This window comes from Homo sapiens, chromosome 8 (assembly GCF_000001405.40).
Source record: "Homo sapiens chromosome 8, GRCh38.p14 Primary Assembly".
NCBI lineage: Eukaryota > Metazoa > Chordata > Mammalia > Primates > Hominidae > Homo > Homo sapiens.
This window is the reverse complement of record NC_000008.11, coordinates 128,738,658-128,795,955: the sequence shown is the minus strand read 5'-3', so window position 1 is coordinate 128,795,955 and position 57,298 is coordinate 128,738,658. Positions and strand designations below refer to the sequence as shown.

Sequence of the window (57,298 nt, the reverse complement as noted above, 5' to 3'; positions counted from 1 at the left end):
AGGCAGCTTCAGAGATAAGTCCTTCAAGTTTTCTGAATGTGCGTTGGACTTCTGGGGCAAAAAGTCAGCCTGTTTTATACCCTATACTTCCTCCCTCCTGTCCTCATTCCATTGCTAAATCACAGGAACCCTGCCCTTCTCTCCCATCTTCATTCCAAGTACCTGCTTGTTAAGACTTCAAGAATATATAGACATACAGCCACCGTGTGTCCCAGATATTCTAGTTTGATCAATCATATTATCATGTAGTTTTTACCCACTGGCTCCCATAAAGTTCTCTAAGCCTTAGTTACTTCGTGCATAAAATGAGGTTAGAAGTCCTGTTCTGGAGCATAATGATAATGTATATAAAATGCCTTACACACAAGACTCAATTTAGAATTATTATTGTCTTAAAGGTTGTGCAAAGCTAAATTGTTATTTATCTTTGTAAAGATTTCACTATGCATATATTGGTAAATTTAAAAATCCTTTGTCAGATTATTTATTCCTCCTAAACCAGAAAATTTTCAGGATGTCAATAATACTGAGTGTAGTTGTGGTCACTTCAGTGTAGGCCAATGGAACACATGTGCAATGTAGACCAAGCTAGGCTTCAATCTCATCTGGGCCTCATAGTAGCTCAGTTCAGCTATGCAAACTTGGCAAGCTCCTTGGCCTTGCAGACTTAAGTTTCTTCATCTGCACAATTGTTATACTGCAACACACCTTGCAAGGATTTTGTATACATGAGCTATCTATCATATACTGGGGACTCAATATGTTAGCTCTCTTTCCCCAGCAACATAGCCTTTCCAAGATATCCATTTTTACTAATTGAAGATAATGCCTTGCCTTGTTTTATCTGGTGTGGGATTTTATAATGTTAATGTTCCTCCGTGAGTGAAAGCTGCCTTAGATTAGGCTCTTAATACATGACCTAAAACATGGATAACCCATCCCCCTCACCACCCACCTCCTCCTGTAACTCAAAGATTTGTTTCTCATCTAGAAAAATCTTTCTTTAAAATTCAAAAGGCCAAGGCCAAGGGGTCTTCTGAGAGAAATCAAATCCCTTTATACTTTGCCAGATAATTTTCCCACAAAAAGGAAATTCTACAAATACTCAGATGACATCACCGAGAAAAGGCTCTTGTTTCCCCCGGGCGCAGCCTCCCTGGAAGATGACAAGGGTTAGGAATAGAGGAACCCTGGGCCACTTGTCGGATTTGGCAAGCGGCAGCCAACAGCTGGTCTGGCCGGTTAATTAGCTCTGCACTCTGCTCCTGTCCAGCCTCTACTGGCAAAGGCAGAAGGAAGCGGCTCTGGCCTGCTTTTCTCTTTCTATTAACAAAGCCCAGTGCCACTGGATTACCTTGGCCTCCAGCCAGGGCTGTGCGCCCTTTGCCTGCCTGTGGGTTGCCATGGCAATAGTGATGTGCCTTTTGCCAAGGCAGCAGCTGGTGGATGGGCAGCCCATTACCTGCCAAGCAGATCCACTAGCTCCAAAGTACAAATCTTTCTCAGATAAGTAAAATAAATGGGGGGGTTGGGGTGGGGGATTTCTAGACTTAGGAAACAAGGAAGGAGGATTCTCTACACCTTTTGCTCCATTTTCCCTATTTTAATTTACTAACAAAAGGTGACTATCTTCCTTCATTTGTCCAGATGCCCATCTGCTAAACACATAGGCCCATCTCATGAATTTTTCTGAAGAAAGGCAATAAATAATTTATTCTGTGTCTTTGCAGCAAAAAACATGCTGCCTGCCCCTAGCATCCAGAGGCAAAACACAGTGTCTTCCACACTGCAGAGCAGGGCTTCAGCAAAGGAAATGTGTCAGTCTGTTTGTGTTACAATAGCAGAATACCAGAGACTGGGTAATTTATTTTAAAAAAAATTTTTTTCTTATAATTCTGGAGGCTGGGAAGTCCAAGGTCAAGGGGCCCCATCAGGGGACAAACTTCTTGCTGTGTCATGATATGGTGGAGGGCACCACGTGGCAAGAGGGCAAGAGTGTGTATACTTGTTCAGTTCTTTTTTTGTATAAAGCCACCAGTCCCATCACAGGGAGCCACCTTAATGACCTTATCTAATCCTAATTAGCTCCCAAAGACTCCATCTCCAAATATCACCAACATATAAATTTGAAGATTGTTTCCAACACATGAAACATGGGGAACACATTCAAACCATAGAAAAAGGGTCCTAGGCAGAGGAAAGAATTTCTGGAAAGACAGGAAGGTATCGCCTACAGTGAAATTATTGTGAAAATATTGTGGAAAATATAGAGTGGGTGATGGTCCTTAATTAGGAGAAAATAACCCAGAGATTCCGGGTCCTGATTGTTAGAATACCTTATTTCATCTTAAATTTTATCCAGAAAGCATTTGTTAAACGCCAACTGTAGATACACTTAGTTTTTATGGCATTTCAAGCATCAGTTTCCTCCATCCTCCACGTGTAATCAATACTGGGACTATCTAGATCAGGGAAGATTTCAAAAGGCAGACCAAGGGAAGTGAGAAGGACATTTCAGGCAGAGAAAGTAGGTTAACCTAGGGATACAAACAGGATTGAAGTGGGGAATCATGAATGCTTTGCATAGCTTGAGTTTGGGAGCTTGTGTATGGAAGAGAGTAGAGTAGAGGTGTAGTCAGGGAAAGCAGGCTGCAGTTTTTCATGTATTAGAGGAATATGCATTGAGAAATTTGCATTCTGTTCTCTAGGCAGTGTGGAGCTAGTAAAGTTTCTTAAGCCTGGAGTGAAGCAACTGGTTATGCTTTAAGATTTAAACTCACTGTGTTTTCCAGAATGGATTGGACCAAGGCAAAAGACAAAGGGGGTAGGGACATGAAAGGCCTGAAAAAGGGTAACAGTGGTAATAATGAAGAGGAAGCAAGTTCAAGACCTGTGTCAGCAATGACTCAGTATTACCATACTAATAGCTAATATGATGAGAGGCCTTCTATGTCTCCATAATGATTGTTCTCTATGCATGTCCATCTTTAGCTCACACGTCAACCTCGTCACTGTCATCATCATTATTCCCACATGGTCTCTATCTTTAAGTCCCACTTTACAGATAAGAAAATTGACTCTGAGATGTTACTGTAATTTCATAGCTGGTAGTACCAGCAAAGCGTTGTTTTGTTGTTTCAATTAAAAGAAGTCTGATTCTAGATATTTGAATCTTAACAATTTGACAGCAATGTCTCCCAAATTTCATTCATTTCTGGGCCATTGTTTTGGTTAATATTGATTATCAGCTTGATTGGATTGAAGGATGCAAAGTATTGTTCCTGAGTTGTGTCTGTGAGGGGTGTTGCCAAAGGAGATTAACATTTGAGTCAGTGGATTGGGAGAGGCAGAACCACCCCTAATCTGAGTGGGCACCATTTAATCAGCTGCCAGCATGGCTAAAATAAAGCAGTCAGAAGAACATGGAATGACTAGACTTGCTGAGTCTTCTGGGCTCTTTCTTTCTCCCATGCTGGATGATTCCTGCCCTTGAACATCAAACTCCAAGTTCTTCAGCTTTAGAACTCTTGGACTTACACCAGTGATTTGCCAGGGCCTCTCGGGCCTTTGGCCACAGACTGAAGGCTGCACTATTGGCTTCCCTACTTTTGAGGTTTCGGGTTTTGGACTGGCTTCCTTGCTCCTCAGCTTGCACATGGCCTATTGTGGGACTTTACCTTGTGATTGTGTGAGTCAATCTCCTTAATAAACTCCCCTTCATATATACCTCTATCCTAGTAGTTCTGTCCCTCTGGAGAACCGTGACTAATACAGCCATGCAAAACTCATAATCTAAGGTAAGGGGTGGGTTAGCAAACTTTTTCTGTAAAAGGCTAGTTAGTAAATATTTTAGGTTTTTTGGCCATGCGGTCTATTTCACAAATAATCTGCCATTGTAGCATGAAAACACCAATAGACAATACATAAACAAATGAGAGTGACTGTTTTTCAATATGATAATCCTTTATTTAAAAAAGAAAAAGCAAAAATGTAACAGCAGCAGATCAGATTTAGCCTGTGGGCTGTAGACTGACACCCCTGATCTAAAGTTAAAAATATAGGAAGGAGGTCTTCTTTGGATGTAAACATGGTACAGCTAAGGTGGAGGATTAATGCACTAGACATGGAGGAATCCTATAGTTCGAGAAACAAAAATTTATGGTCTAAAACACCTTTAGATTTCATCTAGTCCAAGGGCTGTAAACCTAAACAGATTGACTAGAGATCAGCAATATTAGGGAAGGACTGGGAATGATGAGCTTTGGGGCTTATCTCTTAAAGAAAGCTGGGCTAACTTTGAAGATATCATCACCAATATGCCTTTTGCTTTCCTAGCAAAATCAGTAGAGTAAAGCTTAACAAAAGTTCTTTGGCTAAAGTTATATAACAGTTGAAATTAAAGCACATTATAGGGGACTCCATGATAGCATAACTGGTACTACAAATGGCCTTTGGAGGACTTGTAAGTCTCCTGAGATTATTGGCAGAATTGTTTGGAGATGTGTGTGCATATGATCACTCCCCCTACACTGTCCCCTACCTGCAGATAAATAGTACAAGTCAGTGGATGAAGATGCTAGTGTTGCACTGAGACAAGCCGAGGTGCAAACATGGTATCTCTCAGTCATTAACTTTGTTACAGAGAGCCAGCTTAACCTGTCTTAGTTTACAGATCTATAAAACAGGACAAAAATACCAACATTTGTGTGTAAGGGGGATGATGTTCTGATGATTGAATAATGTAAGCCATTATGGTGTAAATTAGATATAAATCATTACATACAGAACCCCTTAAGTAGGATTTAAAAAAAAAAAAAAAGACAGAGTCTAGCTCTCCCAGAAAGAGGGTAGTGGAGTGGTTAAATTCATCGTCTCTGGAGATAGAAACCTATATCGCATTTTTTTCATTTGCAAAATAAATAACTAAATAAAAAATAAACATGGGTAAACACAGAATTCACTTCATTGAGGGAGGTTGTGAGAATAAAATGAGATGGTGTTTATGAAGAGTTTAAAGAATACCTGACACATAGCAGGTACTCTTTGAGTTAATAATTTATACAGGTGGGTAAACTGAGCCCTAAGATACCATGTGACTTGCCCCAAATCAGAATACTTCTTAGAAATTTTCCAATTTTGGAAGTAAGAGAATAGTAGAAAGTTTAATTCTAAAATATGGCTTTTGTTTCTACATGAAATTTAAGAGGAAAATGTGTTATGAATAATAAACATTTCTACAGTGCTTGCTTGATGCCATTGATATTCTAAGTGCTTGCATTTACCTTTCATGCATCCTCTCAACAACCTTATAAGGTAGGCACCGTCTTTTATTTTCTTTCTTTATTGTTTTTGAGACAGAGTCTCACTCTACTTCCCAGGCTGGAGTGCAGCGGCATGATCTCGGCTCACTGCAACCTCTGCTGCCCTGATTAAAGAGATTCTTGTGCCTCAGCCTCCTGAGTAGCTGGGATTACAGATGCATGCCACCACGCCTGGCTAATTTTTATATTTTTAGTAGAGACCAGGTTTTACCACATTGGCCAGGCTGGTCTCAAACTCCTTGCCTCACGTGATCCACCCGCCTTGGCCTCCCAAAGTGCTGGGATTACAGGCATGAGCCACTACGCCCGGTTGATTTTTTCATCTGAAGAAATCAAAGCACAAAGAAGTTAAAATACATTTTCAGGGTAACTTGGTAGTAAATGGTAGGGTTAGGATTTGAACACAGGCACTTTGCTGAGCTGCCCTTCCTATAACGTTACTAAGTTCAGGCAGAAGAGTAGTAGAGGGTAATGAGAAAAGGCAGTTGTGAAAACATAGGTATATCGCATCGCCATAGATTTGAGAGCACAAGGACAGAACCCCAAACTCCTAATCAGAAGGCTTCAGAGTATGAGATCTGTCTGATTCAATAAGGTTGTCCAATCATTAGGTGTTTGCCTATAGTCCACCTCCTCGATGAAGGCTGAACTACACCCTTCTTCATCTCTGGGGAATTATTCTTTCCCTGTTGTGTGTTCCCATGGTTCCCTCATCCAGACTTCTGTTGTAGCCTCTGTAGCACAGTAAGTGTGTTGGATTACCTTCTGTCTATCTTATTTGTAAGTCCTTGAAGATGATGGCTCTGTCTTATCCATCTTTGCATTCTCTGGACCAGCACAATGCCTGGCACAGTAAAGCACCTGATTCATTTTTACTGACTACATAAACAAATCCACAAAGAAATGTATGAGAGAAAGGGGTGGGTTCAGAGGTCATGCTAAGACTTGAGGAAAAATCAGGACTTTGTGGTAATGAACTCCTCAGCAGCCTAATGAAGCTATTGCATGACTCCCATCCCAGCTGGATGTTAAAAGGAAAGCTGACACGAACCCGTGTTCTGCTAAGAATAACACCTACAAGATAGCAATGTTTGAAATAAGCCTGTCTCTGGAAAGGGTCCTGAGCCTTGTAATTTTACTTTTATAGTCATGGCCCCAGCATGTTTGACTTTTCAAATCCCCTTACTGAGATCCAAGGGTCTGTTTACAAAAGCCGTATCTTAAACTTGTTCCTCTGTGAAGTACAAGTGGGATTTGTACTCCTCTGTATAAACTGGTCCCCTGGAGCGACACTGCATTCTCTCCTTGCTGGATTTCTCTATTTCATGGAATGGGAAGAGAAAGCAAACAGCATCATACAGAGTTGGTTATAAACGTCTCTCAGGAACCAACCCCTCTAACAATAACAATAACAACAGTAATAATAATAGTCCCAAACCACTATCTCCCAGAGCAAATGGGAACTTAACAGGAAAAATGAGATGAACACCAGAAGAGAAATAGAACAGTTTATGTGCAATGTTCTAGGCAGCAGACAGGAGCCAGGGACATTGGAAACAGGGCTGAAAAACAAAAGAAACCATTTACAACACAAAGTAAAAGTATTCAGGACTTAATTCAGGATTCAGGAAGAGCTACCAGGACATCAAGTTTATGGGATTCCAATGTGGTCTGGTTAAGATATTTAGGACCAAACCACACCCCTGTTATCACAAATACATCATGGTGGCTTTACAATGTGTCAGCTTGGCTCAGCTGAACTACATTTCCCAGAATTCCTTTTCTAGCACGTTTCTGGACAGCGTGGGCCACAGCAGAGATTCTTGAGCAATATTTTAATGGTACCAACACCATTTTGTAGATGACAAAGGATGTCACTTACCTGTTTGCTCACTTTGTCAGCATGGGGCAATAGTTGGACTGGAAGCTGCTCCAGCTTCCTCTGGTTTCTTTTTCAACTTCTCTCTCTCCTGGACCAGAGGTGTATGGTTAGCCCTGTGATGAAAGTGCCAACATCTCCTATAAGACACCCACACCCTCAAGGACAGAGGTAGCAAGAACTGACACAATTTTCGGCCCATCCTTGTGGGTTCCAGCTTGCCCTTGTTTCTCCTACTTTAATCCATCTTCTCTCCCTGATGGGCTTCAGGGTGCAGCATTGGATGAAAAGACAAGAACCTTATAGAAACTCCTTCACCAGCCCCACAATTGTGCCAGGTCAAATCCCTGTAATGAATCCCTTATTATATATGTATTTATATTACTTACAATTTTGCATTTCTGATTGGACACTGGCACATCTTCAAGAAAATGGAAAGTTCACACACTTTGAGCCAGAGAAATGGACCTGGGTTCAAATCCCACTCTTGTCACTCCTTATTTTTAACCTTCTATATAGATTCTTTATCTTGATGGTCCTAGGACTTCTTATGTGTAACATGGAGATAATGCCCACTTTATAGGGATGTTTTAAAGAAAATAAGTATGCAAACTACCTAGCTTATAATAGTGACCCATTATGATGGGAGGATACTTTGTTCACTCTTTACTTAAGGTAGCTTCTCTTTTCTCCAGTCCATCAAAATAAGCTTTATTAGGACAAATGGTACTGGATACATGTTCCTTGGTTAATTTGTGATGAGTTGTTACAGCTGCCCATTTCCGGAAAGTAATGCAGATGAGGCTGGTTTGACTCAAGCCATGCTTGCTTCCTACGAAGTGAGTCACTGTAGACCATTTCCTCTTCACTGCAGGGGTATACATGTCTCACTCAGAATGAGCTGAGAACATGTGGCACAGATTCTAATCCCCAAACGTTTCCATATGGCCCCTGGCTGTGGATTCCCCAGCTCTGACTCGTCCATCTCTCCTTGCCTGTCTTGGTTATCAGAGTGCTGTGGGCCAAAGTTGCTGAAAAAGACAATGAGGGCCTTGCTAGTCAGCTTAGTGAGTCTGACGAGCCCCTAGCTGAGTCCACCAGTGATCTCTCAGTATTCAGACAACCAAGGGTATCAGTGTCCTGACCCTGGGAGCTGTCTTTGGATGCAGACAGCTTTCTTTAGCCTAATGATGGGTATTATCAGAACTAGATTCCCGAGGACAAATCCAAAAATCTCCCTTGTATTTATCTAACGAAGCAGAAGGTACAGAGAATTAGTCCAGAGAACCGCAAATATCTAACCTTACCAGGTTAACTCACTGCAGAAGCAATTGGAATTAATAAAAGAAGCATTGGGTTGAAAGTAAGAAGATGGAGATTCCAGTCCATGTCTATATTTCTTACATGGCTAAGGGAATTGTGGAAAGCCAGTAGGACTCAGTTTTCTCTTCTGTTACCAGCTCGAAGGTCCTTCAACATGGGTTAATAAAGAAGACTATATTATCAAACAATAAATACTTTTGAATATTTATTATTTGTCAAGTACTTTGCAAAGTTATATAGAATAAACAAAAAAGACGTGATTTCTATCTTCAGGAGAAAGCCAAATATTGAACATTTAAAAAGTTATTACATAACAAGTCAATAACTGAAAAAGTGTCAAAGGCAGAATGTGATTTGTTGCTGTGTGACTTGCACAAAAAATGTCTTTCAAAAAATCAAAGAAATTGAAAGAAAAAGCAAGGGAACTGTGAACTAATTGAAGATATGTTTGTTTTTGATAAAGTATAGGATCTGGAGAGGTTAAAAAAAGAGAAAAGAGAGAAACAGGCAAAGAATTAGATTCTCTGCTCAAACTAGACAACTGGTCATGGGACAAGATTCTGGGCATCTCAGTCCTCAGTTTTCTTACCTACCCTGGGGAGTTATCAGGTTAATCTTAGAGGGAGTCAGCCTGAGTAAGTAATTAGGTGATACTCCCTAGTGCTTTGAACATCATACAAATGGCAACCACTGTTTATCGGCCAAATGGCATCATTAAACCCTAGCGATACGTACACAGAGACCTTGGCAAGCAAAGGGAAAGGAACTAAAATAAGCATAAGCTATAGGATTGTCCCTAAGAAGGTTAACAATCCTATTGGGAAGATGTGATTTTTAGTCAAGGAACTATTTCAGCCGCAGTCCTTGAAACTGTTATGTAGACCCATTGTGAATCTACTAAACTGAAGTAAAATGAAAGTAGGTAATCTGGCTTGAACTACTGAGCCAATATAGAATCAGAGCATTTCTACTCAAATCCTCACTCCCTGCCACCCTGGAATAGTGCAACACTGAAAATTTATGCAAGGAGAGGAAAATGTGTGAAAATTTTCACCACAATCTCTTCTCTCACAAAGCCAAGAACTTGGTGTCTTTTTTGCAAATTTGCAAAATGACAAAAAGACTTCTCAGGCTGTTGGGAACAGATTGTCCCTTTGGCCCAAGTGAAAGGGGGGTGAGGGGCTAACTGCTGAGTAAGAAACATGTCTGATGCACTGATATGATATTTTTATTTAAACTTTAGTGGTTTGAATAGGATGACTAAGGCTTTTCATAAAATTATTATTTTGGCCTTGCAAATTTACAGATCTGTTTTCAGTCAAGTTGATCTTTGTTTCTTGCAGGGCAATATTTCAAAAGGGGAAATTGGTATGGTTGACCTAGATGAGGGCATCTCAGCATTCTTCCCTTCATGGGGTCTTAGTGAGGTGCATTATTGGGCCTGACTCCCAAACGCAACTGACTTATATTTTCTAACTTTTCAAGAGACTGTCTTTTGATATTTTAGAGTACAGAAAGATGTTATAGATTATATCCATGTTCCAGCCAGCTGGCACAAATAACAGTATCATGATCACTTATCATGGTTCCTTAATTTGAAAGAGTTTTGGTTTAAAAAGAGCTTTCATATTCATTATCTTAATGACATTCTTTTCATTTCGTACTTTACCTAATGCTACCTGGCAAAGTTGTCCAGGTCCGACTTCTCTAATGGATGTCTGCTGAGGGTAGTGGTAGGTGTTGTTCATCTTGGTTTCTACCACAGTGCCAGGTGCTTGTTTTGCAAACAGTGAGCATGTTTTACCAGTGATTTTCCAAAGCGATTTTGACTCCCGCAAAACAACCTTGTAGGTTAGGTGAGGCCAGAAATGTTGCCATTTAATTAACCAAGGCTAAAAGAGGCAATAGGTCTTGTCTAAGGATCAGCCCATCCACCATCATTTCCTCCTTTTTATCCAGGCCGATAATTCACAGATGCCTTTGTTTCACCCAACATCCCTGTCTTCACCTGGGTAACCCCTGGTTATTCCAAGATTCATTTCAGAGTATTTCTGCTCTAAAATAATACTATGATATGAGACCTTGACATACTCTCTTCTGTCTTCTCTCAAAGTAATTCTGATGATATATAGAGACAAAAACTCATTGAAAAGCCCCTAATACAGGACTCTCAAACTCTTGCCAGAAATTGAAGGAAATTTCACTTGCTGCATGATATGCTTCGGCTCTGTTTCTCCACCCAAATCTCATGTTGAATTGTAATCTCTGATGTTGGAGGTGGGGCCTGGTGGGAGGTGATTGAATCATGAAGATGGTTTCTAATGGTTTAGCACCATCCCCCTAGTGCTGTCTCATGATAGAGTTCTCACAAGATCTGGCTGTTTAAAAGTGTGTAGCACCTCCCACTTCATTCTCTTCCTCCTGCTCCAGCCATGTAGGACATGCTGGCTTCCCTTCAACTTCCACCATGATTGTAAGTTTCTTGAGGCCTCCCCAGCCATTCTTCCTGTACAGCCTGTGGAACCATGATCCAATTAAACCTCTTTTCTTTATAAATTACCCAGTCTCAGGTATTTATGTACAGCAGTGTGGGAACAAACTAATACACTGCAAAACTTCAGCAATTCAACAAAGAATCACCATTTATGGCTGTTGTGTTCACACTGCTCTTTGAAATGAGATAGGTCCACTGGTTAAAAAAAGAGGTGAGAAAATGCTTTGTCACATCCCCCTCATGTATATAGCTATTTTTTTTCATCATAGACTCAGAGTTTTGGTCCACCAGAAAAGAATGTTATTTTTCAACTGAATAGGGCCAACTTATTGAAAGGTAAGATATTCTATCTCATCCAAGAATCTTTTCCAATAATAAAATATGCATAAGTGCACATACACACACATACACTACCCCCCACACTTACACACACTGTACATAAGTATTTTTTCAAATTCTTTTAAAGTGTTCTATCATTTGGAGCTTCAATTTTCAAATCATCTGGAATACATATTTTAATATGGCATGAGTTTGAGATTTATTTTTTTAAAAATCGAGTGTTCACTGTCCCTGTTTTATTTTTGAAAAGCCTGTTACACCTATTAATTTGTAATGTCACCTCAATAACTTCTTTATGTGCAGGGGTATATCTCTGGGCAATGTATTGAGTTCTACTGATGTTATAATTAACAGTTTTAATTAATGTGGCTTTAAAGTAAGTCTTGATACCTGCTAGGAGAAGTATATCTCATAAATTTTCTCTCCATTACTACTGCTGTCATCTTCATTGGTGATTTTCATATTCTTGCACATGGATCTATCCAGTAGCCCATCTTCTTTTCCTGATCTTATTCTCCTTGCCACCTACACTTATCCAAACCTATGGTCATGATTTAGATCTGACTATTACTTATAATTATTCCCTTACAAAAGAAAACAGTCTCAGCTTCTATTATCTCCTTTGTCTGATGGACACCTCCTGTCTTTTCAGCTCTGACTCTCTAGCACTCCCTTTCTAAAATGCCTGCACCTCACTGGGAACTCTAATGCATGGTGCAGGTGGCAATCTGATATTAGACCAATATTCTGGCATTATAATCACATGCTTGCTTTTCTCTTGCCAGGGTACTTGTGTTAGTTTCCTATTGCTGGCATAATAAATTGCTACAAATTTAGTGGCTTAATACAAGTTCATGACCTAATGATTTTGTAGGTCAGAAATTTAAAAATACATGGGTTTCACAAGCTAAAATCAAGGTGTCGGCAGGGCTATGTTCCTTTTTGGAGGTTCTATGGGAGAATCCATTTCCTTGACTTTTCCAGTTTCTAGAGACTGCCTGCACTGATGCATTCCTTCCATCTTCAAAGTTAGCGATGAGTGATCAAGTCTTTCTCACATCACATAACTCTGACACCAACACTGTTCTGCCTCTCTCTTTCACTTATAAGCATCTTTGTTATCTTTGTGATTACGTTGGCCCAAGTCAGATAACAGAGAATAATCTCCTCCATTTCTGGCCAGCTGATTGACAAGTCAGTTTCATCGGCAACCTTAATTCTGCCTTGTTACATAACCTAATAGAATCACAGATTCCTGAAGATAGGACATGGACATCCTAATGGGGCCATTATTCTGCCTACCACAATATTCAAATGGCAAGACCTCACATTGGTGAAATTAAAATCTTGCTCATACTCTGGCCCCATACTCCAGGAGCTGAACATGACAGAACATGACATTCACCTCATGAGAACCTCAGGTGTTCCTCTGCAATTCTAAATTAACTCATTTAAATGCCACCTTTTCATTCACTCGCCATTCTCATCTGCACTCAACTACTTTATTCTCTTTTTGTGGCTGAGAAAATTGAACCAATTAGAAGAGAATTTCCCAGTCCTTTCACTAACATATTTACCACCTTAGTAGCATCTAAGCACTCTGTTTCTCTACTGTTAAAATAGATGAACAGCCCTTGCTCCAATTGAGACCAACTCCTAGACTTGTGAACTAGATTTTATGCTTTTTGCCTACACAGGTCTTTGTAGTTTCACTTTATCTCCTTTCCTTGTATCTTTATTTTTTTCCTTCTTAAATGAATTTTTCCCATTAGGATACAAATATGCTATTATATCTTCCCAAATAAAATAAACAGCAATGACAAAAAGCTCCCTTTAGACAAGTCTTACTCAAGATACTGCTCCTTTTCACAAAATACTTGTGTATACTTTTGGTTTTCACTTCTCCTATTATCTCTTACACTCATTCCTATTAGGTTTTCATTACTCTGACTCCATTTAATTCACTCTTATCAAGGTAGGCAATGACTTCTATATCCCAAGATCTATTGGTTAATTCTTAGTCTGCATCTTCTTCATCCTTTTTGTAACAATTGACAGTGGGGTTCCAGGATTCTACATCCCCCAGTTTTCTTTCTGCTTCATTGCCAGTCTTCTACACTCAATTTCTTCTTCTCACTTTCTCAATTTCTAAACACTGAAAGACTCCAAGATTCAGTTTTCAGACCTCCTCCTCATATAAGTCCATGATTTTTAACACTATCTATCAAATTGATAACTCCAAAATTTACTCTTCCAGCTCTGATCTCTCTAGGAGTTTGCATTCAGATATTTAACTTGTGACTGGGCATCTTTACTTGGATGCCTATCAAGGATTACTTATTACTTTATCCGAAACTAACCTCTTCATGCCCCACACTGAAAGGTGCTCTCCTCCTATATTATTTTCAAATTCATCATCAAATAGCTATACCCATTGGCTCTAACTTTTAACTATAACCCAAGACTAACCTTTTCTCACCATCTCCTTTAATATCTCCCTAGCCTACTCCACAACCAGTCATTGTTTGCTAGACCAAAGCAATAGTTTTTTATCTAGTCTCTCTTTTCTACTCTTATCTGGTAAAGTTCATTCCATTTTTTATTATAAAAAAACCAAGTAATCCATTAAAATTTTATCTGTTCGTGTCACTTTTCTGCTCAAAATCTTTTATTAGCTTTCCTGCGTGCTTAGATAGAATCCATATCTTACCATGACCTATAAGTTCCTTCGTGTTATGGCCAACCTCACTTCCTCCTACTTGTTCCCTTGTTCACTGTATCCAGTCACTCTGGCTTCATTAGTCTTTAAATGTGCCAAACAAATTTTAACTTTAGGGAATTTGTTTTCAGTGTTCTTACTCCAGGAATTATCTTCTCTCATATACTGTCATAGACTTGTCCTTCACTCCATCTAAGACTTTATCTAAATGTCTTCTCCTTAGAGGATATTTCTGATATTCCAGTCTGAAATACATTTGCAGTCACTATCTTTTCCCTCACTCCTGATTTATTTTTCTTCAAGACCTTTTTCTAAAATATCCAATATAGTATATATTTGTTAGTTTATTTGTTTTCTGAATCTCCCACTAAAATCAAAGCTATGAGAGAGGAAAACTTTTGGCTTTTTGGTTTATCCCTGTATTCTGAGAGCCTAGAGGAGTAACTAGAACCACAGAAAGTTCTCTTTAGTTATTGATTGAATTGACTAAATAAATATATTTTGTTGAACTTTTAAATCTATACATAGTATAGCTCTTCACTTCTGTCCTTTTACAAATTTAAATAATGTTCTGAAACCTATAGTGATTTTCAGCAATAGAGTTCTTAGAGCTAAAGTGCTTTCTGATAGTGAGAAAGAGAATAAGAAAAAGAGGGTGGAGGAAGAGGGAGATGGAAAGTGAGAGGGAGAGGGAAAGAGAAAGGAAGAGAGAGAAAGAGAAACTTTTTACTTCTTACATCTCAGACAACTAGTACTCTAAGTACTCCGCCATTTTGGAACATGTCATGTGAATTTATTTTCTGGAATATTCATGCTTTGCTCCAGATCAACTAAAAAAATTGTGGGTAGAGGTATAGGCATCAGTTATATTTTAAAGTTTCACAGATGATTTCAATATTCAGCCAAGGTTGAAAACCATTTTTCTAAATGCTAAGAACCAGGGATGAAGTCATAAACAGCACAGTTAAAACCTAGCTTCCTCTGAGGCAGTCACTCTCCCACTACCACCATTCTTTTCTCTATCTTACTTGTGGCTCTCACAGCACTATGCTTTCATTATACTCTTGACCTTTACTTGTTACTGCCTTTGGGATCTCTGTCTCCCCTTCCTTTTCCAACTCTCATTTGTCCTTCTAGACTCTCCTCAGAATCCTCAAAACTTCCTCAAATTTCTTCTCAGGGCTTGTAAGAGAATGTCTTCCTCTGGACCCCTCAGCATTCCATCCTTTCTTCCACCATCACATTGGCTAAACACTTTTAATTATCTGTTTTTATTTCAGTTTTGATCAGACTGAATGCTCTTTGAGGTCAGAGACCATATTATATCAGTCTATGTCTTCTCAGCTTCTACAAAAATGCTCAGTGAATGTTGGACTAGTAAACTGAAATCATGAGGCTATTTGAGGTAAGAACTGACTGGCACTGCCACAGCTTTGAGACAGAGTTTAGTAGGACTTGTCATAGCCAGCGGAGAGTAACTTGTGATCACCAGTGCATGAATGTTGGGACTCACCTCTCAGGACATGATGGTTACCACTCTGAGCAAAAAAAATATATGAGACTTTCTATTGAGAAGGAGACAGTCCAGTGTATAAAATTGTCAGAAATGTATGTTTGATGTTATGTGGTCTGATTTCCCCAATTTAATTTTTCCTAGATCTTACTATACTTAAGATCTTCATCATGAAAAAGATGTATATAAATTGTGTCCCAAAAGACCATCAGTGGTTGTCTTGGAATTCAGGTTTTTTTTTTATTATTATTTGTTTGTTTTTTAAAGCACATTTAAGAAAAGACCAGAGGCATTCTTCTGAGACTTCTGCTACGGTTTGAATGTGTCTCCCAAATTTTGTATTGAAAACTTAATCCCCAGATTAATATGATGATGGAATCTGGAGACGGGGCTTTTGGGAGGTAATTAAGATAAAATGAGGTCATCAGGGTGTGGCCCCCATGATGGTATTCGTGGCTGTATAAAGAGTAAAAGAGAGACCTGAGCTAGCATGCTTGTCCTGTCTCATCAGGGAATGCCTTCCACAATATCTTGACATAGCACAAGGTCCTCACCAGATGCCACTGCCATGTTTTCAGGCTTCCCAGACTCTAGAACCATGAGCTAAATAAACCTCTATTATTTATAAATTACCCAGTCTGTGGTATTCTGTTATAGCAATGGAAAATGGACTAAGACACCTTTCTCGATCAAATATTTTTCAAGTTGCTTGGTCAGGAAAAGCAAAAATTAACACCAAGTGTCCATTATTTTATATTTTAGATAGTTGCATAAGTAAGGTTGTCTTCATTGACTGTTTAACAAATTATATTTTTTATTTCATAGTGTGACCCTATCATTCTCAGCTAATATTCTGTCTCTCTTTACTAACTTATGAGGTTAAAACAGTTCGTATATTATTATAGATAGCTATCCAGACAAAGGTAGACACAGACTGATAATGGAGCAAAGATTCTGCAGCCAAATGTGGACAGACAAGGAAAGAAGCTTATTCCTGGCACAGTATGACAAATGCACAGCCAAGTGCAGATCTACGGTGATCCCTATTGAACTCAAATCAGATGGGAAGTGATGTTGTTACTGTAAAATTAAGTCATGTCTGGTTATTTTTACATTAAAACAAAAATGACAATAGGAGAGATGATCAATAATGATCTGAACAACAATAATAACAGCAGTAAACTATGGAACATCATCCTTTTTGAACTCACTTTTCCATAATGTGAAGGGCTTCCTAAACTTTCTTGAAGAATTAGTTAAAATAATAAAAAATTATAGAACTAGTGCAGGCTTTTTATATTGCTGAAGGAAATGTTTAGTGAAAAGAAGGAAATTCTTCATGATGAGTATAGACTTTACAAGTGTTTAATGTTGGGTGCAAAGAGCAGAAATGACACCATTGGACTCAGGCAGAGTAGGATACTTTCTGGTAAGGCAGTGGTTCTGAACTGGGACCATTTTACCCCTAAGGGACATTGGGCAATGTCTAGAGTATTTTTGGTTGTCACAAGCTGGGGAAGGGGCACTACTGGCATCTAGTGAGTAAAAGTCAGGGATACTGCTAAATATCCAACAATACACTAGACAGTCGCCACAATAGAGAGTTATCTGAACCGAAACTTTAATAGTGTTGAAGCTGAGAAACTCTTCTTGTAAGGCAAACTCAGTTAAAATTCTGGCTCCAACACATAATAGCTGCGTGGCTTTGGAAAATTGTTCTTGCCTACCTATGCCTTAGTTTTCCCATATGTAAAATGAAAATAATCTACCTTGTGGAGTTTTCAGCAGGTTTAAATAAGGTAATTTGTGGAAAGTTTCTCTCAAGTTGTCTTACATATAGTAAATATGTAAAGAAACTGGTGTATGACTATTGAGATATTGTAGCTGGATTCAGAGGTTAATTCCTTCTTCCACCCCAGAAGGAAGTTTCAGCAATTCTGATAAATGGTTTTTTAACCTTATTGCCTGATTTCTCTGAAAACCCCAAACCATTGTAATATAGCTCTAATTGTTAGATATTGCTCTCTGATATCATACCTAAGCTTCCTACCTGAAATTTGAACTCATTTGTTTTAGGAGTTTCCTCTGGAACAAAACACCACAAGTTTATTACCTTTTCACGTGGCAGCCCTTCAAATTCCGGCAAACTACATGACCTGAGACAAAAAAGTAAAGTTTTCTGGGCATTATCTGCAAAATGGGAATAAAAATACTTACCCTAGGGATTTCTTGTAGTAATATCATGAGCTAATGTAGGTTGCAGGATCAAACGTAATGCTTCACAATTTGAAGTCTTAGAAGTGTTTGCTTCTTTTTTTCTGCTATTGCCCCCTTTGGACATAGCCAAACTGTATCAGGCAGTAAAATGGAAGTCAAAAAGCATCACTGGATTTAGTCACAAATAGTAGTTGACTTGATCCAAGTGGCTAGAATGAAAGCAGGGCTTTATACAATTAGGCTTTAAAAAATTAAACAGTATGATCAGGCCAAGCTTACACCGGTAATCCCAGCAGTTTGGGAGGTTGAGGAGGGGGGATCACTTGAGGTCAGGAGTTTGAGACCAGCCTGGCCAACATGGTGAAACCCTGTCTCTCCTAAAAATACAAAAATTAGCCGAGTGTAGTGGCGGGCACCTGTAATCACATCTACCTGGGCAGCTGAGGCAGGAGAATCACTTGAACCCAGGAGGCGGAGGTTGCAGTGAGCCGAGATCATGCCACTGCACTCCAGCTTGGGCAACAGAGCAAGACTCCAACTCAAAACAAACAAACACCCTATGATCATTTATTATATATATATGGTCCTTTGATCTTATAGAAAGGGAATTGCAGCAAATGTTGGTGACAGGAAAATAAGTACTCAACAAATATGAAGACTCATTGCTGCTTATAGAAATGAAATTTCACAAAAGAATTATTTTTATTTTCCATCAAGTTGTCCTGTGAGATATTTTGAAAATGGACCTTCTCAAGTGCTCACTGGATTCATCAACCCACAATGACTGAGCCAATATAATGCTTCAGTGACTTTATGCGGCTGGAGAGATGGCAAAGAAGGGTTCATCTCTGCCCAGAGTATAAGGGAAGGCAGACACTGGATGAATCATGGCAATGTGACACAATCAGTTCTCCAGTGGAAACAGCATGCAAGACTTCTGAAAGCTTCAGTGCATCAAATCTCCAGGGTGTGGCCTGTTGATGTGTGTTTTCTTTTCTAGGATAGGAGAAAATAGTCATCAGATCCTACTTGCTCATATCTAAACGTTTGATATTGTTAATGTGTTTTGACAAATCCAAAAGCTCATTTTAATTTCTTTAGGACTTGTAGTGGTTGAGTCTGTGCTTAGTCTATGTCTACAGCAGAGTGTACCCTGCTAGTTTTTAAATCTGATATTGTGCTACAGGGAATTCTCAGTGAAGACTGTTTTTGCTTTCAACCTTTCTGCCAAACCTAGGGAGCAACCAGCAACTCAAGCCACTTTGAGGACATAATGAGTGTTCCTGCCAAGTATGCTGTGGTTTTCTGGCTACCCTGAGCTACTTTGCTGAAGAGACCTTTACAGTTAGGGGCCCAGGGCTTTAAGTACTCTATGCAAGCCAGAGACTCCCATGTACATGTCTCCCACACTCATCCCTTTCCAGAAGTCCAGGATCATGTATCCAGAAGCCTACTTCACATAGCTACCTGCTTACCTAACATACATATCAAAGAATATATGTTCAAAAGAAAACTCTTGGTTCCCCATACTGCAAAATTATGCCTCCCATAGACTTTTATAACTTAGGGAATGGTATTACCATCCATTCAGTATTTAAGCCAAAAGTCTTTTAAAAAAACCTTATTTATTTATTTATTTATTTATTTATTTATTTATTTATTTTTGAGATGGACTTTCATTCTTGTTACCCAGGCTGGAGTGCAACGGCGCAACCTTGGCTCACTGCAACCTCCGCCTCCCGGGTTCACGCAATTCTCCTGCCTCAGCCTCCAGAGTAGCTGGGATTACAGGTGTATGCCACCACGCTCTGCTAATTTTTTGTACTTTTAGTAGAGACGGGGTTTCACCATGTTGGCCAGGCTGGTCGCGAACTCCTGACCTCAGGTGATCCACACGCCTCAGCCTTCCAAAGTGCTGGGATTGCAGGTGCAAGCCACTATGCCCGGCTTTTCCTTAATTCTTCTCTTTCTTTCTTGCCCATCAGCAAGTCACCTCAATTCATCTCATAACACATCTCAAACCTGGTTATTTTCCTCCATGTCCAATGTAGTCACTGTAGTCCTATCCATTATTACATACTGCCTAGACAGCTGCTGTAGCCTACCAAATGGAATCTGTTTTCACGCTTGCTGCGTTTTAGTTCTCCAAACAGCTGCTTGGGTTACCTACTTAATACATAACTAAGATTAATGTGGCTCCCTACATTGCATTTCAATTCTACCGAACTTCCCCTAAACTAAAAGATATCTAAATAATTATCTATCTGTTGAATAAAAGCCCATGGCATAGGGAAGATAATATATTGTAGAATCAAAGAGATCATTCATTATTAAATCCTAAGCTTTTCTACACAACAGTTGTGTAAATTTGAGCAAGTTACCTAACGTCTTTAAGCCTAATTTCCCACTTTAAAAAATAAATTAAAAATATTACCTCCTCTTGTTCATTCACTTATCCTGAAAATTATTCTAGAAGTTGTTGTTGAACTTCTAAACTGTGTCAGGTACTGTGATGAGCACTGACATAAAAAGTAAATAAAATAGATGTCACCTATCTTCAGGTTGCTTAAAGTTTATAACTGCATATAACAGGTGTTGAATACATAACAAGCACTTAGTAAACAATGGGTGTTTTGATTTTCTTCCCCTGCTGACACCCTAGGGATCACCTATGTCAACCCTCCTTAAACATCTCCTGATTCTTAATCCATGGGTATTTTTAGTTTACCATGGCGCCTTATGCTATCATCTATTGCAACAATATCCAGCTTTATATTTAAAAAAAAAAACCCGAAGTTCTTAATCCTACAAAAGATCACTTGGATAATCCTCTTAATGAAATTTAGGAAAAGGATGCAATTACTGTCCTCAAGATGTAACACAGCATTTTTGTAACCATATCAAGGCTACCGTTTTCTAAAATCTATGTTATACAAAGCTGGACACTGGCCAGGAAGTAGATCAATTTAGTCTGGGAAATCAGAGCTGTTTTCAGAAAGGAAATAAATGACAATCCTTATTTTTCTCTCTTAGATTTTGAGTTTACAAAGTGTAAAGGGGAAGGAGGTGTCTATAAGAGAGGTCAAGAGAGGTTCTAATAAAGATACAGGATCTACTAAACAGCCAGGCTTCTGGAATAAAATTAACCTCAAAAAGCTTCACTGATGATCCGTGGTCAACTTAGAGGCAAAAAAACATGAAAGAGAGTTCCAGCAGAACCAGTGGCTGATACAAGAAACTACCCTCCTACCCAGCCTTCTCAGTAGTTGTTTTGTATTTTGGGGAACCACAGCTGAGCTCCCTTAAAATGCTGGCAAGAATCCAGATGACAGCAGTGAAGACCAAGGCATATTAGAGTGTCCATGGACAGTCTACAATGTTGATACCACTTGGCCGCAGGAACCCATACAGTGAAGGATGGAAAAGGATGGAAACTGAACAGGCTTTGTATTCCCTTCCATGTGCCATTGAAGTCGAAATGAGCTGTCTGGTCAACTGAGCAAATACCACAGGATTAAAGACAAGATGAAAGAATGATCAGGAATTTGAGGAGACACACAACTTCCTGCTAATATACATAAGAGAATTTGAGAAATATTTTTAAAAATTATGATATGGACTGTATTTTAACAATTTTAATAATGTTTCTAGAGCAAGTAATCTTAAGTAATTTCATTTAATCCTCTTAATGAAATTTAGGGAAAGGATGCAATTACTGTCCTCAAGATGTAACAAAGCATTTTTGTAACCATACCAAGGCTACCATTTTCTAAAATAAACAGGTGTCTGGCAAGAGCTGAGTAGGGCTTCAGCCATATATAGTACCCATTAGATGTGATAAAGTGCATGAGCAGCTGAGTGTGTACATTGAAGTCTATACATAAATGTGTGATGTTTATAACAAAATACAAGAATTAGGTTTTAATTACAGTGACAAACAGCCAGATGACACCTATGACCACAAAGAACAATGCAGTCTTATATTTGGAGTAGACTGACATTCTAAAAACCACAACTTCAGCTTGTGTCACCTTCAAGTTAGCTCAGGCCAACGGGTCTTGAGCACCAGGATACATGACCTTTGATGGGCAAAATGTCACTGCAACAATTCTGGAAAGGCTGGTTAAAATCCCCTCAGACACGATATCAATAGTTTATTTTCTTATTTAGCACCAGGAGCTCTTGCCCTCATTCTTCAAAGGGAGCCACAATTCAGTTCACAGCAGAGAAAAGTGAAAAGAACAGGTCTCCCATGATAAATTGAGCTTATTTTCAGAGCCTATGCATCTAGTTCTGAAGTGGTTTGATTTTCATTTGTACTAAACAAGCAAACACAGTTGACCTTTGAACAACAGAAGTTTGAACTGTAGGGTTACACTCATGCACAGCTTTTCTTCTGCCTCTGCCACTCCTGAGACAACAAGACCAACACCTTCTCTTCCCCAGCCTCCTTAATGTGAAGATGAGGATAGAGAACTTTATGATCTAATTGCACTTAATGAATAGTAAATATATTGTCTTTTCCTTATGATTTTCTTAATAACATTTTCTTTTTTTCTAGCTTACTTTCTTGTAAGACTACAGTAAATAATGCATATAACACACCAAACATGTTAATCAACTGTATAAGTTATTGATAGGACTACCAATCAACAGTAGGCTATCAGTAGTTAAGTTTCTGGTGAGTTAAATTTATATGTGAATTTTTGACTGTGCAGGGTGTCAGCACCCCTAAACTCTGCATGGTTCAAGGATCAAATTATGTACTCTGGAAACAATTCTGATTCCACATACCTACACACCAATGGGTAAGTCTCTTCCTTTAGGTCTTCATTTTCATACCTGTTAAACAGAAGTTGATCAGGGAGTTTCAGAAAGCCCCTTCTGGCTCTGGCAGCACAGCTCTGCTCATGCAGGGCCATTGACCTGGGAAGACTGAGCTCTACACTGGTCCAGCCAAAGCCTCTTTCCTCTCTGTGCTTCAGATCACTGGCAGCTTTTGGGCCATTTCACTCTGAGCTTACATTCAGGACATTTCTTTGCATTAAGAAGGCTCTTGTTCTTGAGTCCCAATCTATTAATCACATTTCACCTTATTAAGTCCCTGCTTCGAGCCCTGAGGCCCCTCTCCTTGTATAGTAGGTTAATTTGCTGCTTCAGCAACTGCATTAGTTTCCAGTGGGTCCCCCTACCCAGCCTTCGCTTCAGACCAAGAGAAGTGTCTTATTGGAGAAAAGGTAGATTGCAACTTTAAAGAAGCTCTTTATGAATGTCCTTTTCTCAATGTAAGCATCTACACACTCAGGATAAATGAGAATCAGTGGACATTAGGGACTAATAGACACATCTAGGCATTTCTTCTGTACACAATTATTAAGCATCTTCTATATACCATGCACTGTGCTAAGGGCATTTTAGATATTTTTATATTAATATATATCTAGCTCCCACTTACAAGTGAGAACATATGATATTTGGTTTTCCATTCCTGAGTTATTTCACTTAGAATAATGGTCTCCTATTCCATCCAGGTTGCTGCAAATGCCATTATTTTATTCCTTTTTATGGCTGAGTAGTATTCCATGGTGTGTGTATATAACACACACACAAACACACACACACATACATGTGATATATATCATATTTTCTTTGTCCACTCATTGGTGATGGGCATTTAGGCTGGTTCTATATTTTTGCAGTTGCAAATTGTGCCTCTATAAACGTGGAGGTGCATGTGCCAGTGTCTTTTTCACATAATGACTTCTTTTCCTCTGGGTAGATATCCAGCAGTGGGATTGCTAGAACAAATGGTAGTTCTACTTTTAGTGCTTTAAGGAATCTCCACACTGTTTTCCATAGTGATTGTACTAGTTTACATTCCCACCAACAGTGTAAAAGTGTTCCCTCTTCACCATATCTATGCCAACATTTTTTATTTTTTATTTATTAATTATGACCATTCTTGCAAAAGTAAGGTGGTATCTCGTTGAGGTTTTAACTTGCATTTCCCTGATAATTCGTGATATTGAGCTTTTTTTTTTTTAATATGTTTGTTGGACATTTGTATATCTTCTTTTGAGAAATGTCTGTTCATGTCCTTTGCCCACTTTTTGATGGGAATATTTGTTTTTTTCTTGGTGATTTGCTTGAGTTTCTTGAAGATTCTGGATATTAGTCATTTGTTGGATGCATAGTTTGCAAATATTTTATCCCACTCTGTGGGTTGCCTGTTTACCCTACTGATTATTTCTTTTGCTGTGCAGAAGCTTTATAATTTAATTAGGTCCCATCTATTTATTTTTGCTTTCATTGCATTTGCTTTTAGGTTCTTGGTTCATGGGCTTTTTGCCTAAGCCAATGTCTGGAAGAGTTTTTCTGATGTCTTTCAGAATTTTTATGGTTTCAGGTTTTAGATTTAAGTCTTTGACCCATCCTGAATTGATTTTTGTATAAGGTGAGAGATGAAAATCTAGTTTCATTCTTCTACATGTGGCTTGCCAATTATCCCAGCACCATTTATTGTATAGGAGGTACTTTCCTCACTTTATATTTTTGTTTGCTTTGTCTAAGATCAGTTGGTTGTAAGTATTTGGCTTTATTTCAGGGTTTGCTATTCTGTTCCAGTGGTCTATGTGTCTATTTTTATACCAGTATCATGCTGTTTTGGTAACTTCAGCCTTGTAGTACAGTTTGAAGTTGGGTAATGTGATGCCTCCTGATGTGTTCTTTTTGCTTAGACTTGCTTTGGCTATATGGGGTCATTTTTGGTTCCATATGAATTTTAGAATTATTTTTTCTAGTTCTTTGTAGAATGATGATGGCATTTTGATGGAAATTGCATTGAATCTATAGGTAGCTATTGGCAGTATAATCATTTTCACAGTATTGTTTCCACCCATCAATGAGTATGGGAAATTTTAAATTTCCTTGCAGAGCTCTTTCACCTCTTTGGTTAGGTATATTGTTAAGTATTTTATTTTATCTTTGCATCTGTTATAAAAAGGCTTAAGCTCTTGACTTGATTCTCTGCTTGGTTGTTGTTGATGTATAGCAGTGCTACTGATTTGTGCACATTGATTTTGTATCCTGAAACCTTACTGAATGTATTTATCCCATCTAGGAGCTTTTTGGATGAGTCTTTAGGTTTTCTAGGTATATAATCATATCATCAGCAAACAACTACGGGTTGACTTCCTCTTTACTGATCTGGAATACCCTTTATTTCTTCTCTTTTCATGATTGCTCTGGATAGAACTTCCAGTACTATGTTGAATATAAGTGGTAAAAGTTGCAGCCTTGTTTTGTTCCAGTTCTCAGGGAGAATGCTTTCAAGTTTTCCCCATTCAGTATAACGTTGGCTGTGGGTTTGTCATAGATGGCTTTTATTACCTTGAGGTATGTCCCTTCTATGCCAATTTGCTGAGGCTGTTAATAACAATGTGATGCTGGATTTTGTCAAATGCTTTTTCTGCATCTATTGAGATGATCATATGATCTTTGTTTTTAATTCTGCTTATGTCTTGTATTATATTTACTGACTTGCATATATTTAACCATCCCTGCCTCCCTGGTATGAAACTCACTTGATTATGGTGTATTATCTTTTTGATATGCTGAAGAACATAACAAGAAAAGAAAACAACAGACTCATATTCCTGATGTACATAGATGCAAAAATCCTCAACAAACTCTGAACAGTCCAATAAAAAGTAGTGCGATTGAAACAGTAATAAAAAATTCGCCAACAACAAAAAAAGGCCAGGACCAAATGGATTCACAGCTGAATTCTACCAGGTATTCAAAGAAGAATTGCCACAATATTACTGAAAGTATTCCAAAAGATAGAGAAAGAGGGAATCCTCCCTAAATCGTTCTATGAAGCCAGTATTACCCTAATACCAAAACCAGGAAAGGACTTAACACTAAAAGAACACTACAGACTGTCTTCTCTCTTCTTTTCTCTGTTAATCTCACTAATGGTCTATCAATTTTGTTTATCTTTTAAAAAAATGCATCTTTTTGTTTCATATATTGTTTGTATTGTTTTCGTTTCAATTTCATTTAGTTCTGCTCTGATCTTTGTTATTTCTTTTATTCTGCTGTGTTTGGGATTGGTTTGTTCTTGTTTCTCTAGTTCCTTGAGGGGTGACCTTAAATTGTCTATTTGTACTCTTTCAGGCTTTCTGATGTAGGCATTTAATGCTATGAAATTTCCTCTTAGTACCGCTTTTGCTGTATCCCAGAGATTTTGATAAGTTGTGTCACTATTATCACTCAGTTCAAAGAATTTTTAAATTTCCATCTTAATTTTATTGTCAACCCAAAGATTATTCAACAGCAGATTGATTTCCATGTATCTGTATAGTTTTGAGGGTTCCTTTTGGAGTTAATTTCCAGTTTTATTCCATTTGTGGTCTAAGAAGATACTTGATATAATTTTGATTTTCTTAAATTTATCAAGACTTGTTTTATGACCTTTCATATGGTCTATCTTGGAGAATGTTTCATGTGCTGATGAAAAGAATGTATATTCTGCAGCTGTTAGGTAGAATGTTCTGTAAATATCTGCTAAGTCCATTTGTTCCAGGGTATAGTTTATGTCCGTTATTTCTTTGTTAACTTTGTCTTGATGGCCTGTCTAGTGCTGCTAGTGGAGTATTAAAGTACCCTACTGTTATTGCATTGCCCTCTATCTCATTTCTTAGGTCTGGGAATATTCGTCTTACGAATTTGGAAGCTCCAGTGTTAGGTGCATAAATATTTAGGATTGTGATATTTTCCTGTTGGACCAATCCCTGTATCATTACATAATGTCCCTCTGTCTTTTTTTTTAACTGTTTCTTTAAAGTCTGATTTGTCTGATTTACGAATAGCTGCTTCTACTTGCTGTTAGTTTTCATTTGTGTGAAATATCTTTTTCAATCTCTTTACCTTAAGTTTATGTGAATCTTTATGTATTAGGTGAGTCTCTTGAGGAAGGCAAATATTTGCCCAGTGGATTTTTATTCATTCTGCCAGTCTGTATCTTTTAATTCAGGGTGTCTAATCTTTGACTTCCCTGGGTCATGTTGGAAGAAGAAGAATTGTCTTGGGCCACACATAAAATACACTAACAATAGCTGATGAGCTAAAAAAAGAAAAAAATCACAAAAAAAGTCATAATGTTTTAAGAAAGTTTATGGATTTGTGTTGGGCTGTATTCAAAGCTATCCTGAGCTGCATGCAGCCTGCAGGCTGCAAGTTAGACAAGCTTGTTTTGGGTGGAGCCTTTAGGCCATTTACATTCAACATTAGTATTGAAATGTAAAGTACCGTTCTATTCATCATGCTAGTTGTGATTCAATGCCTTGTTTTTTTCACTGTGTTATTGTTTCATAGGTCCTGTAAGGTTTATGCTTTAAGGAGGTTCTATTTCGGTATATTTCAAGGTTTTATTTCAAGATTTAGAAATTCTTCTGGCATTTCTTGTATTGCTGGCTTGGTATTGGTGAATTCTCTCAGCATTTGTTCATCTAAAAAAGACTTTATCTCTCCTTCATTTATGAAACTTAGATTGACGAATACAAAATTCTTGGCTGGCTTGTAAGATTCCTGCTGAGAAACCTGCTGTTAATCTGATAGGTTTTCCTTTATAGGTTACCTGATGCTTTTGTCTCACATCTCTTATGATTCTTTCCTTCATCTTGACTTAAGATAACCTGATGATTTATGTGCCTAAGTGATTATCTTTATGTGATGAATTTCCGCAATGTTCTTTGAGAGTCTTGTACTTGGATGTCTAGATCTCTAGCAAGGCAAGGGAAGTTTTCCTCAATTATTCCCTCAAATAAGCTTTCCAAACTGTTAGATTTCTCCTCAGGAACACCAATTATTCTTATGTTTGACCATTTAACATAATCCCAAGTTTCTTGGAGGGTTTGTTCATTTTTTAAAACCCTTTTTACTTTGTCTTTGTCTGACTGGATTAATGTGAAGGCCTTGTCTTTAAGCTCTGAAGTTCTACTTGTTGTAAGTCTATTGTTGAAACTTTTCAGTGCATTTTGTATTTCTCTAAGTGTGTCTTATATTTCCTGAAGTTCTGATTGTTGTTTTCTTTATATCTATTTCTCTGCAGAATTTTTCAACCATATTCTGCATTTTAAAAAATTTGTTTAAGTTGATTTTCATTTTTCTCTGGTATCTCCTTGAGTAGCTTAATAATCAACCTTCTGAATTCTTTATCTGACAATTCAGAGATTTCTCCTTGGTTTGGATCCATTACTGGGGAGCTAATGTAATCTTTATCTTTTAGGGGGTCTTACAAATCCCTGTTTTGTCATATTACTGGAGTACTTTTCTAGTTCCTTCTCATTTGGGTAGACTATTTAAGTGGAAAGGCCTGGAACTCAAGGCCTGCTCTTTAGATTCTTTTGTCCCATGGGATGATCCCTTGATGTGGTACCCTTCCCCTTCCCCTAGGGATGGGTCTTCCGGAGAGCCAGACTTCAGTGATTATTATTTCTCTTCTGGGTCTAGCCATTCAGCAGGACTACCAGGCTCTGGGCTGGTGCTGGGGAATGTCTGAAAATAGTCCTCTGATATGATCTGTCTTCAGGTGTCCCAGCCATGGATACCAGCACCTGCTCTGGTGGAGGTGGCAGTGGAGTGAAATAGACTCTGTGAGAGTCCTTGGTTGTAGATATGTTTAGTCCACTGGCTTCCTTGAATGTTGGCTATGCTAGCAGTGAAGTTGTCACACAGACAGGCTCAGGACCTCTGGTTAACCAGGATGTTGCAGGCAGTAGAATTAGCTGTTGTTTTCTCCTTCCTGGGAGCAGGGTTATTCTGTCATGAGTTGCTGTAATGGCCTAAGTTGGTTGGCCTCCAGCAAGGAGGTGACTCTTTCAAGAGAGCACCAGCTGCCGTAGTAGTAGGGGGATCTATCTAAGCTTAAGCTTGCCCTAAGTTGGCCAGGTTGAGTATTCTGGTTTCTCAAGTGATGGGTCATAAGACCCTGAAGAGTTTATTTGTTTTGTGTTCAGGTACCAGGGTGGGTAGAGAAATACTATCAGGTGGGAGCAGATTTAGGCAGATCTGGGCTCAGACTCTCCTTGGGTGGGGCTTGCTATTGCCACTGTGGAGGTAGGAGGGGGTGGCTCTCAGACCAATACAGTTAAGTTCCGTAAGGGATTATGGCTGCCTCTGCAGTGTCATAGTTTGCCAGGGAATTGGGGGATAGTTACTAATGAAAGGCCTTACCCAGTTCCTACATGGTTGGCAAGAAGCCTTGCTCCACAGTGCCCTGCTCAGACCTTCCCCCAGACAGTAAGCTTCCCTGCTAAGAAAGCAAGCACAGCTTTTAGGCCTCTCCCTCCCCATCTGCCCACAATATTGGCAGTGGACTCTTGCACTCATGTCTCCAGCAGTTCCTATTTGCTTCTGGATTCTGCTTAAGAAAATTCATGCCCAGTCGAAATTATCCCAAATTTCAATTGGAAGCTTCTTTCACCCTGTGACCCCTCTTTAATTTTGGTGGCTGCCTTCTCCAAGGGCCCCAGTGGAATATAGTCAGGGATGGCTTCCCTGGGCTTGAGCTGGGGACCTAGAATGCCTACAAGGCTTTTCCTGCTGCTGCTTCCACTTTCATATTTTGCGCAGCTCCCTAAATTCATTTCAGCTCTGGGTAAGGTTAAATCCTTCTCCTGTGATCTGGATTTTCAGATTCCCCAGTAAGGATGCATGTTCTGAGGCAGGTTTTCCCCACTCGCACTTTGGGAATTCAGTTTTTCTCCTGTCTCATGGAATTTGCAACAGCATGACACTTCTTTCAAAGGGTCTGTGAATTCCTTCAGTTTTCCTCGTGCATTCTTGTGGTGGTTCTTGGAGCAAATGTTCATAGTGTGAGCCTCCACACACTGTTCTGTCCATCCAGATGGAAATTGAACATTAACCCTGTCTCCTATACACCATCATCTTCCTCAAAAAATGAGCTTGTTTTAATTTTTAGCTCCCACAAATAAGTGAGAATATGTGAAGTTTGTCTTTCTGTTCCTGACTGATTTTACCTAACGAATTCCATTTTCATCCATGTTGTTGCAAATAATGGAATCTCATTTCTTTTATGACTGTAGGTTCCATCTTCATTTTGTTGATTGTTTCCTTTGTTGTGCAGGAGCTTTTTTTTTTTTTTTTGTACTTTAAGTTATAGAGTACATGTGCACAACGTGCAGGTTGGTTACATACGTATACATGTGCCATGTTGTTGTGCTGCACACATTAACTCGTCATTTACATTAGGTATATCCCCTAATGCTATCCCTCCCCCCTCCCCCCAACGCACAACAGGCCCTGGTGTGTGATGTTCCCCTTCCTGTGTCCATGTGTTCTCATTGTTCAATTCCCACCTATGAGTGAGAACATGTGATATTTGGTTGTTTGTCCTTGTGATAGTTTGCTAAGGATGATGGTTTCCAGCTTCATCCAAGTCCATACAAAGGACATGAACTCATCCTTTTTCATGGCTGCATAGTATTCTATGGTGTGTATGTGCCAAATTTTCTTAATCCAGTCTATCATTGTTGGACATTTGGGTTGGTTCCAAGTCTTTGCTATTGTGAATAGTGCCACAATAAACATACGTGTGCATGTGTCTTTATAGCAGCATGTTTTATAATCCTTTGGGTATATACCCAGTAATGGGATGGCTGGGTCAAATGGTATTTCTAATTCTAGATCCTTGAGGAATTGCGACACTGTCTTCCACAATGGTTGAACTAGTTTACAGTCCCACCAACTGTGTAAAAGTGTTCCTATTTCTCCACATCCTCTCCAGCATCTGTTGTTTCCTGACTTTTTAATGATCACCATTCTAACTGGTGTGAGATGGTATCTCATTGTGGTTTTGATTTGCATTTCTTTGATGGCCAGTGATGATGAGCATTTTTTCATGTGTCTGTCAGCTGCATAAATGTCTCTTTTGAGAAGTGTCTGTTCATATCCTTTGCCTACTTTTTGATGGGGTTGTTTGTTTTCTTCTTGTAAATTTGTTTGATTTCTGTCTAGATTCTGGATATTAGCCCTTTGTCAGATGAGTAGATTGCAAAAATTTTCTCCCATTCTTTAGGTTACCTGTTCACTCTGATGGTGGTTTCTTTTGCTGTGCAGAAACTCTTTAGTTTAATTAGATCCCATTTGTCAATTTTGGCTTTTGTTGCCATTGCTTTTGGTGTGTTAGACATGAAGTCCTTGCCCATGCCAATGGTATTGCCTAGGTTTTCTTCTAGGGTTTTTATGGTTTTAGGTCTAACATGTAAGTCTTTAATCCATCTTGAATTAATTTTTGTACAAGGTGTAAGGAAGGGATCCAGTTTCAGCTTTCTACATGTGGCTAGCCAGTTTTCCCAGCACCATTTATTAAATAGGGAAGCTTTTCCCCATTTCTTGTTTTTGTCAGGTTTGTCAAAGATCAGATGGTTGTAGACGTGTGGTATTATTTCTGAGGGCTCTGTTCTGTTCCATTGGTCTATAGCTCTGTTTTGGTGTCAGTACCATGCTGTTTTGGTTACTATAGCCTCGTAGTATAGTTTGAAGTCAGGTAGTGTGATGCCTCCAGCTTTGTTCTTTTGGCTTAGGATTGACTTGGTGGTGCGGGCTCTTTTTCGGTTCCATATGAACTTTAAAGTAGTTTTTTCCAATTCTGTGAAGAAAGTCATTGGTAGCTTGATGGGGATGGCATTGAATCTATAAATTACATTGGGCAGTATGGCCATTTTCACAATATTGATTCTTCCTATCCATGAGCATGGAATGTTCTTCCATTTGTTTGTGTCCTCTTTTATTTCATTGAGCAGTGGTTTGTAGTTCTCCTTGAAGAGGTCCTTCACATCCCTTGTAAGTTCGAATCCTAGGTATTTTATTCACTTTGAAGCAATTGTGAATGGGAATTCACTCATGATTTGGCTGTCTGTCTGTTATTGGTGTATAAGAATGCTTGTGATTTTTGCACATTGATTTTGTATCCTGAGACTTTGCTGAAGTTGCTTATCAGCTTAAGGAGATTTTGGGCTGAGACGATGGGGTTTTCTGATACACAACCATGTCATCTGCATACAGGGACAATTTGACTTCCTCTTTTCCTAATTGAATACCCTTTATTTCCTTCTCCTGCCTAATTGCCCTGGCCAGAACTTCCAACACTATGTTGAATAGGAGTGGTGAGAGAGGGCATCCCTGTCTTTTGCCAGTTCTCAAAGGGAATGCTTCCAGTTTTTGCCCATGGAGTATCATATTGGCTGTAGGTTTGTCATAAATAGCTCTTATTATTTTGAGATATGTCCCATCAATACCTAATTTATTGAGAGTTTTTAGCATGAAGGGCTGTTGAATTTTGTCAAAGGCCTTTTCTGCATCTATTGAGATAATCATGGGGTTTTTGTCTTTGGTTCTGTTTATATGCTGGATTACGTTTATTGATTTGCGTATATTGAACCAGCCTTGCATCCCAGGGATGAAGCCCACTTGATCATGGTGGATAAGCTTTTTGATATGCTGCTGGATTTGGTTTGCCAGTATTTTATTGAGGATTTTTGCATCAATGTTCATCAGGGATATTGGTCTAAAATTCTCTTTTTTTGTTGTGTCTCTGTCAGGCTTTGGTATCAGGATGATGCTGGCCTCATAAAATGAGTTAGGGAGGATCCCTCTTTTTCTATTGATTGGAATAGTTTCAAAAGGAATGGTACTAGCTCCTCCTTGTACCTCCGGTAGAATTTGGCTGTGAATCCATCTTTTCCTGGACTTTTTTTGGTTGGTAGGCTATTAATTATTGCCTCAATTTCAGATCCTGTTATTGGTCTATTCAGGGATTCAACTCCTTCCTGGTTTAGTCTTGGGAGGGTGTTTGTGTCCAGGAATTTATCCATTTCTTCTAGATTTTCTAGTTTATTTGCATAGAGGTGTTTATAGTATTCTCTGATGGTAGTTTGTATGTCTGTGGGATCGGTGGTGATATCCCCTTTATAATTTTTTATTGTGTCTACTTGATTTTTCTCTCTTTTCTTCTTTATTAGTCTTGCTAGCAATCTATCAATTTTGTTGATCTTTTCAAAAAAAACAGCTCCTGGATTCACTGATTTTTTGAAGGGTTTTTTGTGTCTCTATCTCCTTCAGTTCTGCTCTGATTTTAGTTATTTCTTGCCTTCTGCTAGCTTTTGAATGTGTTTGCTCTTGCTTCTCTAGTTCTTTTAGTTGTGATGTTAGGGTGTCAATTTTGGATCTTTCCTGCTTTCTCTTGTGGGCATTTAGTGCTATAAATTTCCCTCTACACACTGCTTTGAATGCGTCCCAGAGATTCTGGTATGTTGTGTCTTTGTTCTTGCTGGTTTCAAAGAACATCTTTATTTCTGCCTTCATTTTGTTATGTACCCAGTAGTCATTCAGGAGCAGGTTGTTCAGTTTCCATGTAGTTGAGCGGTTTTGAGTGAGTTTCTTAATCCTGAGTTCTAGTTTGATTGCACTGTGGTCTGAGAGACAGTTTGTTATAATTTCTGCTCTTTTACATTTGCTGAGGAGTGCTTTACTTCCAAGTATGTGGTCAATTTTGGAATAAGTGTGATGTGGTGCTGAAAAGAATGTATATTCTGTTGATTTGGGGTGGAGGGTTCTGTAGATGTCTATTAGGTCTGCTTGGTGCAGAGCTGAGTTCAATTCCTGGATATCCTTGTTAACTTTCTGTCTCGTTGATCTATATAATGTTGACAGTGGGGTGTTAAAGTCTCCCATTATTATTGTGTGGGAGTCTAAGTCTCTTTGTAAGTCACTCAGGACTTGCTTTATGAATCTGGGTGCTCCTGTATTGGGTGCATATATATTTAGGATAGTTAGCTCTTCTTGTTGAATTGATCCCTTTACCATTATGTAATGGCCTTCTTTGTCTCTTTTGATCTTTGTTGGTTTAAAGTCTGTTTTATCCGAGACTAGGATTGCAACCTCTGCCTTTTTTTGTTTTCCATTTGCTTGGTAGATCTTCCTCCATCCCTTTATTTTGAGCCTATGTGTGTCTCTGCACGTGAGATGGGTTTCCTGAATACAGCACACTGTTGGGTCTTGACTGTTTATCCAATTTGCCAGTCTGTGCCTTTTAATTGGAGCATTTAGCCCATTTACATTTAAGGTTAGTATTGTTATGTGTGAATTTGATCCTGTCATTATGATGTTATCTGGTTATTTTGCTTGTTAGTTGATGCAGTTTCTTCCTAGCCTTGATGGTCTTTACAATTTGGCATGCTTTTGCAGTGACTGGTACCAGTTGTTCCTTTCCATGTTTAGCACTTCCTTCAGGAGGTCTTTTAGGGCAGGCCTGGTGGTGACAAAATCTCTCAGCCTTTGCTTGTCTGTAAAGTATTTTATTTCTCCTTCACTTATGAAGCTTCATTTGGCTGGATATGAAATTCGGGGTTGAAAATTCTTTTCTTTAAGAATGTTGAATATTGGCTCCCACTCTCTTCTGGCTTGTAGAGTTTCTGCCGAGAGATCAGCTGTTAGCCTGGTGGGCTTCCCTTTGTGGGTAACCCGACCTTTCTCTCTGGCTGCCCTTAACATTTTTTCCTTCATTTCAACTTTGGTGCATATAACAATTATGTGTCTTGGAGTTATTCTTCTCGAGGAGTATCTTTGTGGCGTTCTCTGTATTTCCTGAATCTGAACGTTGGCCTGCCTTGCTAGATTGGGGAAGTTCTCCTGGATGATATCCTGCAGAGTGTTTTCCAACTTGGTTCCATTCTCCCCGTCACTTTCAGGTACACCAATCAGACGTAGATTTGGCCTTTTCACATAGTCCCATATTTCTTGGAGGCTTTGTTCATTTCTTTTTATTCTTTTTTCTCTAAACTTTCCTTCTCGCTTCATTTCATTCACTTCATCTTCCATCGCTGATGATACCCTTTTTTCCAGTTGATCGCGTCGGCTCCTGAGGCTTCTGCATTCTTCATGTAGTTCTCGAGCCTTGGCTTTCAGCTCCATCAGCTCCTTTAAGCACTTCTCTGTATTGGTTATTCTAGTTATACATTCGTCTAAATTTTTTCAAAGTTTTTAACTTCTTTTCCTTTGGTTTGAATTTCCTCCTGTAGCTCGGAGTAGTTTGATTGTCTGAAGCCTTCTTCTCTCAACTCGTCACAGTCATTCTCTGTCCAGCTTTGTTTTGTTGCTGGTGAGGAACTGCATTCCTTTGGAGGAGGAGAGGCACTCTGCTTTTTAGAGTTTCCAGTTTTTCTGTTCTGTTTTTTCCCCATCTTTGTGGTTTTATCTGCTTTTGGTCTTTGATGATGGTGATGTACAGATGGGTTTTTGGTGTGGATGTCCTTTCTGTTTGTTAGTTTTCCTTCTAACAGACAGGACCCTCAGCTGCAGGTCTGTTGGAGTTTGCTAGAGGTCCACTCCAGACCCTGTTTGCCTGGGTACCAGCAGCGGTGGCTGCAGAACAGCAGATTTTCGTGAACCACAAATACTGCTGTCTGATCGTTCCTCTGGAAGTTTTTCCTCAGAGGAGTACCCGGCCGTGTGAGGTGTCAGTCTGCCCCCACTGGGGGGTGCCTCCCAGTTAGGCTGCTCGGGAGTCAGGGGTCAGGGACCCACTTGAGGAGGCAGTCTGCCTGTTCTCAGATCTCCAGCTGCTTGCTGGGAGAACCACTTCTCTCTTCAAAGCTGTCAGACAGGGACATTTAAGTCTGCAGAGGTTACTGCTGTCTTTTTGTTTGTCTGTGCCCTGCCCCTAGAGGTGGAGCCTACAGAGGCAGGCGGGCCTCCTTGAGCTGCGGTGGGCTCCACGCAGTTCGAGCTTCCCGGCTGCTTTGTTTACCTAAGCAAGCCTGGGCAATGGCGGACGCCCCTCCCCCAGCCTCACTGCTGCCTTGCAGTTTGATCTCAGACTGCTGTGCTAGCAATCAGCCAGACTCCGTTGGCGTAGGACCCTCCGAGCCAGGTGCGGGATATACTCTCCTGGTGCCCCATTTTTTAAGCCCGTTGGAAAAGTGCAGTATTAGGGTGGGAGTGACCTGACTTTCCAGGTGCTGTCTGTCACCCCTTTCTTTGACTAGGAAAGGAAACTCCCTGACCCCTTGTGCTTCCCGAGTGAGGCAATGCCTCGCCCTGCTTCAGCTCGCGCACGGTGCACTGCACCCACTGTCCTGCGCCCACTGTCTGGCACTCCCTAGTGAGATGAACCCGGTACCTCAGATGGAAATGCAGAAATCACCCGTCTTCTGTGTCGCTCACGCTGGGAGCTGTAGACCGGAGCTGTTCCTATTCGGCCATCTTGGCTGCCCCTCGACCTTTATTTCTCTCTCTTGTCTGAATCCTCTAAGACTTCTAGTACTAGGTTAAATAACAGTGGTAGAGTGGGAATCCTTGTATTGTTTCAAACCTTAAAGGAAAGGCTTTCTATTTTCCCTATTCAGTATGATACTAGCTATGGGTCTGTTGTATATGGCTTTTATTATATTGAGGTATGTTTCTTCTGCACCCAGTTTTTTGAGGGTTTTTTTCATAAAAAATGTTGAATTTTATCAAATGCTTTTTCAGCATCAATTGAAATGATCAGACGGTTTTTGTCTTTCATTCTGCTGAACTATGTACCATATTGATTCATTTGCATATGCTGAACCATCCTTGCATTCCTGAGATAAATCCCACTTGATCATGATAAATTGTATTTTTACTATATTGTTGAATTTGGTTTGCTAATATTTGTTGTTAATTTTTGCATCAGTATGCATCAGGGATATTAGCCTGTAGTTTTCTCTTATTATTATTTTTTATATGTCTTTGTCTGGTTTTGGTATCAGGGTAATATTGGCCTAAAGGAATGAGTTTGAAAGTACTTCCACCTCTATTTTTCAGAAGAGTTTGAGTAGGATTGGTATCAGTTCTTCTTTAAATGTTTGATAGAATTCAGCAGTGAGGCTGTTGGGTCCCAGGGTTTTCTTTACTGGGAGACTTTTTATTCCAGCTTTCAAACCCATTACTTGTTTGGTTTTTTTTTGTTGTTTTTTTTTTTTTTGAGACAGAGTCTTGCTCAGTCGCTCAGGCTGGAGCGCAGTGGCACGGTCTCAGCTCACTGCAAGCTCTGCTTCCCGGGATCATGCCATTCTCCTGCCTCCGTCTCCCGAGTAGCTGGGACTACAGGTGCCCGCAACCACACCTGGCTAATTTTTTTTTTTTTTGTACTTTTAGTAGAGATGGGGTTTCACTATATTAGCCAGTATGGTCTCGATCTCCTGACCTCGTGATCCACCTGCCTCGGCCCCCCAACGTGCTGGCATTACAGGTGTGAGCCACCGTGCCCGGCCCAAACCCATTACTTGTTATTAGTCTGTTCAGGTATTGAATTTCTTCATGGCTCAATCTTGGTAGGTTGTGTCTAGAAATGTATCCATTTCCTCTAGATTTTCCAATTTATTGGTATATAGTTGCCTACAGTAGCCACAAATACTCCTTTAAAATTCTGTGTTATCAGTTGTAATGTCTCCTTTTTCATCTCTTATTTTATTTATTTGGGTTTTCTTTCTTTTCATCTAAGTTATTCTGGCTAATTATATGTCAACTTTGTCTTTTCAAAAAACAAATGGTTGCATCAATCATTTGTTTTGTTTTCTTCAATTCAGTTTTATTTATTTGTTCTCTGATCTTTATTATTTCTTTACTTCTACTAATTGTGGGTTTGGTTTGCTCTTTTTTTTTTAGTTCTTTAAGATGCATCAATAGGTTACTTAAAGTTTGTTTTTCTTTTTTGATGTAGGCACTTACATATTTCCCTCTTATTACTGCTTTTGCTATATCCCATAGGTTTTGTTATGTTGTGTTTCCATTATCATTTGTTTCAATAAATTTTTCAGTTTTCTTCTAAAATTTCTTCATTGACCCACTGGTCATTCAGGGACATATTGTTTATTCACCATGTGATTATATAGTTTCCAAGTTTCCTGTTGTTATTGATCACTAGTTTTATTTCATTGTTGTCAGAGAAGATGTTTGATATTATTCAATTTTTTGGAATCTTTTAAGACTTGCTTTGGGACGTAACATGTGGTTTATTTTTGAGAATAATTTATGTGTTAAGGAAAAGAATGTGTATTCTGCAGGAAATGTTTTGTAAATCTCTATTAGGTCCTTTTGTTCTATAGTGCAGATTAAGTCCAATGTTTTCTTGTTGATTTTCTGTCTGGAAGATCTGTCCAATTCTGAAAGCAGGATGTTGAAGTCTCCAGCTGTTACTGTATTGAGGTCTATTTCTCTCTTCAGCTCTAATAATATTTGCTTTATAAATCTGGGTGCTTCAGTGTTGGGTGCACATATATTTACAATCGTCATATCTGTTGAATAATTAACCCCTTTATTATTATTTAATGACTTTCTTTTTCTCTCCTTTCAGTTTTTTCTTGAAGTCTATTTTGTCTGATATAAGCATACCTTCTCCTACTTTTTTGGGGCTTTCATTTGCATGAAATATCATTTTCCATCCCTTTATTTTCAGTCTATGTGTATCTTTGTAGGTGAAATATGTTTCTTGTAGGCAACAGGTCACTGTGTCTTGTTTATTTTTATTTATTTATCCACTCTATGTCTTTTTATTGGAGAGTTTAGGTAATGAATATTCAATGTAATTATTAATAGATAAGGACTTACTTCTCTTATTTTGTTATTGTTTTCTGGACTTCTCTTTCTTTTTCTTTCCTTCTTGTCTTTCTTTTAGTAAAGATAATTTTCTCTGATAGTATGTTTTAATTTTTTGCTTTCGATTTTTTGTGTATACCTTGTATATTTTTTGATTTCAGATTACCATAAGACTTGCAAATACTATCTTATAACTTATTATTTTTATTTATTTATTTTGAGACAGCTTCACTCTTGTCACCCAGGCTGGAGTGCAATGGCACGATCTCGGCTCACTGCAACCTCTGCTTCCCAGGCTCAAGTGATTTTCCTGCCTCAGCCTCCTGAGTAGTTGGGATTACAGGCATCATGCCTTGCTAGTTTTTGTATTTTTAGGAGAGACTGGGTTTCACCGTGTTGGCCAGGCTTGTCTCGAACTCCTGACCTCAGGTGATCCACCAGCCTTGGCCTCCCAAAGTGCTGGGATTACAGGCATGAGCCACCGTGCCCTGCCATAACTTGTTATTTTAAACTGATGACAAAAATGGATTGCATAAACAAACAAGCAAAAGAAAACTAATAAAAACTCTCAACTTTAATTTTGTCTCCCTGCTTTTTAACTCTCTGTTGTTCCTCTTTACGTTTTATTTGTAGTGTCTATGTTTTGAAAACTTATCGTTGTTATTTTTGATTGGTTCATAATTTAGTCTTTCTACTTAATATAAGAGTAATTTACACACCATAATTACGATATTATAATAATTTTTGTTTTCATGCATACTTACTATTACCAGTGAGTTTCATACCTTCAGATGATTCCTTATTGCACACTCACATCCTTTCCTTTCTGATTGAAGAACTCCCTTTAGCATGTATTGTTGGACAGATCTGATATTGTTGAAATCCCTCAGCTTTTGTTTGTCTGGGAAAGCTTTTATTTATCCTTTACGTTTGAAGAACATTTTCACCAGGTATTCTATTCTAGGGTAAATGTTTGTTTTCTTTAACACTTGAAATATGTCATTCCACTCTCTCTTGCCTGCAAGGTTTCCACTGAAAGCCTGCTGCCAGACGTTTTGTAGTTCCATTGTATGTTATTTGTTTGTTTTCTCTTATTGCTCTTGGGATTCTTTCTTTATCCTTGACCTTTGAGAATTTGATTATTAAATGCCTTGATATAGTCTTCTTTGGGTTTAATCTGCTTGGTCTTCTATAACCTTGTACTTCAATATTGATATCTTTCTCTAAGTTTGGGAAGTTCTCTAATATTATCTATTTGAATAAACTTTCTCCTCTTATCTTTTTCTCTACCTCCTCTTTAAGGCCAATATCTTTGATTTGCTCTTTTGACATAATTTTCTAGATTTTGTAGGTGTGCTTTACTGTTTTGCATTTTTTTCTCTTGTCTCCTCTGCCTATGTATTTTCAAATATTATTTCTTCAAGCTCAGCAATTCTTTCTTCTGTTTGATCAATTCTGCTATTTAGAGACTGATGGCATTCTTCAGTATGTCAATTGCATTTTTCAACTCTAGAATTTCTGCTTGACTCTTTTCAATTATTTTAACTCCTGTTAAATGTGTCTGATAGAATTCTGAATTCTTTCACTGTGTTATCTTGAATTTCTTTGAGTTTCTTCAAAACAACTATTTTAAATTCTTTATCTGAAAGTTCACATAATTCCTGTTTCTCCAAGATTGGCTCCTGGTGCCTTATTTAGTTTGTTTGATGAGGTCATGTTTTCATGGCTGATCTTGATGCTTGTAGATATTTGTCAGTGTCTGGGCATTTAAGAGTTAGTTATTTATTGTAGTCATCACAGTCTGGCTTGTTTGTGCCTGCTCTTCTTGTGAAGACTTTCCAGGTATTCAAAGGGACTTGCACCCTGAACCCAGTAATGTTGTGGTTTTTGCAGGCTCATAGAGGTACCACCTTGTGGTCTCGGATAAGATTGGAAAGAATTCTCTGGATTACCAGAGATTCTTGTTCTCTTCCCTTACCTTCTCCCAAAATAACTGAGTCTCCTCTGTGTCTTTGCTGAGCCATCTGGAGCTGATGGTGGGGTGACACAAGCACCACTGTGGTTACCACCAATGGAACCACCATGGGTCAGGCCTGAAGCCAGCATGGAACTGGGTCCTGCCCAAGGCCTAATGTAACCACTACCTGACTACCATCTGTGTTCACTCAAAGCCCTAGAGCTCTACAGTCAGCAGGTGGTAAAGCAAGCCAAGTTTATATCCTTCCTTTCAGGGCAACAAATTCCCCTATGCTCTAGGTGGGTTCAGGGTTTTTGTCTGGGAGGCAGGAGTTGAAGTCAAAAACCTTAGAAATCTACCTGCTATTCTATTCTACTACAGCTAAGCTGGCACTCAAACCACAAGGCAAAGTTCTTCCACTCTTCTCTCTCCTTTCCACAGGTAGTGCTGCCTCTCCCCATGGCTGTCACAACCACTGGCACACTGAGAGTTCTGGAAGGTTACCACTTGTGTTCACTTAGCCTCCATGGGCTCTTCAGTCAGCTCATGGTTAATGCTGCTAGGCCTCAACTCCCTCTTCCAGGAAGTTGGATCCTCTCTGGCCTGGGGAAGGTCCAGAAATGTTTTCCAACAGCCTAGGTCAGGATCGAGGGACCCCAAGAGGCTGCTTGGTGCTCTACCCTACTTTGGCTGAGCTGGTACCTGAAACCAGCACATCTCTAAGTAAGTCTTACGAAAGGTTCATGGTATACTGTTGGTTATTCAGCGCCCAAGGATTCCTTAGTCAGAAGGTGCTGAATACGGCCAGGACTGGGTCTCTCCCTTCAAGGCTGTGGGTTCCTTTCTGGCCCAAAGTGTGTCTGGAAATGTCCAGGAGCTAGAGCCTGGGATGGGGGCCCCATGACTCTGTCTAGTGCCCTGTCCTCCTGTGGCTGAGCTGGTATCTAAGATACAAGACAAAATCCTCTTTATGCTTTTCTCTTCTAGAGTGGAAAGAAGCAGTCACTGTCATTGCTGTGAGCTGCATTGCACAGGGTTTTGGGTGGGTGGCATAGCACTTCCTCAGTCCCTCTGTCTGATGTCTCAGTAGGTCAGGCACTGCCCCAGTCCACTGGCTCTAAGCCCAGCACAGCATCAGAACTTCTCAAGAATTGGAATCCTTGTGTCTTAGCCTGCCTTTCAAGTTCACTTAGAACCCCAGAGCACTTAACTCCTAGTGGCAAGGCTTGTTGAGAAACTCAGGTACCGACCACTGGGTTGGGCACTTCCCCTCTGTCTAGGTCGGGTCCAAATGCTTCCTCTGTGGAAAGGTGCCAACTGAGTCAGTGTCATTTTGTTTTCTGCTGTGACAGGGCAGCACTGAGTTCAATGCAAAGTTCCCCAGTTCATATGCTCTCCTTCTCTCAAGTGCACAGATTCTTTCCCTATGCCATATAGTCACTGCCTGGGGAGTGGGGAGAAGTGGCATTGATGATATAAGATTTTCTTGCCTAGCCTCTGTAGTTCCTCTTTCAGTGACATGAAATTAAAACCAGGTACTATCAGTGCTCACTTGATTTGCGCTTTTATGAAGGTGCTTTTTAGTGTGCAGATAGTGTTAAAATTTGGTGTTCCTACAGAGGGAATAATTGGTGGAGGCTTCTATTCAGCCATCTTGCTCCACCCTCAGCATGCCAATTCTTATTTAAAGATAGTCTATCAGGGTTTGGATTGGGGTCACATTGAATCTGTATATCAACCTGGAAGAAATTGACATCTTGACAATATAAAGTATTCCAATTCATGAGCAAGATATATTTCTTCATTTATTTATATCTTCCTTTTTGTTCTCCCAATACTGTTTTATAGCTTTCAGTGTGCAGGTATTATTTATATTTTGTCAAACTTGTCCCTAAGTATTTTATGTTTTATTAAACTTTTATAAAATTTAATTTTAAATTTCATTTTTCTAAAATTTGTTACTAGTATGTAAATAGGCAAATGATGTTTGTATAATGACATTGTGTTGTATAACCTTACTTAATTCACAAAACTTTTTATGTATGTGATGTTGTCCATAAGAAGGATAATTTTATTTATTTATTTCCAATCTATATAACTTTTATTTCGTCTTACACGCACTACTACAATGGCCAGGACCTCTAATTTGTTGTTGAATAGAAGTAGTGATAGTGGACATTTTCTTATTTCTCTTCTTCTAGAGAAAACATTAAATCACAAACCGTAATATATAATGATAGCTGTAGGGTTTTTTAGATGCATTTTGCTGGGAATTTTTTCATAGTTTTTTTTTCATTTCTTGAAATAATCATATGATTTTTATCTTTTATTCTGTTAGTATGGTGAATTACACTGCTTGACTTTTAAATGTCGTATTAACTTGGTATTTCTAAAATAAAACCCAGTTGGTCATGATGTATTATATTTTGTTAGATTTAATTTGTTAATACCTTGTGAAGGATTTTCTTTTTTATCTTCATGAAAAGTATTAGTTTATAGTTATCTTTTCTTATATAATATTTATTTTCAGTTTAAGTGTTAGGGTAATGTTGGCCTAAAAATTCCACTAAAATATGTCTCCTCCTTCCCTGTTATCTGAGATTGTGTAAGATGGATATAATTTCTTTTTAAAGTGTTTAATAAAATTGACAAATGAAAATACTCAGGACTGAAATTTTCTTTGTGGAAAGGCTCATGTTCACAAATTGTATTTTAAAAATAGATATATTAATATTTTCTATTCTTCCTATATCCATTTTGATAACTTATATCATTTAGGGAATATGTGCATTTTATCTGTATTGTTAGATTTATTGACATAGAATTGTTCATAATATTCATCAGGTACAATTTAATATTCATAGTATCTGTAGTTACATCTGCATTTCACTCTGAATATTGCTATTTGTCCTCTCCCTCTCTCTCTTTTTAGTTTCCTAAGAAAAATATCAACTGCCAATCTTTTTAAAAAGACAGATTTTTGTTTTATTTCTATTCTCTATTGTTTAACATTTTGTATTTCATTGATTTTTGTAATTATTATTTACCTTCTACTTATTTGGGGTTGAATTTCCTTTTTTATAGCTTCTTAATGTGAAAGCTTAGATTATTGACTTTAAATCTGTCTTTGTTTTCTACCAAAAACATTTAGTGTTATGAACTAATTTAGAATTATTTAGATTTTTTTAGAATTTCCAAATATTTGGGGTCTTCTAAAAATGTTTATGTATTTTTCTCATATTTCTAATTTTATACTGTTGTGGCTAGAAGTAATACTCTGTATATTTTTGACCTCTTTAAATTAATTCATTCCAGTTTTATGACCCAGCACATGACTTATCTTGGTGAATGTTGGTGAATGTTAGTGGACACTTGAAGAGCTCTAAAAATATCAGTTATGTCAGGTTGGTTAATAACATTGCCCACATGTTCTACATCTGTCCTTATTTTCTTTCTACTTTTTTATCCCTATCAAGAAAAGAGTTCAGGTGTGTAACCACCATTTTGGATGTGTCTTTTTTCAGTTTGGTCAGTTTTTGCTTTAAAAATGTTGAACCATTGTTCTAAGTGCACACATACTTAAGAATGTGCCTTGATAAACTATTTTATCGTTATAAAATGCCATTATCTAAATGAATTACAAGCAATATTATTTGATCTAAAGTCTAATTTATAAGATAATAATACAGCCATTTAGTATTCCTTATGACTAGTGCTTGCATTGAATATGTTTTTCATCATTTTTAACTTATCTATGTTTTTGTATTTCAAGAGTGTTTCTTGTTGACAGAATATGATTGGGTTGTGCCTTTGCATTTAGTTGGAGTCTTTCTTTAGATCATTGGCATATAATATATTTATCAATATGGTTGGATCTAAAGCTATTATATTAGTGTTTACTTTATATTTGTTTTATCTGTAGTTTTTCTCGTTTTTCTCTTTTGCTGCCTTATTTGTGTTGACTAATATTTAATATTTCATTCCGTGTCCTCTATTGATTTACTAGCTATATCTCTCTTTAAGTTTTAGTGGCTGCTCTGGGCTTTACAATATGTATCTCTAACTTGTTATAATCAATCTTTACTATCTTCAAAGTCTATTTGCCATTTCAAGAAATACAAGAATGTTACACAATACATTTCCATTTCTCCATCATACAGTTTGTGCTATTGTTATACATTTTTACAACTATAATATAAAACATTATAAAAAACCATTTCAAAAAATCTTTATCCTCATGTTTGCTATTTCTAGTATCCTTCATTTCTTTGAGTAGATCCAGACTTACATGTGGTATTATATCCCTTCAACTTGAATAATTTCTTTAATATTTTTTGGTAGTGCAGTTTTACTGATGATAAATTTTCTGTTTTTTGTTTGCCTGAAAAATGTCATGTTTTAATTTTTACTTATGAAGAATATTTTCACATAAAATGAAATAGTATCTTGATGATATTTTATTGTTTTTTCAAACATTAATGTGATTCTGTTGTCTTCTGGCTTGGATTTATTCTGATGAGAATTCAGCGATTAGTCTTGACTTTATCTCATATACAATGTATGGTTTTTACTCTGGCTACTTTAAGATTTTCATGATTTCTGTCTTTAGCAATTTGATAATGAGAGACTTTGGTTTTGTTTTCTTTCAATTATCCTTCTTGGTGAATGCAGAGTTTCTTTGATCTATGTGTTTATACGCTTCATTGTTTTTTTTTAAGTTTGGGCCAGTATATTTTTAAACACTCTTCCTGCAACTTCTCTTCTTTTTCTCTTTGATACTCCAATTACATGTATGTTAGACAGCATAATATTGTGTTACAGATTCCTGAAGTTGTTTTTTTAAACTATTTTTTTTCTCTATGCTTCATTTTGGATACTATCTAATTGTTTTTTGTTTTGTTTTGTTTTTTTTAATTTTTTTTATTATTATACTTTAAGTTTTAGGGTACATGTGCACATTGTGCAGGTTAGTTACATACGTATACATGTGCCATGCTGGTGCGCTGCACCCACTAACTCTTCATCTAGCATTAGGTATATCTCCCAATGCTATCCCTCCCCCCTCCCCCCACCCCACAACAGTCCCCAGAGTGTGATATTCCCCTTCCTGTGTCCATGTGATCTCATTGTTCAATTCCCACCTATGAGTGAGAATATGCGGTGTTTGGTTTTTTGTTCTTGCGATAGTTTACTGAGAATGATGGTTTCCAATTTCATCCATGTCCCTACAAAGGACGTGAACTCATCATTTTTTATGGCTGCATAGTATTCCATGGTGTATATGTGCCACATTTGCTTAATCCAGTCTATCAATGTTGGACATGTGGGTTGGTTCCAAGTCTTTGCTATTGTGGATAATGCCACAATAAACATACGTGTGCATGTGTCTTTATAGCAGCCTGATTTATAGTCCTTTGGGTATATACCCAGTAATGGGATGGCTGGGTCAAATGGTATTTCTAGTTCTAGATCCCTGAGGAATCGCCACACTCACTTCCACAATGGTTGAACTAGTTTACAGTCCCACCAACAATGTAAAAGTGTTCCTATTTCTCCACATCCTCTTCAGCACCTGTTGTTGCCTGACTTTTTAATGATTGCCATTCTAACTGGTGTGAGATGGTATCTCATTGTGGTTTTGATTTGCATTTCTCTGATGGCCAGTGACGGTGAGCATTTTTTCATATGTTTTTTGGCTGCATAAATGTCTTCTTTTGAGAAGTGTCTGTTCATGTCCTTTGCCCACTTCTTGATGGGGTTGTTTGTTTTTTTCTTGTAAATTTGTTTGAGTTCATTGTAGATTCTGGATATTAGCCCTTTGTCAGATGAGTAGGTTGTGAAAATTTTCTCCCATTTTGTAGGTTGCCTGTTCACTCTGATGGTAGTTTCTTTTGCTGTGAAGAAGCTCTTTAGTTTAATTAGATCCCATTTGTCAATTTTGTCTTTGTTGCCATTGCTTTTGGTGTTTTAGACATGAAGTCCTTGCTCATGCCTATGTCCTGAATGGTAATGCCTAGGTTTTCTTCTAGGGTTTTTATGGTTTTAGGTCTAACGTTTAAGTCTTTAATCCATCTTGAATTGATTTTTGTATAAGGTGTAAGGAAGGGATCCAGTTTCAGCTTTCTACATATGGCTAGCCAGTTTTCCCAGCACCATTTATTAAATAGGGAGTCCTTTCCCCATTGCTTGTTTTTCTCAAGTTTGTCAAAGATCAGATAGTTGTAGATATGCGGCGTTATTTCTGAGGGCTCTGTTCTGTTCCATTGATCTATATCTCTGTTTTGGTACCAGTACCATGATGTTTTGGTTACTGTAGCCTTGTAGTATAGTTTGAAGTCAGGTAGTGTGATGCCTCCAGCTTTGTTCTTTTGGCTTAGGATTGACTTGGCGATGCGGGCTCTTTTTTGGTTCCATATGAACTTTAAAGAGTTTTTTCCAATTCTGTGAAGAAAGTCATTGGTAGCTTGATGAGGATGGCATTGAATCTGTAAATTACCTTGGGCTGTATGGCCATTTTCACGATATTGATTCTTCCTACCCATGAGCATAGAATGTTCTTCCATTTGTTTGTATCCTTTTATTTCCTTCAGCAGTGGTTTGTAGTTCTCCTTGAAGAGGTCCTTCACATCCCTTGTAAGTTGGATTCCTAGGTATTTTATTCTCTTTGAAGCAATTGTGAATGGGAGTTCACTCATGATTTGGCTCTCTGTTTGTCTGTTGTTGGTGTATAGGAATGCTTGTGATTTTTGCACATTGATTTTGTATCCTGAGACTTTGCTGAAGTTGCTTATCAGCTTAAGGAGATTTTGGGCTGAGACAATGGGGTTTTCTAGATATACAATCATGTCATCTGTAAACAGGGACAATTTGACTTCCTCTTTTCCTAATTGAATACCCTTTATTTCCTTCTCCTGCCTAATTGCCCTGGCCAGAACTTCCAACACTATGTTGAATAGGAGTGGTGAGAGAGGGCATCCCTGTCTTTTGCCAGTTTTCAAAGGGAATGCTTTCAGTTTTTGCCCATTCAGTATGATATTGGCTGTGAGTCTGTCATAGATAGCTCTTATTATTTTGAAATATGTCCCATCTATACCTAATTTGTTGAGAGTTTTTATCATGAAAGGTTGTTGAATTTTGTCAAAGGCCTTTCCTCCATCTATTGAGATAATCATGTGGTTTTTGTCTTTGGCTCTGTTTATATGCTGGATTACATTTATTGATTTGCATATATTGAACCAGCCTTGCCTCCCAGGGATGAAGCCCACTTGATCATGGTGGATAAGCTTTTTGATGTGCTGCTGGATTCGGTTTGCCAGTATTTTATTGAGGATTTTTGCATCAATGTTCATCAAGGATATTGGTCTAAAATTCTCTTTTTTGGTTGTGTCTCTGCCCGGCTTTGGTATCAGGATGATTCTGGCCTCATAAAATGAGTTAGGGAGGATTCCCTCTTTTTCTATGGATTGGAATAGTTTCAGAAGGAATGGTACCAGTTCCTCCTTGTACCTCTGGTAGAATTCGGCTGTGAATCCATCTGGTCCTGGACTCTTTTTGGTTGGTAAGCTATTGATTATTGCCACAATTTCAGCTCCTGTTATTGGTCTATTCAGAGATTCAACTTCTTCCTGGTTTAGTCTTGGGAGAGTGTATGTGTCGAGGAATTTATCCATTTCTTCTAGATTTTCTAGTTTATTTGCGTAGAGGTGTTTGTAGTATTCTCTGATGGTAGTTTGTATTTTTGTGGGATCGGTGGTGATATCCCCTTTATCATTTTTTATTGCATCTATTTGATTCTTCTCTTTTTCTTTATTAGTCTTGCTAGCGGTCTATCAATTTTGTTGATCCTTTCAAAAAACCAGCTCCTGGATTCATTAATTGTTTGAAGGGTTTTTTGTGTCTCTATTTCCTTCAGTTCTGCTCTGATCTTAGTTATTTCTTGCCTTCTGCTAGCTTTTGAATGTGTTTGCTCTTGCTTTTCTAGTTCTTTTAATTGTGATGTTAGGGTGTCAATTTTCGATCTTTCCTGCTTTCTCTTGTGGGCATTTAGTGGTATAAATTTCCCTCTGCACACTGCTTTGAATGCGTCCCAGAGATTCTGGTATGTTGTGTCTTTGTTCTCGTTGGTTTCAAAGAACATCTTTATTTCTGCCTTCATTTCGTTATGTACCTAGTAGTCATTCAGGAGCAGGTTGTTCAGTTTCCATGTAGTTGAGCGGTTTTGAGTGAGATTCTTAATCCTGAGATCTAGTTTGATTGCACTGTGGTCTGAGAGACAGTTTGTTATAATTTCTGTTCTTTTACATTTGCTGAGGAGAGCTTTACTTCCAATTATGTGGTCAATTTTGGAATAGGTGTGGTGTGGTGCTGAAAAGAATGTATATTCTGTTGATTTGGGGTGGAGAGTTCTGTAGATGTCTATTAGGTCCGCTTGGTGCAGAGCTGAGTTCAGTTCCTGGGTATCCTTGATGACGTTCTGTCTCGTTGATCTGTCTCTAATGTTGACAGTGGGGTGTTAAAGTCTCCCATTATTAATGTGTGGGAGTCTAAGTCTCTTTGTAGGTCACTCAGGACTTGCTTTATGAATCTGGGTGCTCCTGTATTGGGTGCATATATATTTAGGATAGTTAGTTCTTCTTGTTGAATTGATCCCTTTACCATTATGTAATGGCCTTCTTTGTCTCTTTTGATCTTTGTTGGTTTAAAGTCTGTTTTATCAGAGACTGGGATTGCAACCCCTGCCTTTTTTTGTTTTCCATTTTCTTGGTAGATCTTCCTCCATCCTTTTATTTTGAGCCTATGTGTGTCTCTGCACGTGAGATGGGTTTCCTGAATACAGCACACTGATGGGTCTTGACTCTTTATCCAGTTTGCCTGTCTGTGTCTTTTAATTGGAGCATTTAGTCCATTTACATTTAAAGTTAATAGTGTTATGTGTGAATTTGATCCTGTCATGATGAAGTTAGCTGGTTATTTTGCTCGTTAGTTGATGCAGTTTCTTCCTAGTCTTGATGGTCTTTACATTTGGGCATGATTTTGCAGTGGCTGGTACCGGTTGTTCCTTTCCATGTTTAGCACTTCCTTCAGGAGCTCTTTTAGGGCAGGCCTGATGGTGACAAAATCTCTCAGCATTTGCTTGCCTGTAAAGTATTTTATTTCTCCTTCGCTTATGAAGCTTAGTTTGGCTGGATATGAAATTCTGGGTTGAAAATTCTTTTCTTTAAGAATGTTGAATATTGGCCCCCACTCTCTTCTGGCTTGTAGAGTTTCTGCCGAGAGATCCGCTGTTAGTCTGATGGGCTTCCCTTTGAGGGTAACCCGACCTTTCTCTCTGGCTGCCCTTAACATTTTTTCCTTCATTTCAACTTTGGTGAATCTGACAATTATGTGTCTTGGAGTTGCTCTTCTCGAGGAGGATCTTTGTGGCGTTCTCTGTATTTCCTGAATCTGAACATTGGCCTGCCTTGCTAGATTGGGGAAATTCTCCTGGATAATATCCTGCAGAGTGTTTTCCAACTTGGTTCCATTCTCCCCATCACTTTCAGGTACACCAATCAGACGTAGATTTGGTCTTTTCACATAGTCCCATATTTCTTGGAGGCTTTGCTCATTTCTTTTTATTCTTTTTTCTCTAAACTTCCCTTCTCGCTTCATTTCATTCATTTCATCTTCCATCGCTGATACCCTTTCTTCCAGTTGATCGCATCGGCTCCTGAGTCTTCTGCATTCTTCACGTAGTTCTGGAGCCTTGGCTTTCAGCTCCGTCAGCTCCTTTAAGCACTTCTCTGTATTGGTTATTCTAGTTATACATTCTTCTAGATTTTTTTTCAAAGTTTTCAACTTCTTTGCCTTTGGTTTGAATGTCCTCCCATAGCTCAGAGTAATTTGATCGTCTGAAGCCTTCTTCTCTCAGCTCCTCAAAGACATTTTCGGTCCAGCTTTGTTTTGTTGCTGGTGAGGAATTGCATTCCTTTGGAGGAGGAGAGGCGTTCTGATTTTTAGAGTTTCCAGTTTTTCTGCTCTGTTTTTTCCCCATCTTTGTGGTTTTATCTACTTTTGGTCTTTGATGATGGTGATGTACAGATGGGTTTTTGGTGTGGATGTCCTTTCTGTTTGTTAATTTTCCTTCTAATAGGACCCTCAGCTGCAGGTCTGTTGGAGTACCCTGCAGTGTGAGGTGTCAGTGTGCCCCTGCTGGAGGGTGCCTCCCAGTTAGGCTGCTCAGGAGTCAGGGGTCAGGGACCCACTTGAGGAGGCAGTCTGCCCGTTCTCAGATCTCCAGCTGCGTACTGGGAGAACCACTGCTCTCTTCAAAGCTGTCAGACAGGGACATTTAAGTCTGCAGAGGTTACTGCTGTCTTTTTGTTTGTCTGTGCCCTGCCCCCAGAGGTGGAGCCTACAGAGGCCGGCAGGCCTCCTTGAGCTGCGGTGGGCTCCACCCAGTTCGAGCTTCCCGGATGCTTTGTTTACCTAAGCAAGCCTGGGCAATAGTGGGCGCCCCTCCCCCAGCCTCACTGCCGCCTTGCAGTTTGATCTCAGACTGCTGTGCTAGCAATCAGCGAGACTCCGTGGCGTAGGACCCTCCGAGCCAGGTGGGGGATATAATCTCGTGGTGCGCTGTTTTTTAAGCCCGTCGGAAAAGCGCAGTATTCTGGTGGGAGTGACCCGATTTTCCCGATTTTCCAGGTGCCGTCCGTCACCCCTTTCTTTGATTAGGAAAGGGAACTCCCTGACCCCTTGCGCTTCCGGAGTGAGGCAATGCCTCGCCCTGCTTCGGCTCGCGCACGGTGCGCGCACCCACTGACCTGCGCCCACTGTCCGGCACTCCCTAGTGAGATGAACCCGGTACCTCAGATGGAAATGCAGAAATCACCCGTCTTCTGCGTCGCTCAGGCTGGGAGCTGTAGACCGGAGCTGTTCCTATTTGGCCATCTTGGCTCCTCCCTCTCTGGATACTATCTAATTGTTATGCCAATGAGTTCACTTTTACTTCATCCTGTAGTGTTTAATTTGCTAAGTCTATCAAATATATATTCTTTTTAATTTCCAAAATTTCATTTTTATTTTTAGATGTTCTGTTGGGTTCTTTTTTATGGCTTCCATTTCATTCATCATCTTGTCCATGCTTTCCTTGAAATTATTGAACATAAAGTTATAAAGCTCTTATTTGCTTGCTAATTCCAACAGTGCTGTCATTTCTGAGTTTGTTTTTATTAATTGTTCTCCTGATAATGAATTACATTTTACTGCTTCTTTGCATGTCTAGTAATTTTAGACTAGATGCTTAACACATTGAATGTTACATTGTGTAGTGTATGATTTTGTTGACTATTTTTAACAAATGTTGAGTTTCGTTTTGTCAAATATGTTTGTTCTTTGCACATAGTCTTGGCCATTTTGAAGCTTGTTTTTAAATTTTCTCTAGGTGGCTCTAGTGTTTCCTTTACTATAGAATTAGTTTTGTACTACTACTATGATATGGCCTTTTTGAGGTCCCTACTGATGGTCCTGTTTAGAAGTCCAACACTTTATAACCTTTGTCAGCTCTGGTAATTGTTTATTTTACAGCTTTTTAGTAGTTATTTTCTTCTTTGAGTAACTGATTTTTGGCTAGACTTTTAGACTAGACTCTTACTTCACACCTGGGCAGGAAGGGGATACCTAGGCAGATTTAAGGATATCTTTTGCTTTATGTATATCCTCTTTCTGGGTACTCTGTCCCACAAAATCTGCAGGACTCAATGTCTTGAACTTTTATCTTTGCCTCTTTAACTTAGTAAGATTGTTGAGCTTGTATTAGATTTGGTCTTTTTTATGGAATGAATTGTGTTCCCTGTAAATTTATCTATTAAAGCTCTAATCCCCATACCTCAGAATCTAACTGGATTTGAATGTAGGGCCTTTAATAGGTAATTATTAAAAGTCAGGGATGGTGGCTCATGCCTGTAATCTCAGCACTTTGAAAGGCCAAAGTGGGCAGATTATGTGAGGTCAGGAGTTTGAGACCAGCCTGGCCAACATAGTGAAACCCCATCTCTACTAAAACAACAACAACAACAACAACAAAAAAAAAAAACAAAATTAGCCAGGTGTGGTGGCAGGTGACTGTAATCACAGCTACTCAGATGGCTGAGGCAGGAGAATCACTTGAATCTGGGAGGCAGAGGTCGCAATAAGCCAAGATCACGCCACTGTACTCCAGCTTGGGTGACAAGAGTGAAGCTCCTTCTCAAAAAAAAAAAAAAGGTAATTAAGTTAAAATGAGGCCAATAGTCCTCAAAGACCAATTGGACCTTATCCAATTGGACTGGTGTCCTTATAAGAGGAAGTTTGGACCTACAGGAGATTCCAGGAATGCACATGCAAGAAAAAAAGACCAGATGAGAATACAGCGAGAGAGCAGGCATCTACAAGCCAAGCAGAGAAGCCTCAGAAGAAACCAAACCTGATCTTGGACTTCCAAACTCCAGAACTGTGAAAAAATAGCTTTTTGTTATTTAAGCCACCCAGTCTGTGGTATTTTGTTACAATAGCCCTGGCAAACCAACACAGCCTTCTTGTAGGCAGCCTGGAATGCAATGCTAGATGGAAAGCCTGGAGTATCATAGGGTTTATCTTATTTGTTTCTCTTTATTCAAAGATTACAGTCCTGTGTTACCTATTGTACAATCTATAAAAACAGCTCTTATAAATTTTGTTCCATTTTCTAATTGTTAATCGTGTGAAGTCAAGTCTGACAGCAGTGAAGGCAATCATAACTGCCTTGATTTTTCATTTTCTGAAACTCTTAGAATTCAGGCCTTTACCTCTCATATTGATGTTTTAGTTTTTTTAAAAAATCTTACTCTTCAATTTTTCCCTATTTGTCTTTATTCTACTTTCTGGATTATCTTCTAAAATGTCTGTATTATCTTCCATTTCTTTGTACTGTTTTGGGGGGAGTTTTCTTTCAATTTATCTTCCAAATCTCCTATTCATTTTTTCATTTGACCATTATACGTTTAGTTTTCAAGAACTCTTTGCAAAATATTGTTGAAATTGTTTGTTTCTTCTCTTTTTGACTTCATGAATGTATGCCTTTTAGAGAAATCTCTTCACTGTTCTTTTAAGTGGGGTTTCAAGAAACAGCAGAGAGAGATTAATGGGAATGTTCAGTCATTTGGAAAGTCCAGGCATGTCTTTTAATTTGTTTTTATGTTCAGTGGTTTTCTTTCTTTTCATCTGTCTGTCTTTCTTCCTTTCTTCAATGAGAATAAAATCCTGCCAATTTTACCTTCTAAAATTCCCCCAATATACCTTCTTTTCTCTCATCATCCTGGACTATCATCTAATGCCTATAGGGACCTCAGGATACATAGTATATCCCCCACTCTGGTACTAGAATGATTCCTCTAAACCACAGGTCTAACCATATGTCTTTTATAGCAAAAACTTTTCAATAGTGCTTCAAAATTCAGAGAAAACAAAGCTTGAGATCCTTAGTCTGGCATTCATTTTTATTATGTTTTACTGAAGTGTTCATCTGAGATGTATTGAAATTTTTTTAAAGGAAAAGCAAATCTGGTCCTTCATCACAAACAGTTTGGAAAACTCTACTTGAGAAAATATTTTTCATGTTGAAAAAACTAAAACCTTGTGTGATACCACTCTCCTAACCTCATTGGTCTGGCCTTATAAACATAATTCTCTGGGAGATAGCAGATTAAATGTGAGAGAGGAGGAAAAAGAAGGGAACTCTGTACCTGTCAAGTATTTGCTCTCTTTCCAGCAATCTTCTGGGAGTTTTACATAGGTAGAAAAGTAAAGAAAATATTTTAACTATTTACATGAAAGCCTCCTTTAGGAATGAAACTCTTTGTCTAGAAAAATGCCTTGATAGACCACCTTAGCTGGGTGACTCAAAACAGATAAAACTCTGCAAGAGAAGTGAGAGGGAAATTTGTGTTGAAGGGAGCAGAAAGGGAGACAGAAGTCCTAAATAACCTTATGGAAAGTTGGAGTCCACAGACAGAAGTGACCAATGGGAAATCAGATGGCAGAGCACCATAAAGACACACTAATAACCAGTACGAATGACTCTGAGATTATGCCCAGGGAAGGGGGTGTGTTTTATATTTAGTTTGAAACAGACAGAATGTCACAAATCAAAAGGAGCCAAGATGAAAATCAGAGTAGTTTGTTAAAGGCCAGAACTCGGAGCAAATAATAGTAAGTAGCCGAATGTAAATATGTCACCACCAAGAAGTTACAGAAAGCTTAGACAGGGCATGGAACTTCCCAACAGTCAAGGGATATGTAATGTGAACCAAGTTGTTTAAAATCTCTCATTGGACAGCTGCAGTATAACAAATTACCACAAATATAGAGGCAAAATAGCCCATAAATATTGTTTTATTATTTTCGTGGATCAGAAATACAGGCATAACTTAGTGAGATCTTCTGCTTTAAGTTCTTTTATATTTAAAGAGAAAAAGAGATAAATTTATTTTAAGAAATTTTCTCATGTGATTTTTGGGGACTGGCAAATCTGAACTCTGTAGGGCAGGCTCACAGTCTGGAGTTCTGGCAGGGGTTGATGTGGCAATCTTAGTCCACATACCAAAGATGAACAGGCTAGAAACTCAAGCTGGGATTTTATGTGGCTATCTTGAAGGAAAACTCTTTCTTTTGGGGTCAACCTCAGTCTTTCTTTGCTCTTAAGGCCTTTAACTGATTGCATGAAGCCCACCCACATTATGGGTAGAATCTGCTTTACTCAAAGTCTACTTATATGAATGTTGATAATTATTCAGTCTACTGACTTAAATCTTAATCACATTTAAAAAAAAAACCCTTCACAGCAACATCTGGACTGATATTTAGCCAATCCACTGAGAACCACAGTCTAGCCAGGTTGACACAACATTAACCACCACAGGATGTAATCAACGTGTCAGCTAGGACTGGTGTCTCATCAGAAGGCTCAACCAGGGAAGGATTTGCTTTCTAAACTTATCTAGTTATTGGCAGAATTCCATTCCTTGCGTGCTGTTACATCGGGGGTCTAAGTTCCTCATTGGCTGCCGACAGGAGGTTGTTCTTGGTTCTTTGCTACATGGGCCTCTTCATGCAATAGTTAACTTCAACAAACAATTGAGGAAGAATTCCCTAGCAAGAGAGAAGCCACAGTCATATGTAACCTAATCAGGGAAGTGATATCCTGCCACTTCACCACATTCAATTAATTAAAAGCAAATCGTCAAGCCAGCCAGCAACCAAGGGAAGAGGATCACATACAGGCATAAACACTAGCAGGTGGGTATCATATTAGAGCCTGCTTGTCACAGACAGCTTATCTTCATTTCAGGTAAACTATTTTATTGAAATCCTCATAGTCTGTTTATGAAGTAGTCATCTTTATTACCATTTCACATATTAATGAATAAAGGTTCAGACAGCTTTTCTGTCTAGATCAACATAACACATCAAGTCAAAGGGAAAGACAGTAATCAAGGCTACATCTATTTGCTACTGAGAGCTTTGCTTGACCTCCTACTTTACAACCTAATATCGATTTGTTGTTGTTGTTGTTGTTGTTGTTTCACTAGAAATTCCTATTAGAAAAACTGATACTCATTGCCTTCTCTCAAATTTAAGTACTCCAATAGACCTTTGACTTCCCCAAACACAACCTGTGATGTCTCTTTGTATTGCATAAATTAGCCACATTTTCTGATCCCTTGGCTATCTGACTATAAAACTGGAACTATTCTGCTTTGCTAGCAGACTTAACCTCATCTCATTCTTTGTAACCAGTTTTTCCCTGTGAGAAGAAAAATAATCTCATGGCCTGGTCATCTATTACCAGGGAAGTCAAGCTCTGGATTCTATTCCAAATTTTGCCCTAAGTTCTAGACTGTGGATCCAAGGTATGAATTTTGTAAATGTCTGATACCTATCTACCTGCCTGATATTCCAGTTTCTCTAGGACTGGGATGCCTACCTTTATTCCTTTTAGGGTTTCTAAAGACCACAGTCATGATTCTGAACCTACGCCATTGTAGCTAGGCCCTCTTCTCCACCTTTTTCCATACTCCTCATTATTAAAATATTGCTCTTCCCAGGTAGGTAGAGAAGATGTGGAGGTTTATGACATTTCTTCTGGGTTTGTGATGCATGAGAAGACACATTAATAAAACTTCTAGTTTGTATTCTTAGATTACTTATTACAAATTTTAAATACAAAGGAAGAAAATTCCAGGCCATCTAGCTAAGAGACAATATGGGAATTTGAAGGAAAAGATACTTGTATAATTCCCCAAACTCTATAGCACCTATTCAAAGTAAGCTATGGTTATTTTTTAAATAATGATTTTCCCTAGATATCAATACAACAGATCACTTATCTTCCTTCTCCAAATATTAATATCTCCTGTTGACCTCCATCGTGCAAAGTACTGAGTCCAAACTGCCTATGGCTGTATTCAAGAATTTCCATGATCTAACTGCAAGCATTTTTTTCAACTTTATTTCTGTCCATGCATTATAATCCCTTCCCCTTCTTTGTGCATGATGGTTGTCCCTTAATTCTTAACCTATTAAGCTTGATTCAATATCTTTCTTTGCATTCAGGTCCAATAACATCATATCTAGTAAGTACTAGAGAGTACATACTATCCCTTACAGAAATATCAATGAAATGCTCTTTTATCTGTCATCCTCAGTACGTCGTTTATATCTAGCCAAGCCCATATTTTATTCTGTCACGTGATATGGCTCATTGTCTACATGCCTTTCTTCCCTTATTAGTTCAGAACACTTTAAAATGTAAGGCCTACATTGCTTCCTTTGTTATATTCCCATCCTCAGACTCCATCACACTGCTCTGAATGAGGCATAGGGATAAAATAATGT

General features: G+C 38.6%; 3 annotated features.

The window, feature by feature from the left end:
- Positions 7,514–8,713: an enhancer, noted in NCBI's record as "CDK7 strongly-dependent group 2 enhancer chr8:129799489-129800688 (GRCh37/hg19 assembly coordinates)". NCBI's record gives its function as "activates an origin of replication core promoter dependent on BRD2, BRD4, P300/CBP, MED14 and CDK7 cofactors, with strong dependence on CDK7, by STARR-seq in HCT116 cells {active_cell/tissue: HCT116}" and the evidence as "EXISTENCE:reporter gene assay evidence [ECO:0000049][PMID:35650434]".
- Positions 26,814–27,754: an enhancer, noted in NCBI's record as "OCT4-NANOG hESC enhancer chr8:129780448-129781388 (GRCh37/hg19 assembly coordinates)". NCBI's record gives its function as "activates a minimal SCP1, AML or CMV promoter by ChIP-STARR-seq in naive H9 embryonic stem cells {active_cell/tissue: H9 hESC(naive)}" and the evidence as "EXISTENCE:reporter gene assay evidence [ECO:0000049][PMID:30033119]".
- Positions 50,473–51,079: an enhancer, noted in NCBI's record as "H3K27ac-H3K4me1 hESC enhancer chr8:129757123-129757729 (GRCh37/hg19 assembly coordinates)". NCBI's record gives its function as "activates a minimal SCP1, AML or CMV promoter by ChIP-STARR-seq in naive H9 embryonic stem cells {active_cell/tissue: H9 hESC(naive)}" and the evidence as "EXISTENCE:reporter gene assay evidence [ECO:0000049][PMID:30033119]".